The sequence below is a fragment of the Nicotiana tabacum genome, chromosome 7, assembly GCF_000715075.1.
Source record: "Nicotiana tabacum cultivar K326 chromosome 7, ASM71507v2, whole genome shotgun sequence".
NCBI lineage: Eukaryota > Viridiplantae > Streptophyta > Magnoliopsida > Solanales > Solanaceae > Nicotiana > Nicotiana tabacum.
The window spans coordinates 68,755,368-68,827,456 of record NC_134086.1 but is presented as its reverse complement, the minus strand read 5'-3'; the positions used below and the strand labels follow the sequence as shown (position 1 = coordinate 68,827,456).

Sequence of the window (72,089 nt, the reverse complement as noted above, 5' to 3'; positions counted from 1 at the left end):
TAGGGGCGAGTGGGGCAGTGATACGCGAAGGCAGGCCCAGAAGCGATAAACTTGGGGACACTCCCAAAAAATGTGGTTAACTGTCTCAGGTACTCTGAGGCATATGGTACATATAGGTGATTAGAGGAAACCTAATTGCGAGAGATAAATATTAGTGGGAAGGCAGTTATGTGATACTAGCCAGAGGAAGAAGGAGATTTTTGGCGGAATTGATAGCTTCCAAATCCATCGATAGGACTTGGGGTTGCAGGGATTATGACAAGAGAGTGATAGATGGATTTAATTGTAAAATGGTCATCCCTAGTGAGGGACCAGAAGATTTGATCAGGTATATATTGTGGATAGTGCTTTGTAAGTCAGCTGGAAGATTTGTGAGATTCCACTGACGGTTGAAATGGTAATTGGAAATAGTTTTGTGCTCTTCATGAGGCAGAAGAGGACCAGCAATACAAGCACGAAGGGGTAAATTAGGTTTTAGCCATGGATAGTACCAGAAGTTGTTGTGACGAACTGTCGTTATCCTCCATTTATAACCTAAATGGCAGTATTTCCAACCTAGGAGTAGGTTCCGCCAAATGAAGGACAAGCGTGGATGGCATATTTTAATAGGTTTAAGGTGTTGTGTTACTAGGGATTGTGCCCAAAGTTGGGTTGGGTTGTGGAAGAGGCGCCAAGCAAGGCTAGTATGAAGTGCTTTATTCTTGGTGGCAAGGTTTTGTATTCCTAAACCTCCATGTGCTAGAGGTGCGGTGACAAGTTGCCATTTAATCAAGTGAAGTTTTTTTCTTTTGGAGGGTGGTACCCCATAGAAAATTGCATTGATAGCGATTGAGTTGCGAAAGAATATTGGTCGGGATGGTGATGTATTGCATGATATGATTGGGTAGATGATTTAATGTAGAGCGAATAAGAGTGGTACGGCCAGTTTTTGTTAAAAAATTTGTTTTCCATCCAGCCAGTTTATTTTTGAAGTTATTCAGAAGGAATTAGAAGACCGATTTAGATGGTTTTCCAAGAAATATGAGGAAGCCCAGGTAACACCCAAAAGTAGTACCTTCATGGATACGGAACATGTTGCTCACAATGTATTTTGTATTTATAGGACAATTTTTTTAGAAGAATATTTTTGATTTTTGAAAGTTTATTGATTGCCCTGATTGGGATGTAAAATTTTGGAGGATGTCAATGATGGAGTCACATGTAGATGGTGTGATTTTTGCGGTTAAAATAATATCGTCCGCAAAGAATAAGTGGGAGAGGGTTGCGCCCCTAGCATATATGGAGAGTGGTTTCCAGGCCCGATAGTCAATTGTTGTGTTAATAGTACGTGAGAGCATTTCTAAGCAAAGGATAAAAATGTATGGAGATAAGGGATCACCCTGTTGTATGCCCCTTGTGGGGTTAAAGTATTCTGTAGGGTTTCCATTAATTAGTATGGAAGTTGAGGACGTGGTGACACAGGACATAATGAGATTAATAAAGTTTGTGGAAACGTTAAGAGCTACTAAAGAGCAGTGTATGAATGACCATTCTAGTTGGTCAAATGCTTTTTCAAGATCCAATTTGAGACGCATGCAGGGAGTTTTACCCTTCATTTTTCAAAATCTAGACATAATATTTTGGATAATAATGGCATTGTTTGTCGCTCTACGATTTTTCTCAAAGCTAGCTTGTGTAGGATGAATGAGGTGGGCCAGAATTCGTTTATGGTAGTTGACAATTATTTTAGTTATAATCTTGTAAATTGTATTACAAAGGCTTATAGGTCTGAACTAAGACATTGAAGTCGCATGTTTATTTTTAGGAAGTAAACAAAGGAGAGTTTTATTGATGAAAGGATCAATTCTATAATCAATGAAGGTTTTGTGGCAAAAGTTTTTAACGGAAGATTCTATTATATCCTAGTAGTGTTGGTAGAAATATGGATGTAGTCCATTTGGACCTAGAGCCTTTAGAGGCTTGAATGAATGAATTGCAGGGACGATTTCTTGGTCTTGAAGGGGACTGCCAAGTGACCTTTGTTAGTTAGTTGGCAGTACATTGGTTGGTTGAAGGGTGGTATAAGCTCGAGAAAGAGTAGAACATGTGGTAAAAAGAGTGTGGTAATAATTTTTTATATGTATATTAATGGTATAGGGGTCAGTTATCCAATTTCCTCCAAGGTCCTGGATGGCGGTGATGCGATTATGGCATCAACGGTTTAAGGTAGATAAATGAAAAAACTTTATGTTCGCATCCCCGTCGTTGAGCCAATTTATACGTGATTTTAATTTCCAGAATTCTTTTTCTAGTGTAAGAGTTTTTTTATAATCATCACTTAATTGTTTTTCCAAATTTTGTAGAAAGGAGCTAGTTGGATAATTAGATGAGGATTGGAGGCCACCTAAACGGGCTAAAATTTCTTTTTCCGTTTGAAAATATTTTCAAAAGTGGATTTATTCCAATCAGAAACTAGTTCAGTGAAGTGAGTTATGGCCGGTAAAATCTGAGGCTTTTCTTGCTAGGCCTTGCTCACAATAGTAGGGAAAGTGGGATGTGAAGTCCACATTGTTTGAAAACGGAAGATTTTTTTGTGCGGGCGAAGGGCGGTTGTGGAGTTGAATTAATAGGGGGGCAGTGATCAGAGTGTGTGCATGGGAGATGTGTGACTAGTGCATCTGGGTAATGATTTAACCACTCATAGTTGGCAAAGAACCGATCAATACGTTCAAGAATATTGTAGTTATTATACCTACTATTTGTCCATGTGTAACGATTGCCTTTATATCCTAGATTACTTAAGTGGCAATAATTAATGCAGTCGAGGAATTTATTAGCGCTAGAGTTGTTAATATTTTTGCCTCCAAACTTATCTGAGGCATGAGTTATTTCATTAAAGTCCCCTCCCAATAGCCAGGGCCCCTTGTAGTTATCATATAAACACATGATGTAGTTCCATAGTATTTGTCTATTGTTAATATCAGTACTTGCATAAACTACGGTAAAGAGCCATTTATAGGGAAGAGGGTTTACCTGGATATGGCAGTGGATTTCCTGCTAGGTGGTAGCCACAGGTTCCACTATTACTGCCTCAGTATGCCATAAAATTGTAATACCTTCTAATTGGCCCACAGCGGGAACTTTAGCCATTCCCGTAAAGTTAAAATCTTCCTTTAATCTTCCATGATCTTCAGAGTGAGTTTCAAGAAGGCCAACTAATGTTGGCCTTTGGTAATCAAGTAGAGAACGAAAATTCCTACGAAACTCAGCAGATTGAGCCCCTCTACAATTCATATAATAAAATTCATGTAAGAGTTAGGATGGTTGAGCACCGGATTGGTCTGTTGGGTCCTTAGGGTGTTGTGGTGTTCCCCTAGGCAAAGTCGGAGGATTGGTAGTAGAAGAATCACATATTTGCCCACTTATGCATTTGTTGTGAGTTGTATGCGTAGTGAGCATCTGGCTAGGTTTGGAGGAAAGCGTAGATGTATTTTTCTTTTGTACTCCTCCTTCTGGACAAAGACCTTGATGCTTTCGAGCCATGCTAGTACTGGTCGCGTCTCCCTGTTATACGCCATTGTTGCCGCTACTTCTTGTTGAAATTATATGTCTTGTACATCTGGACTGTGAGTGGTGGTGGTGTGTGTGGTGGGGATTGGGACGGGAGGGGTTAGTGGTTCTAGCAGTAGAGGTGATGGGTTTGGTAGTGAGTAGGGTATAATCCATGGAGTGGATGGGACTAGAGGTGTGGGTGAATAGAAGGGTATTTGAACAAGATTTGGGTAGAGGTGAGTGTTGTCCCATGTTGGTGTGGGTGGATTTAGTGGTTGGTATGGAGCTAGATAGGGGGCCTGCATCATAGACCAATGGTACCTGCCATAGAGTTCCGTCCCTAGACTCATTCCCTTTGTGACTATCTGTGCAAGATCGGTCGGATTGTTGATAAGTATTGTCACTTCTTGGTTGTTGACCTCCATGGTAAAAGTGAGAGTAGACACATCTCTAACCAAGAAATTGGTTTGGCTTGTGTACGAGGTGTCTGGGTAGTGAAGATGGTGGTGTTGGGTTCCATTTTGAGATGAGAGGGAGAAAAGGAGTATGGACTTTGGTGATGGGTTAGACGATGGGTATTGTTGTTGTTGTATCTCTGGGAATTTCTGTGAAGGGATTGGAATTGATGGTGGAACATTATAAATGTTTGAAGGAGTAGTTAAATGCTCTTGTGGTGAGATAGATTTTTGTAATGAAAGTGGTGGATTTGTAACTATATCAGTGGAAGAAATTGCCGGTGGGATGCTAAAGTCTATATTTTGTGGTTTTGTAATGGACAATTGCGGTGAGGTATTGGTATGAGGAACATCATCATTAGGATTTTGCATGAAAAGGGATGCCGGTTGTAGTTTCTTAGACGTAATAGTAAGGTTTGTATTATTGGAGTTTGCCGTAGGTTTTGTGAAGAAATGATTGGGGTCTAATAGTGGTAGGGGTGCTGAGTGGGATGAGGTAAAAGAAGTTGAGTGTTTGTGCATGTCACATGTGGTAACTTCAGCCTTAGTAGATTTTGCATGGATTTGATAGGGGATTTTTTGTAGGGTTTGTTCTTATTGGGCTTTAGGGCCCAACGATAGAAAAGGATGGGAATTGACACTTGAGTTATTGTTTATTTTAAGCTTATTAAATTTAGGTAACTCATTAGTTAGGTTAGTGGGATTAATTGTTTTATATAATAAAGCAAATTTATTATTTTTTAAAGAAGAGGGAGTGGGGACGATAGGTTTAGGGGCATTAATAGGGGAATTAATAGAGAAGTCATTAAGAGGCAGTTGATTAGGGTTTTGTGGCTTACCTTTAGTCTTCTCGTGGGCCCCAGGCGATGGAGTGGGCGGAATAAGCAAGTCAACTTTCTTGGAAATAGGTATTGAAGTGGCGGTTGAACTTCTTAGTTGAGATCTCTTAGGAAATTGCATCGATTGCCATTTTTCTTCTTGTGGTATTGGCATTGAAGAGTTAGGAATGGGATTTGTGTGGTTGTTTTGTTCTGTGGAAGGTGGGTAGTACAGGGGAGTAGGTGTTGCTGGTGAGTATGAGCAATTACGGGGAGGGTGTCCAAGCCATCCACAATTAGTGCATAGGAGGTTTAAGCCTTCGTAAAGGATTTTTTGTCTGTGAGTGCCGATGAAGATGTGTGTTTTCAAGGGTTGGTCAAGGGGGGACTTCTACACAAAGTCGAGCATAACGGCGTCTAGTAGTTTGAGAGGTGCATGTATCAACAGTAAGAAGCTTGCCGATTTTGTTGCCCAGTTTGTTAATAGTTCCAAATCACAGAATTCTGTAGGCAATTCAGGCAATCGGAGCCATATAGCTGAATATGTTATTTTTGTTTTGGAGGCCATAAATCTTGACTCCCATTGACGTACCGAAAAAAAGTGGTTAAGAATGAACCAAGGGCCATCATGCAAAGCATGGACCATATTTTCCTCTTGTTGGAATTTAAGTAAAAAAGAAGTCAGACCCTAAATCAAGGAGAGGGACATTTTCAATTGGTTCTCGTAAAGCAAAAAAAAATTGACGGAGGAGATAATGGCCAATTTTTCGACCAAATATTTTGACAATAACTGCATTTTTCCGAGGGGCGTATAGACGAATTATTTCTTCTGGTGAAAGGGGGATGAAGATGGATGGGTCGTTTGATGATTCTGTTTCATCTGTAATGTCAAATTGCGCATTGGGGATGTGTGTTGGAGTTGTAAATAGTGAGGTAGAATTATGTAGAATTAATTTACTAAGGTAAGAAGGTGGTGTTGGGGGAGAGGTTGTGGATGAAATTTTCTGTATATCAAGTTGCATTTCTCCATCATATTGATCCACCGGAAGGGGGGAGGGTGGAGGTTGTTGGGTAGAGTTGCTATTCATGACCGGAAAGATGGTAGGCAGTTATAGTGGCTGGAGAGCATTTTTTCCTTTATCTAAATTATTACTAATTGCATCACAAATGATTTTGTAATAATTTTGTTACTTAATTCTATAATTTATATTTATATTTAAGCTTTGATTGTTTTATATATAATTATATTTACATCTGTAGGTTATAATTGCAATAAATTTGCAATAATAGCCTATGTATGCATAATTTCTTTATTTTTACACGAAAATGACTCTTTATATTTTTATAATATTAAGTAATTATTTTAAATCATTTTTCATACATAAATAGCACTTTTCATTATTTATTAACTATTTTTATAAATTATTTTATTAAATTAAATGGGTATTTAAAATATGGCCTCTTTTAATTTGATTTTCGAACCTAAGCCCAATAACTACCCCGGCCCAATACCCTAACCTAACCTAATACCCATAACCCAAACCCAATAATCCAACTGTTATAACCCGCCCCAACCCCAGATTTAATCCTGGCCGTTGATCTCAGAAGATCAAAGGTCCAGGACAATCCTTCCATTTTTAATTAACCAAACGACCTAAACCCTACCCATTTCCCAAATCCTTCGCCCTTGAGACCCCTTCCCTCCTTTCGTCTCTCTCACCTTCCTTCTAACCCTAGCCCGCCATCAATGAAACCCCTTTGATTCATAGGTTCTTTCTTCAACCTCAGGCCTTATCCGGCCTCATATCTCTACTGGTTGTTCGATTTTTATGACACTTGATGGAATCTCAAAGATATTTGAACCCGATTTAGTTCAAATCTTCTCGATTAATTTATCTGTGTTCGGACATATGTCTGTGAGTACTAATATCTTCGTGTTTATGGCTTCAAATCTCTAGTTCAAACCAGAATTTTTTCACTTCTATTTACATAACCTAACTATTTCTGGCTAAATCAGGTCAGATCCTTTTTGATCTGAAGCGGTTTGAGTTTGTTTGTTACCTTTTCTTTAAGATTCTTCTGTTTATCCTACTATTGTTAACCGATTTCATTTTTTCCTAAAGCTTGATTTTTTGTTCTAAGATATCTACAAAAACGTTTTAAACATTTAAGTGTTTAACTCTGGTTTTCTTCCTTTACTTTTTCGACTGATTTTCATCTCTATGTCTTTATGCCCTATGGTTTTTAATTATTCTACTGTTTGGTATCATGTTTGCCAGTTTACTTTGGTTGTTAATTAAAGTGATTAATTGATTTACTTGCCCAATTAGGGTTCGAAATTGTGCTTTTCTTTTCAAAAAAAAAAATTGATATTTCCTTGACAGATTTTTACCTATTCTTTCCTTATGTGTGATTCATAATTGGTACTACTTTCCTTAATTCTTTTGCTAGCCTGATTTCTGTACTTTGATTATTAGGCCCGACTTTTAATTGATCTATAGACTTACTACTTATCTTATTTAGACCTCAATCTTGACTGCTGATTACTACTTATTTTAATTGACTGATTAACTGATATCTTTTCCTTATTTGTGTTCCATTGATTCTTCTACCTCATTTGATTTTACTCTACTGTATGCTATAAAAATCTTTTATTACTTTGATTTTAAGACACACGCTCACGCTTACAGACTTACACTCACACTTATAACTCTTACAATTTCTTCACTTTACAACTCAAAAGCTCTCTGCTTTTCCTCAAAGAATTTAATTTCTCTCTTTATGTGGCTACTCTGATTTATGCACTGTTTAGCCGGCTGGAAGCCAAGGTTAAACTCTTTGGATCCAAATTACCATTACATTCCTGTTTACTTTCTTCCTAACCGGTATGTATTAACTCATGTTATCCTATTCTGTTCCCAATGCTTATGTGGTTAGTTTATTTCAAACCTTAGTATGTTTCTGTGAGATCTATGATTCCTATTTACTCCTTTCTCAATTGGCATGTTTCAGTTCCTGTTATCTTATTCTGTCTTATAGTTTATTTCGACCTCAGCATGTTTTTTGTTACTGCTTTCTCAACTGGCATGTTTTAGTCTATGTTACCCTATTCAATCCTTTGTGCTTATTAGTTTGAGATTTCAGCGTGCTTCTGTTTGCTATATGCCCATATGATTTCACCTAGTGACAAGACTAATTAGGTTATCTCTAGTAATATGGAACCTTGTATAATCAGTTGTATGTTCCATGTTCTGCAAACATGTAATATGTTGTCAACTCTGTCTATTAGTTCAAGTATCATGGCTCTTTTGTGATTGCTTAAATGCTAGTATAGTGTCCATGTCTAAATCAATACTAGTCTATTTGTACTATTTACTAAATAGGGATTCTGTTTGTTCTAGGTGAAATTCTGTTTGCAGTCCTATAATTTGAATCTCTTTGCTCCTAAAAATCAAACTGTTTTCTAAATGTGTTCCCCTTACCCTCTATATGTTGGATTTCAAACTTCTACTCTTAGTTATCTAGGTTCCTACCACCCCCAGTATAAGCACTGCCTCGGGTCCTTGAGACTCCTCCGAACGTTGAGACATTGGGGCTGGTCTTCCAATCTCTTACAAATTGTTTTTAAAAGTAAGGTTCTAGTGTGAGCATTGTCCGGGGTCCCTAAGGCCCTTGGGAACTTTGACACACCAGAAGCCTAATTTGTGTATCATGGATGGACCACCTGTATACTTTAGACTTGCTTTGCTTGAACGCCTAGTTTCCAGGTTAATATTGGGCCTACTAAGGCTCTCTATAAATTAGTTATGTAATTTATTCATTCTGGGCTATAATAACTTATGTAATAAATAAATTCGGGGCTTATTAGAAAAACCAGGGGGTTGTCTTATATCTTTAAACTTGGGTAGAAATCCTGCCTATAGGTTTATCATGTTGAACCATGTGAATGCTACCACTTGTTTAGGGATCCTGCATATAGGATTTTCTGATTGTTTGTTTTATATTTCACTCGCATGCTAGAAATCATGTTTATAGACCCCTTGCATTAGAAATCCTATCCATAGGATCCATTCATATTTTCAACTTACATGCATTAGTGACCAATGTCTATTGGATCCTATCTATTTGATTAATGAACTTCCCTGGCAATTTGTTTAAAGTTTTTGCCCACTTAGAACGTCATGGCTGTATGAGATATATAAACCAGCTTTCTTCAATTTAGATACCATGCCTATAGGAAATAAACAGATCAGTTTTGACACCTAGAAATCATGTCTATAGGAGTTAATTAATTCTACAAATTAGAAAGCATGCCTATAGGATCTAAACAGATATAATCTGTTTTCATGAGTTAAAAATCAGTAATTTGCTTAGAAATCATGTTATAGGTCTTTAATCAACCTTTAGATATCATGCCTATAGGATTTTGTTCTGGTTATCAGTAGGCAAACCTGTAGGTTTATTAAGAATCCTGGGCCAAAAACTATGATCTCGTGTTGCTTGAAACATGCCCAGATTCAGAACTTAATCAAATTATTAGGCAAGACTGTAGGTCCCAATGCTCGTTTTAATAAGCTACTTTCGTATATTCTTTGCTGCTCATCTAGATATCCTGCCTGTAGGATGCTAAATCAATAAAGTTGTCTATTTAATTGCGTGCATTTGGTGTCTATTTGTAGAGGTTAACATGAGCCCCTATTTGTTCCCTATCTGATAGTCCTATCTGATTTTTGTCTGTCGCCTAACTTTTTTCCCATTTTAAGCAACATAGGTAAGTCTAGAACTATCCAAAATAGAGGTCTTAAATACCTCCATGACCATAAGTAAGGAGAGTGTAGTGCACGTATAAGGTACGTGTTAGAAGCCACTAGAACGCTTAGGTAACCCATGCGCTAATGCTATGTGTGGCACCCCAACTTGGGGAAAGTTACCAAGTATTGCATGGAAATGAACCTATAGGCTAAAAACCTAGGACCCCTTTAATTCTTGTTTTAAAGTAATATCTATTTGTCTAAATTATTTTATTTTCCCATAAGACTAATTCGTTTAATTTAAATTCGGTTGGGACCCACCATTGTGGACCTCGGGGGTGCCTAACACCTTCTCCTCAAGGTAATTTCGAGCCCTTACCCGATCTCTGATAATGTAAACTGGTTATATGAGTTAACTGCTCTAGGTGTCCTAACGCACCTTAATCCATTAGGTGGCGACTCTTCAAATCCCTTACCCCATCCCAAAAGGAAAGGAGTTGTCCCAAAAATATCGAAACCCGATTTCGTGAGAAAAAGGGGGCACGACAATTAGTTTACTGCGTTACCATCATTCCCTATTTTCCCTTCCTAATACTATTATTTTGGTGAATTGATTTTCAAGATGAATTTACCACGCTGAGTCATTATCTCATACTCTGTTGAGTTATGGTAACATAACGGTTTTGAATAAAATAATTAATAACATGCTTACCTTATGTGACTATAAGTTAAAACTCGTCACTTTATTCGGTACTTTACTATTTCTAACAGTTGTCATATGCTACTTTAATTGAGTTCTCAACTTAATCTCCTTAACCTTCTAATACTTTTACTTTACTTAAAAAAGAATTGTTATTATATTTTAAGTGAATAAATCCTATATTAAATTTAGTAGCTTATCTAATGCTATATTTTATTTGGAAATGTTATTTTCTTCACCCAAATAATTTCAATAATAAACTCATTTTTCTCATTGAATTCCTACTTGGTTCAGAAACTATAATTTTACTTTATGTACCGAGTAGTATGTGGGTTTTGCCATGCGAAGTGAGATGTAAACTGTGAGCACCAGGTGCCACATGTGTTAAAGGTTTGAAGGTTGTGATTAATGATATGAGATTACAAGAAGTGGGATTGTTAAAATTCGTGTATTAGAAATGATTTAATTGGTTGAGTTGACATCGTTTTTCCTAGTTGAACACATTTATACTTCATCTGTACCCCGGCTCTGTTGTTGCTTAATTACTTGGTTATTCATCGTCGCCATTCGTGTTCCCCTTATTGTTACTACTGTTTGTAATCTGATTTCTGTCTGCTATTGGCATTACATTGATATTCCTTCCTTGTTAGCTTTATGTTATATCCTGCACAGGTTTATATGTTCGGTAGGTGTCTTGACCTGGTCTCGTTATTACTCTACCGAGGTTAGGCTTATATAGTTGTTAGTAGAACCTGTCATCATTTCGGTATGTATTAGCCTTACCTAGTTTTAGAGACTAAGTGTCATCACGACTCCTTCATAGGGGTTTTAGGTCATGACAAGTTGGTATCAGAGCTCTAGGTTCAAAGGTGCTACGAGTCATTAGCAGGTTTAGTAAAGTCTCATCGATCGATATAGAGACGTCTGTGCTTATCTTCGAGAGGCTATGGAAACTATTAGGAAATTCCACTTCTTTAATTCCTTATCGTGCGACACTGATTCATCTAGAAGAATATATCCTATGTTCCTTTACGTCTACTCATGTATGATATTACGCTCTCGGTATTAGTTATACACTAGTGGTTTGTGATGCTACAGATGGGCTACGAGGGATCCATGGATGCTCAAACATTGTCTCAACGTGTCGTCCAGACTGAGGATGCAGAGGTATTGAGGGACTACTCAGTTGTTCACATGGGGGTGTCGCACCCCCTTTTTCTTGCGAAATCGGGTTTAGGACATTTGGTGTGGGACAACTCGTTCCTTTTGAGAACTGGGTTTTGCAATTAAAGAGTCGCCACCTAATGATTAAGGTGCATTAGGACACCACTAGAAATTCAATTCTAAGTTTGTTTGAACAACCAGAGATTGGGTAAGGGCTTGAAATTATCCCAAGGGGAAGGTGTTAGGCACCTCTCAGGATTCACTAGTGTGGTTCCCGGCCAGACAGTTATTGTGAATTTGGGGTGCAATTAACATATAAGCAGATAAGGCTCAAAAAAGGAGGGGATTTCAATACACAATGATCGGAAAGAAAACCAAGTTTGAAAGAGCAATTACAAGAGCTGATTTTAAATAAGGAGTTACAATGCCCAAAAACGAAGGGGGAAATAAAGAAAGGGGGTCCTAGGTTTGATAAAAATATGAACCACATCAATGCAATACTCGGTAATCACTCCTCAAAAAAGGGGTTACACGTGGCATTAGCGCACCGATCATCATATCCATATCTACTCTTTCCCACCTCGTTTAAGGTACTAAAGCACGGATTGGTCTCGAACACAATTGCATGCTATAACCTGTCCCGTTCTTATCAGTCCCGGAGGTACTTAGGACTACTAATCCTAAAGGGGAGGGATATTAGGCTGACTTGAAGTTTCAAAGGTAAAAATCTAAGGCGACATACAAAACATATAAAAGACTGCACAGTAAAGGGGAAACACATAAGGCTCAAGTATACCTCCTCAAACAAAACACATAACTAGCATGACTTGCACATACTTTTTGGGTCAGATTAAAGCACATAAAGACGAGGGAAGTTGATTATTAAGGTAGATTAGTTTATTACATAACTCAGATAAGAAGTCCAAATTAGGCCTGCCTGCTGGTTGTAGCATTTAACAAAAAACGGATTCAATTTTATAGTTATTACTCTAAGGTTTGCCTAAGTGTTTAGACGGGTCCTATAGGCATGATATCTACTTAATTCAGAATGAGGCGAAACAATACTAACTCAAAACAAATTGTTTGAGATCCTACAGGCATGCTTGCTAAACTTCGTTAAATAAAGATGGAAAGTTGTTTAAAACTAGTTCAGAATCGAACTGATTTTAAATTGAACTAGTTTCAGATTCTGTAAGCGATGGTATCTAATATTGCTGATTTTAATCCCTATAGGCATGATATGTAACATTGAATGTGAATAGAAACAAACTAGAATTTTACTTAGGAATCCCTATATGCATGATTTCTGTATGTTACTGATTTTAGACCCTTATAGACATGATACCTAAATTGTGACAAATGTGCAGAATTTCAGATAATCCCTATAGGCAAGTTATCTAGATGTGAATTGAATAAGAGAGTCCTATAGACATGGTTTCTAAATTTAGTGTGAATATGTAGAATTAGAGCAGTCCTATAGGCATGTCTTCTAAATGTGAATTGAACAAGCAGAGAATGCAATCCTATAATATTTTCTACCCTTGAGCATGCATAATTTCCCAACCCTTTTCACTAACCAAAGCCCCAATATTTGAGGAAGCATGATTCTTGACTTCCTCTCTGAGTTATGAGATAAACCAACTCAAAATACCATTAATCCAAAGCCTTTCTCAGCCTTGAGTGTGTCAAAGTTCCCTAAGGGCCTCAATAGGACCCCGGGAAGTGCTCATACCCAAGTTTCATAACCAGAATAGGGACAAGTGCAGTGTGGAAATGTCAGACCTCATGTGTCCAAGTTCAGAGGGAGCTCATGGGTCCCAAAGCAAGGCTCGCAGTAGGGGGGCAGAACTTAAGTCTAAGAAGAGAGTGAGAAGTGCAGAAACTGAGTTCTAAGAACTGAAGGAATAAAGGAGAGGGAAAGGGTGATAAGAGTCAATCATTAACACTTCATAGAATTGATAAATGCACACAAAGGGGCAGGATATTGGGAATCCATTGCAAGGAGCCTATATACTGAGGCAAGAGTTAATTTTGGGCATACACAGCAATAGGGAGCACTGTCATGCTTGTAAATCAACCAGAGCACACAACATATAAGGGAAACATGGGGGTTATGATCCTAGGAGGATCAAGTTTGGGTCATGCTCAGTAATGTTCAATGTTGTCATGCCCCAAACTAACCACAAGTATTAATCACATTGGGGTAGGGATTTGGGATTCATAATACATTGATTCAGAATAGGAGAAAGGAAATTACAGCATGCTGAGTAATGGTACTGAATTAAATACAAGCAGTGGGCAGACAAGAATGCAAAATCAGTAAGTAAGTATGTTGTTTTTGGTGCTGAAAAACTTAATTAGAACATACCAGTCAAAGAAGCAAAGTACAGTAAAGAAAACTAGCAGGACTTCGAAATATAGCTTTGGCTTTCAGCCGGCTGAGCAGGCCGTAGTACAAGTAATAAAGCAAGAGAGAGTGTTTTGAGTATAAGTGTGAGTTCAGAACAAAAGTGTTCGTGTGTTTGTGTTAATGAGAGAATATATATATATAGTAGTTTGAAACCATGTAAAATAAGGCAAGAATTATAATTGTATAGTAATTATGGAATTCAGAACCAATTAGAACCAAAATCAGTACAAGTACTCCCTTAATTTAAGGGAATCAGTTCAAACTGTATGAACGAGTAGCAAATAAGGAAAGAAATCAATGTGTAGACAAGGAAATAATTCGAACATATTAGGAATAGCGTAAACTATCAGGGCTAGGTTCAGAAAAACTCTAATTAGGGAAATAGACAGTAAGAATCAAGTAGCCAAGTAGGGAATCAATCAAATTGAGTAGAAAAGTAGGGTTCGAAGGTCTAAAGGAAAGTGTTCGAATTAGACCAAGAAACGAGGGAATCAGAATCAATCAAAGAGAAAGTCGTGTGTCAATATTTTGCAGATAAATAAAGTAAGACACAGACGGTCAAGAGTCGACATACAAACCTAGCAAACATGAGAGTCAAATAATACTGATTCAGTGAGAAAGAGGCTAGTTTTGAACAGTCAAGATGAACACAAGCACATAGAATCGATGTAAGTTTTTTTTTAGGCTAAGAAACTGAGTAGAAACAAATCAAGCCAAGATAGTCACGAAGAATCATAGAAACTCAAAAACGAGAACCGGCCAGCCAAACAAAAAAACCCCTAAATTAGGGCTTTCAACATAGGCGAGTTAAAAAGAAGATAGAAACTCAGAATCAGAAGAATCACACAAAGGGAACAAGAGATTTCGAAAAGAACTTATGCACTTAAACGAACAGTCTCAAACCTAAAACTATAAGATTTTCAACAATAGAAGGGTTTTTAAAAAAGAGGATAAATAGACAGATTGGACAAAACTCAGGCAAACAATTATTTATTTAATAAACAGTTAAAAGAAATTAGGGGTTTTAACATGCAAACTCAGGCAGAAGGATAATACGAGCAAACACAGTAAAACATATCAGAAATCAAAGAAAGGTTTCGAAATAACTTAACAGAACCTTAATCAGAAGGATAAGGAGTTTTGAAAGCGGAGTTTTAAAAGAAACTTCGAGAAAAGTGCTTAAAAGTTCAGAGCAGACATAGATTTGAAACAGATCTAAGAGAAATCGAGAGAACCTTAAAGGTTAGTGTTTCAGAACAACCCCAAGTGGTGAGAAAGGATTTGAAAACCATCGATCTAAGCAGGAGAGTCAAGAGTCAGACTCGAATAGCCATGGCTGGCCGGAGAAAGGTCAGAGACGACCGGAGAATAGCCATAAACTGAAATTGACCAAGGTCTGGACCAAACTCTTTCAAGATCTAGCCTTGAAACCATAACAATCGAATACGTAGAAGCCATAGGAGGTGGATACAGGCCTCCGATGACCTTGGAAACCATAGATTTGGGAGAATTTAGGGTTGTTTTTAAGGGCGGCGGCTAGGGTTTGAGAGGGTTTAAGAGAGGATTGAGAGAGAAGGGGATTCATAGGTGGCGGAGTGTGAATAATGAAAGGGTTTGGGGGAGTCTTATGTGTTTAATTAGGAAAGGAGGGACGGGAGCCGTTGATCTAAGTGATCAACGGCTGGGATTAAAGAGGTTAGGTGGGGATCCGGGTATGGGTTGGTTTAATTGGGTTAGGGGGTCGGGTATGAATGGATTTGGGCCGGGGTAATTGGGTTTGAATTAGGTCTAATTGGGGTCAGAATTTGGCTATAATTGAAATGAAATTGGGCTAACATTTAAATAACCAATATTTCCTATTCGATTTATAAAAAATAATAAATTAATTTCAGAAAATAAATTAAAGGTACCAAAATAATTTATAATACATAGTTAACTATTTAAAAATTCCAGACCTAATTTTTATGAATATAAACGTTATTAATCCTAAAAGAGGCTAAAATTGCAACTATATGCAATTTAGCTTTAAAAATACCAAATAAATTTGTAAAAGTATGAAAAAATTATTATAGCTATATTTTAGCATAAATATGAGAATCCAATAAATGAATCACCAAAATGATAATTTTGGGAATAATTATTGAGTTTTTTATGGATAAAATAGAGCAATAAATTGATTTAAAAATCTTTAAAAATTAAGGAAAAATAATAAAACATTTGGACATACTTATATATGTACACATATGATCTTTTGAAAGTATTTTGCATATAAAAATATACATGAAAAAATTGGGTATCAACAGCTGCCCCTCTTTACCCGGGAAGGATGAAGGAGTTGTCGGGTAAAGATATGATGGCCAATTTTGATCGAGCGAACGGTTCGAAAAAGTTTAGGCCATGACCTAGCTTCTGAGCTGCGTACATATCCCCGATTTTACAGGAATCAGGCCCTATGTATTTCAGAATCTGTCGGCAGAGTATGCCGATGGGGACTTTCAAGAACGGACGCGATATCTAGGACGAGGTAAATGGTTAAGGTCTAATAGGGCTGCGGGAACTGGAGCGGGATTGCTCCTGCCAAGATGGTTGTTGCTTGTCGGTTTACCTGCAAATAAGCAATACATGCATATATTGTGCGCAAATTTAAACATGATGCAAATTCTCGTCGGACCATGAAGGTTTTCTTTGGATGGTTAGGATGATGTCCTTAGACCATGACGTCCTGGGTCATGAAGCATATAATAAAGGATTCGTAGGCCATGAAATGATGTTTTGGGTTATGAGGGTGGTGCCTCTGAACCATGATGCCCTTGAATAATGATATGCAAAAGATTAAAAAGGATCCTCAGGCCATGACATGGCGTTCTCGGGCTATGAAAATGGTGCCTCTGAACAATGATGCCTTTGGATAATTTGGCAATCTTTTAGCCCATGAGATGCAGTAGATGGCAATCTTTCAGCCATGCAGAATGTAAATAAGGAAGAGATATTTCAACTATGCAGAATGTAAATAAGGTGGCGATCTTTTATCCATACAATGCAAAGGTGGATATCTTTTAGCCATGCAAATGTAGAGGTGGCGATCTTTCAGCTATGGAAAATGTAAATAAGGTGGAGATCTTTCAGCCATGCAATGCAGAGGTGGCGATCTTTCAGCCATGCAAATGTAGAGGTGGCGATCTTTTAGCCATGCAATACAGTAGGTGGCGATCTTTCAGCCATGCAATGCAGTAGGTGGTGATCTTTCAGTCATGCTATGCAGTAGGTGGCATTCTTTCAGCCATGCAAATATAGATGAAATGGCGATCTTTCAGCCATGCAAATGCAAATGGAGGTTACGTTTAACCTCATAAGGCAGAATGGTAGCCTTATGCGATGCAGAAATGCAGATGGAGATAGAGTTTAGTCTCAGAAGGTAGAATGGTAACCTTATGCAATGTAGAAATGCAGAGGGAGACAGCGTTTAGTCTCAGAAGGCAGAATGGTAGCCTTATGCAATGCAGAAATGCAGATGGAGATAGCGTTTAGTCTCGGAAGGCAGAATGGTAGCCTTATGCAAGAAATAAAAATGGTAATAGAGCTTTTTTAGCTGATAGCAGATTGCGATATTGTGACTGATGGGGACATTGTGTCATATAGAATATCACTAGTGTGCGTGGATAGCAAATGTGGTAAGTGCAATAGTTCCGAGAATTGTATTCCTGAACAGTGTTTGTCTCGTGAGTGTATAGCATGTAATTTCGGTGCCTGCATTCAAAAGAAACATTGTGAGTTTTGTAGGGGGGAAGTTAGTTCGTATCCTTGTTGGCTTTGCTTGACCTGTTCGTCTTTGATCTGGTGATACTGTATGTATTATTGGGGTAGCGTTGCTAAACAAGGCAATTTTGATAATAAACATGCATGAATTTGTAAAAATATGACATGAGTATACTATTAAGAAACAACTTTTAGATGAACTGACGACTGTGACGTGGCTCAAGACATTGCGACCTCTCTCGCTACGGAATTTTGAGGGTCCTCAAAATTCTGCCCCAGTTTAATGGGTTGATGTTTCTGATTGTTGCCTGCGATGATTGGCTAAAATTACTTTGGAATTTTGAGGGTCCTCCTCAATATTCTGCCCCAGTCTCCAATTGGGGGGGAATGAAAATTTATTAAATTGTGACCGAACCCATAGGGCTACCTACATATCCCCTCTTAAACAGGAATCAGTTCAGGCGTAGTTCAATTTACACCATATAAGGAAAGGATGAAAATTACACATAGTAGCGCTTGACTACATCTGAATTAATTGGTTTTGGCCAGACTTCTCCGTCCATTTCTGCAAGTATGAGGGCTCCTCCTGTCAGAACCCGGTGAACCATGTATGGACCATGCCAATTGGGAGAGAACTTCCCTTTGGCTTCATCTTGATGCGGGAAAATTTTCTTTAACACCAACTGCCACGGCGTGAACTGTCTCGGCTTGAATCTTTTGTTGAAAGCTTTGGACATTCTGTTCTGATAAAGTTGACCATGGCAAACTGCATTCATTCTCTTTCCATCTATAAGAGCTAGCTGCTCGTAATGACTCCACCCATTTTGCATCATCGAGCTCAGCTTCCTGTATGATCCTTAAGGAAGGAATTTCCACTTCGGCGGGAATGACGGCTTTTGTACCATAAACTAGCATATAGGAGATTGCCCTATTTGACGTGCAGACTATGGTGTGATACCCCAATAAAGCAAATGATAGCTTCTCGTGCCACTGCTTAACTCTATCATTTTCCTTATTATCTTCTTGATATTCTTATTGGCGGCTTCTATGGCTCCATTCATCTGAGGTCTGTAGAATATAGAATTCTTGTGTCTGATCTTGAAAGTTTCACACATAGCTTTCATCAAGTCACTTTTGAGGTTGGAGCCATTATCAGTAATGATTGATTCGGGAATCCCAAATCGACAAACAATGCGATCACGGACAAAATCTGCCACAACTTTCTTAGTTACTGCTCTGAAAGATGCTGCTTCGACCCATTTGGCGAAATAGTCGATTGCTACTAGGATAAACTTGTGCCCGTTGGAAGCGGCAAGCTCAATTGGTCCAATGACATCCATTCCCCAAGCGGCGAACGGCCACGACGAGCTTGTTGCATTAAGCTCATTTAGAGGTACCTTTATCATGTCTGCATGTATCTGGCAGCGATGGCATTTTCGGACATACTGGATGCAGCCCATCTCTATAGTCATCCAAAAGTAACCAGCTCGGAGTATCTTCTTTGCTAAGACAAAACCATTCATATGTGGACCACAGGTGCCAGCATGAATTTCCTCTAGTAGCCTGGATACTTCCTTTGTGTTGACACACCTTAGTAATTACAAATCAGGAGTCCTCCTATACAGGATTCCTCCTGTGAAAGAAATTGTTGGACAGTCTCCGAAGTATGCGTTTCTAGGATTTGCAAGTTCTGGGTATTCACCTTTTGCCAAATATTCCTTGATATCATGAAACCAAGGCTTTCCATCTGCTTCTTCTTCGACGTGGGCACAGTAAGCAAGCTGATCGTGGATCTTTACTGGAATGGGATCAATGAAGTTTTTGTCTAGATGTTGTATCATGGATGATAGGGTAGCCCAATGCATCGGCGAACTCATTCTAGACTCTGGGAACATGTTGGAATTCCGTCTTTGTGAACCTCTTTCTCAATTCCTGTACAAGATGCAGATACGGGAGTATTTTGGAGTTCTTCATTTCCCATTCTTCTCGGACTTGATGTACAAGTAGGTCCGAATCTCCGATCACTAGCAACTCTTGAATGTTCATGTCAATGGCCATCTTGAGCCCTAAGATGCAGGCTTTGTACTCGGCCATGTTGTTAGTGCACGGGAACCTGAGTTTGGCAAACACCGGATAATGCTGACCGCTTTTTGATACTAGGACTTCTCCTATGCCAACTCCTTTGAAATTTGTTGCTCCATCGAAAAACATTCTCCAACCGTCATAGGATTCTGCAATGTCTTCTCCTATGAATGATACCTCTTCGTCAGGAAAATACATTTTCAGGGGTTTGTATTCTCCATCCATGGGATTCTCAGCAAGGTGATCCGCTAGTGCATGTCCCTTGATTGCCTTCTGGGTTGCGTAGACAATGTCAAATCCACATAACAAGATTTGCCACTTGGCTAGCTTTCCAGTGGGCATGGGCTTCTGAAAAATGTACTTCAGAGGATCCATCCTTGATATGAGATATGTAGTATAGGCATAGTACCTCAGCTTCTGAGCTACCCAAGTTAAAGCACAACAGGTGCGCTCTGACAGAGAATACCGGGCCTCGTATGGGGTGAACTTCTTACTGATGTAATAAATAGCCTGCTCTTTCCTCCCCGTTTTGTCATGCTGCCCCACAACATAACTGAAAGCTCCATTCAATACTACAAGGTAGAGTAATAAGGGTCTACCTGGCTTAGGCGGGACTAAGACAGGTGGTGTTGACAGGTATTCCTTAATTCTGTCGAAAGCTTTTTGACAGTCATCAATCCATTCAGTAGCGGCGTCCTTCTTCAATATCTTAAAGATTGGCTCACAGATAACTGTAGATTGTGCTATAAACCGGCTGATGTAGTTAAGCCTCCCCAAGAAACTCATCACATCCTTCTTGTTTTTGGTAATGGCAATTCTTGAATAGTTTGACTTTTGATGGATCCAGCTCTATTCATCGGTGACTCACAATAAACCCAAGTAATTTTCCAGTAATAACCCCGAATGCACACTTTGCAGGATTGAGTTTCAGGTTGTACCTTCGCAGTCTATTGAAGAACTTCCTCAAATCTTCCATGTGATCAGTGGCCTTCTTGGACTTGATGGTAACATCATCTACATACACCTCTATCTCCTTGTGTATCATATCGTAGAAAATGGCGGTCATGGCCCTCATGTAGGTGGCCCCATCATTCTTCAGGCCGAACAGCATCATCTTGTAACAGTACATTCCCCACGGTGTAATGAAAGCCATTTTCTCAGCATCTTCTTCATCCATCTAGATCTGATGATAACCGGCAAAACAATCCACAAATGACTATAACTCATGCTTGGCGCAATTGTCGATCAGGATGTGTATATTTGGCAAAGGGAAGTCGTCTTTTAGACTGGCCCAGTTGAGATCCCGGTAGTCAACACAGACTCGAACCTTCCCGTCCTTCTTTGGTACTAACACGATGTTGGCTAACCACGTTGGGTATTCTACTACCCTAAGAACCTTAGCTTTGACCTGCTTAGTGACTTCTTCCTTGATTTTCAGACACATATCATGCTTGAACTTTCTGAGTTTTTGCTTTACTGGAGGACATGTTGGATCGGTTGGCAGTTTGTGAGCCACAATAGACGTACTCAGGCCAATCATGTCATCATATGACCAGGCGAATATGTCCTCATACTCTCTTAGGAATTCTGTGTATTCCTTCTTTAATGGCGATAAGTGGACGCTGATTCATGTTTCTTTGACGTTTTTTGCATCTCCCAGGTTAACAACCTCGGTATCGTCCAGGTTGGACTTTGGTCTATTTTCAAAATTCTCAACTTCTTTAACAATCTCCTCTGGTATGTCATCTTCATCTAAATCTATGTCTGTTTGTTACGTTGTCTCATTGCATGTCACATTCATTAGTTCATCAAGATAAGTAATAGTAATGCTGTATAAGTAAAGTGATGAGGGAAAAATCATAAGTGTTGATTCATAATAAAAGTTAAAATGCTTTGATAAATCTTGTAACTGTTTGGGAACATTAGAGATCTTATTATGGAAATTAAAAATGCAAAAAGAAAATCATTTAATAAATAAAAACAGTGCATGATGCTTGTTTTAGCCTTGCTACTCCGAGGCTCGTCGGGCTCTGGTTGTCCTGATAGTCTAGTTATTGAGGCGTGCTCCTCTGCTTACAGCCCATATGGAAGGGCCTTCTTCCCCCTTCTCCTCGAGAACAACACAATAGTCCATGTCATTGTCTTCAAGGAACAAGTTCTTCACTGCTGCGAGTGCTTCCTCTTCATCTGACCCATAAATAATATCGGCCGATTGGAAAATCTGCTCCAAATGTGGTATTAGATGCTCCAGCAGATAGTAAGGACTGCACCATGGTGGCGACCAGTTGTTGTATTCTTCCCAGGTGTACTCATATCCCAAACCGAAAGTGGTGCCATATTTCTTGAGTTTTATGGGCTTAGTGATTCCTTGGAGGTTCTTGCTGAGCCCTTTGCGAGGTTCGTACCCACTCCAATTAAGTATGCTCTCGATCTTGTTATCCTACCATTTTTTTTTGTCAACAGCATTTACTCGTTCGATATGATGGTAAGTCTCTCCTCCTAGATTCTTTCTCCCCTCAATAGATGGAATGGTCTAGCGACTGTATATAGGGTGGCTACCATCGCCGTGAATGATCACTTCCTGGTGGTTCCACTCGAACTTTACTGCCTGATGCAGTGTTAATGCTACGGCTCTAGCAACATGAATCTATGGTCGTCCCAATAGTAGATTGTAAGATGTTGGCACGTCTATCACTTGGAAATTAATATCGAACCAAGTTGGCCCCATTTGCAAACACAGACTAATCTCCCCAATGGTGGACCTTTGGGATCGTCAAAGGCTTTCATGTTGATGGCTCCGTCCTTTATTTCATGCAATCCCTTGCCCAATTTCTTAAGTGTTACTAGTTGACAAATGTTGAGACTAGAACCCCCATCAATCAGGATCCTAGTGATGAAGTAGTCCTTGTATTGCAAAGTGATGTGCAGTGCTATATTGTGTCCTAACCCTTCAAGCGGTAGCTCATCCTAATGAAAAGTAATTTTGTGACTTTCCAATACCTGTCCTACCATGTTGGCCATTTCCCTACCAGTGATGTTGCTTGGCATGTATGCTTCACTCAACACTTTCAACAGAGCATTCTTGTGTGCCTCAGAATTTTGTAGCAAAGCAAGGATGGAAATTTGTGTCGGTGTTTTGTTCAACTGGTCGATGACCGAGTATTCCTTAGCCTGTATCTTTCTCCAAAGATCATATGGACCTGTCTCAATGATGGGTGACCGATTGGAGGCCTGCTTGCTTGACTCAGCTAGGTGTTCCGGGGTATAGACCCTACCAATTCTCGCCATACCCTGTGCGGCGACAGTTTTCTCGAACCTAACCTTGCCCTTCCTCATTTCCTCGGTTGTATAGTCCCATGGTATAACCTTTGTATGGTATGGCATCATAGTCGACATCTCCACTGGGATCGGTGTGGCTATCTTTACTCTGAACAGAGCATGTGCCTTAGGTGGTAGAACTTCAACTTCAAACGGTGGGAGTGTATTTTCTGGAGACACAAATTTGACCTCAATTGGTGCTGGTGTCTTTGCAGATGACATTGCTTCAAACTCAAGTGGCACAGACATATTTACCTCGGCGTCCCCAAAGGGATGAATCTAGACCACGATCGGATTAAGAGTAACTATTGGTTTCTTTGGGTCATCACCTTCTGCAATCAAACCGATTGATCCCTCGGGATTCCAATCATCCTCTACCTCAATCATGTAAATGTCTCCACCCTTATGGTCTGGCAGAGGGTTATTGCGGACATTCGGAGCAGGTTCCTATGCCATTATAATATTATTGTCAATTAAAGTTTGGATCTTGTCTTTCAGAGAACGACATTCGTTGATGGTATGTCCTTTCATACCGAAATGGTATGCACATGATTTGTTTGGGTTAACCCACTGAGAAGGGTTCTCAATGGTTGTAGTAGGGATGGGGGTGATGTAACCAGCAGCTTTGAGTCTTTCGTAAAACCGGTCAATGGGTTCAGCAATGGCTGTATATTCTTTCGGAAGTCTGCGGTCAAAATTTGGTCGAGGTCTAGGGAAGTTTTGGCGTGCAAGAGGGGATTGATAGTGGGATAGTTGAGTATTGTAGGTTTGGTAAACATGTGCGGGTTGAGAATATTTGGGTGAAGCAGGCTGATATGTGGGAGGTGGAGGTGATTGATAAGCGGGTGGCAGAGTTTGGTAAAAGGGTGAGGGTGCTTGGTTTTGGGGTAGGTTGATATGTGAGTGGAGGCATTGGGTAGGTTTGGTATTTGATGGGAGATTTGGTTCTTTGTGAAACCATTACGGCTCCTACGTCCCTTTTCTTGGACATGCCACCAGACTGCAAAGCCTTATTTGTAGTTTGTAAGGCCTCGAAGTTCATAACCATACCATTTTTTATGCCCTCTTCGATCCTTTCACCGAGCTTGATAATGTCAGAAAATTTATGGCTCTTAATCAACATTAGTCGTTCATAATAATATGGGTCTTGAGCCCGAACAAAGAATTTTTTTCATCTCTTCCTCCTCTAAGGCAGGTCTGACCTTAGCAGCTTCGGACCTCCAGCGAGTAGAATACTTATTTAGATTCTGACCTTAACAGCGAAATGTTTCTGTGGGCTTCTTATTTAGATTCTGAATGTAAAACACATCTGGCACATTCTCTGTGTTGAACCTGAACCTGTCCATGAAGTCGGACGCCATGCCTACCCAGTTCGACCACTTATTCGGATCTTGGCTAATGTACCAATACAAAGCATCTCTCTTCAAACTCCTCATGAATAGCTTCATGCGGATTCTTTCGTCTTTCCCTACTCTAACCAGCTTGTCACAGTAAGTTCTCAAATGGGCCCTTGGATCCCATGTACCATCAAATATTTCGAACTTTGGAGGTTTGTACCCTCGGGCAGTTTGACATCGGGTTGTATGAAAAGATCTTCATAGTTCAGCCCTTCAATTCCCTTACTTCCTTTAACGCCTTGAACTCGGCTAGTCAATTTCTTAAGTTCTTCAGCTAGGTTCCTGATGAGCGAGTCTTTATCATCAAACTCGGGTGTGCTTGTGATTGGTTGGGTGGAGTGTGGCATAGTCTCCACATAGATGGGGGTGTTATGGTGGGTGCGAAAATGGTCATTTGTTGAGTTTTGGGGTTCTGGGATAAGTAGCGGGGTGTTGTTTGAGGTATGGCAGGTGTTGCAGTGGTGGTGAGGAGCAGGATGGTTTTGTTGCTTTGGGATGTTCTGTGGAGGTGTAGGGTTCTGAACGTTTGGGAAATTGATATCTGGAGTGGTGAGGAAAAATGACAAATTTGCCAAATTCCGGACCTGATCAAGTTCTTCCTGGAATTTCAGCAGCTTTTGTTCGAGTTGGGAAGCATTTTCTTTGGAAACCTGAGTACCGTGACCATGAGTGACCTCTACCCATTCAGTTGAGTTCTCTTTTCTGACATTATTCAAATCTTCCATCTTCCATTTATTCTTGTTTTTGATAGGACTAAGAGGAGGAGTGGGTGAAAGGCCCCTGGATCTCATGGAATAAGATGATGTTGCAAGAGTGCACGAACTAACTTTTGGGTAGCGGAGTAATAAAGTAAAAACAAAAGGTAATAAGTTAGTGAGGATCATAAAAAATGTTGCAATATTTAAACACGTAGTGCGGAATGTAAAATATGTCCTAATTTGGGAACCTCTTTGTGCCCGAGGTAGGCCTAGCGACAAATTAATTTGGAGAACTTAGAATGCTAAATGCCTCATTTTGTTGATAGAAAATAAGACGAATCTCAAATCGACACTAAATAAGCAGGAAATAAATATCACTACTAGCCATCGGTCTTATTACATTTTATAAGGCAAAAAGAAGACTCCTATCTATTTGGTCCCAGAAGGACCTTCCCCAGATTCGGCATCCTTGGCTCCATTGAATAGCTTTCCTAACTCGCGAAGTCCCAGTAATAAGTAGGTGCTGTCTTGATGTCCGCCCTCGTTCCCTTCAGCATTTTGGCAATCCTCGATTCTTTTGAGGAATTTCCTTTCTAGCTCCACTATGCCCCGCTCCAATTATCCCCGTCGCTTGTTGGCACTGACAACCATGTCTTTCTACTCCTCAATCAGCTTTTGGTTGGCTTCTTATATCTCACGTTTCTCGCTTTCGCATTCTTGGATCCTCTTACGCAGTTGATTGTATTTGACTTGTGCCTCGGCCCTTTCATCTATGATCCTGTGGCCCCTAGCAAACCCTGACTGGCCCAGACCATCGTGATTATCTTCCTATCAGCCCAAATAGTAGGGAGCACAACCGGTGTGGTATCTGTCTGGCTCGATGATATCTTTTCCCATGACGATCTTGTAGTGCCACATATGCTGAGCTTGGCACTTATAAGGACTATCATCAGCCTGGAAGTTAACCCGGAAATGACTCATCTTGTCGACCCTGGGTATAACCTGCTTCCTACCAGTTTGCCTCATAACCTGGAGAGGGACGTAAGGGTATGTTCCTCTCAGACCGATCAATATCAGAAATGGTGCATCCCTGGATCGGGCGATGAATTATTCGATAGGAAACCACTCGAACATCCATTGTACCTGACCCTTGGTTAGTTTATCAAACAGCTCTACCCATCCCCTAGCGTCTTCCGGCTCAATAGACATGTTGGGCATATAATTCATTCGCCTCGGATGATGGAAGGATATATGATCATCCCAATCCCTTCTATAAATCTCTTGTCGGTATTCACCCCTTTGGAGATGTTCCATGAGCCAGAGCTGAAGTAGCAAATTGCAGCTTTCGAAGTGTTTGGCTCCCTGTTGACACTTCTCTAGGGCTCGGTATATTTCCACAATAATCATGGACACAATGCTGAATGGTTGCCCACCAATTCCTTCCATTAAGGTCTTAGTTACCATAGCCAGTCTGGTGTGGATTCTTGCTTTCTTCATTGGAAACACGATCAACCCCAGGAAACAAAACATGAATACAAAGACCCTTCGGTGAATATGCCCTAATGATGTGATGGCAAATTCGTCAAGATAGGTACGGTAGGATTTGTTGTGACCGTACCTCTCATACAAATAGTCAAAGGGGATATAGGATTCTTTTAGTCATGTCAGTTCTGGATTCTTCTTCAAACCCATCATTTTGATGAAGCCCCTGCCTTTGCGATTCTCAGACATCAACAAACCCGGAGTTTCCCATGCTATACCGGCCAATCCTCCTATTTCTTCTAGTAAGGGTGTCATTTCAATGTCCTCGAAGCGAAATATGGACCTCTCACACTCCAGAATAGAGTAGCAGCTTCTATGATCTTGTTGTTGGGTTGGATTTCTAGGAGAGAAAGTAGGTTTCCCAAATATTTCCGGACAAGAGTTTGATCGCTAGAATGAAGCTCCTCCCACCAGCTTAGCAATTTTGGGTGGATGTTGGTGACCATGTCGAATCTAGGGGCTTCATGCCTCATATTTCTGCAAGATAAATAAGGTTAGGCCCATACCCCCACTAGACTCGACTATTTAATATCAACAATCAACATAAAGCTTTTAGTTCTCCAAATAAATGTACAGAACGTGATAATGTCAGTTTGGGTTTAAGGAAACCAAGTGGACTTTGGATAAGGCTATCTTAAAGAGTCACTATGCGGGAAAACTGACTCATCTATGTTTGACCATGATGCATGCATAGTTTAAACAAAGTAAGGTTTCTATGGGGTTTTAGACTGGTACCCTTGAGAGGACAACTCAAGGGGGAAAGGTACGGAACCGTCGACTACACCGTTGATCGACTGGTTTTACAGCAAATATGCCTTTTACAGATTTAGGGGTGATAATATCGAAAGAGCGCAACCACTCATTATAAGTGTTACTATGGGATTTGTTTGGCATGAGTGGAATATGATGTTGAACATGATTATGCAATAATTAAAAACATGTTTTCACGTATTTGCACGTTTAAGAAAGCAGTAAATACAACAGTTTCATAATTTAAAGCAGTAGTAAAGGAAAGTAGTAAAGGAAAACAAAAGACAAGTTAGTTTTTGCAGTTGAAAAGGGAATTGAATGCTTAAAGGAATTAAACAAGTAATTGCACACAAAGAGGTATAAATTCACAGTAATAGTCTGAAATGGTAAAAGCCTAAAAATCCCCAGCAGAGTCGCTATGCTGTCGCACCCCCCTTTTTCTCGCGAAATCGGGTTTAGGACATTTGGTGTGGGACAACTCGTTCCTTTTGAGAACTGGGTTTTGCAATTAAAGAGTCGCCACCTAATGATTAAGGTGCATTAGGACACCACTAGAAATTCAATTCTAAGTTTGTTTGAACAACCAGAGATTGGGTAAGGGCTTGAAATTATCCCAAGGGGAAGGTGTTAGGCACCTCTCAGGATTCACTAGTGTGGTTCCCGGCCAGACAGTTATTGTGAATTTGGGGTGCAATTAACATATAAGCAGATAAGGATCAAAAAAAGGAGGGGATTTCAATACACAATGGTCGGAAAGCAAACCAAGTTTGAAAGAGCAATTACAAGAGCTGATTTTAAATAAGGAGTTACAATGCCCAAAAAAGAAGGGGGAAATAAAGAAAGGGGGTCCTAGGTTTGATAAAAATATGGATCACATCAATGCAATACCCGGTAATCACTCCTCAAAAGAGGGGTTACACGTGTCATTAGCGCACCGGTCATCATATCCATATCTACTCTTTCCCACCCCGTTTAAGTACTAAAGCGCGGATTGGTCTCGAATACTATTGCATGCTATAACTTGTCTCGTTCTTATCAGTCCCGGAGGTACTTAGGACTACTAATCCTAAAGGGGAGGGATATTAGGCTGACTTGAAGTTTCAAAGGTAAAAATCTAAGGCGACATACAAAACATATAAAAGACTGCATAGTAAAGGGGAAACACATAAGGCTCAAGTATACCTCCTCAAACAAAACACATAACTAGCATGACTTGCACATACTTTTTGGGTCAGATTAAAGCACATAAAGACGAGGGAAGTTGATTATTGAGGCAGATTAGTTTATTACATAACTCAGATAAGAAGTCCGAATTAGGCCTGCCTGCTGGTTGTAGCATTTAACAAAAAACGGATTCAATTTTATAGTTATTACTCTAAGGTTTGCCTAAGTGTTTAGACGGGGTCCTATAGGCATGATATCTACTTAATTCAGAATGAGGCGAAACAATACTAACTCAAAACAAATTGTTTGAGATCCTATAGGCATGCTTGCTAAACTTCGTTTAATAAAGACAGAAAGTTGTTTAAAACTAGTTCAGAATCGAACTGATTTTAAATTGAACTAGTTTCAGATTCTGTAAGCGATGGTATCTAATATTGTTGATTTTAATCCCTATAGGCATGATATGTAACATTGAATGTGAATAGAAACAAACCAGAATTTTACATAGGAATCCCTATAGGCATGATTTCTATATGTTACTGATTTTAGACCCTTATAGACATGATACCTAAATTGTGACAAATGTGCAGAATTTCAGATAATCTCTATAGGCAAGTTATCTAGATGTGAATTGAATAAGAGAGTCCTATAGATATGGTTTCTAAATTTAGTGTGAATATGTAGAATTAGAGCAGTCTTATAGGCATGTCTTCTAAATGTGAATTGAACAAGTAGAGAATGCAATCCTATAGGCATGTTTTCTACCCTTGAGCATGCATAATTTCCCAACCCTTTTCACTAACCAAAGCCCCAATTTTATTATCAATTATTACAAACCGAATAATGAATTACATCAGAAAAGTGTAAAAGAAGATGTTACAACCAGAGGACGCCTGATTCTTGACTTCCTCTCTGAATTATGAGATAAACCAACTCAAAATATCATTGATCCAAAGCCTTTCTCAGCCTTGAGTGTGTTAGAGTTCCCTAAGGGCCTCAATAGAACCCCGGGAAGTGCTCACACCCAAGTTTCATAACCAGAATAGGGACAAGTGTAGTGTGAAAATGACAGTCCTCATGTGTCCAAGTTCAGATGGAGCTCATGGGTCCAAAGGCAAGGCTCGCATGAGGGGGCAGAGCTTAAGTCTAAGAAGAGAGTAAGAAGTGCAGAAACTGAGTTCTAAGAACTGAAGGAATAAAGGAGAGGGAAAGGGTAATAGGAGTCAATCATTAACACTTCACAAAATTGATAAAATCACACAAAGGGGCAGGGGATTGGGAATTCATTGCAAAGAGCCTATATACTTAGGCAAGAGTTAATTCTGGGCATGCACAGCAATAAAGAGTGTTGTCATGCTTGTAAATCAACCAGAGCACACAACATATAAGGGAAACATGGGGGTTATGATCTTAGAAGGATCAAGTTTGGGTCATGCTCAGTAATGTTCAATTCTGTCATGTCCCAAACTAACCACAAGTATTAATCACATTGGGATAGGGATTTGGGATTCATAATACATTGATTCAGAACAGGAGAAAGGAAATTACAGCATGCTGAGTAATGGTACTAAATTAAATACAAGCAGTGGGCAGACAAGAATGCAAAATCAGTAAGTAAGAATATTGTTGTTGGTGCTAAAAACTTAATTAGAACATTCCAGTCAAAGAAGCAAAGTGTAGTAAAGAAAAGTAGTAGGACTTCAAAATATAACCTTGGCTTTCAGCCGGCTGAACAGGCCACACTACAAGTAAAAAAGCAAGAGAGAGTGTTTTGAGTGTAAGTGCTAGTTTAGAACTAAAGTGTTCGTGTGTTTGTGTTAATGAGAGAATATGTATATATATTAGTTCAAAACCATGTAAAATAAGGAAAAATTACAATTGTATAGTAATTATGGAACTTAGAACCAAAATCAGTACAAGTGCTCCCTTAATTTAAGGGAATCAGTTCAAACGGTAAGAACGAGTAACAAATAAAGAAAGAAATCAATGTGTAGACAAGGAAATAATTCGAACATATTAGGCAAAAAGTAAACTATTAGGGCTAGGTTCAGAAGAAAAAAAAACTAATTAGGGAAATAGATAGTAAGAATCAAGCAGCCAAGGTAAGGGAATCAATCAGATTGAGTAGAAAAGTAGGGATCGAAGGTCTAAAGGAAAGTGTTCAAATTAGACCAAGAAACGGGGGAATCAGAATCAATCAAAGAGAAAGTCGTGTGTCAATGTTTTGCATATAAATAAAGTAAGACACAGACAGTCAAGAGTCGACATACAAACCTAGCAAACATGAGAGTCAAATAATACTGATTCAATGAGAAAGAGGCAAGTTTCGAACAGTCAAGATGAACACAAGCACGTAGAATCAGTGTAAGTTTTTTTTAGGCTAAGAAACTGAGTAGAAACAAATCAAGGCAAGATAATCATGAAGAATCACAGAAACTCAAAAACGAGAACCGGCCAGCCAAACAAAGAACCCCCTAAAAATTAGGGCTTTCAACATAGGCGAGTTAAAGAGAAGATAGAAACCCAGAATCAGAAGAATCACACAAAGGGAACAAGAGATTTAGAAAAGAACTTCTGCACTTAAACGAATAGTCTCAGACCCAAAACCATAAAATTTTCAACAATAGAAGGGTTTTAAAAAGAGGATAAATAGACAGATTGGACAAAACTCAAGCAAACAATCATTCATTTAATAAACAGTTAAAAGAAATTAGGGGTTTTAACATGCAAACTCAGGCAGAAGGATAATACGAGCAAACACAGCAAAACATATCAGAAATCAAAGAAAGGTTTCGAAATAACTTAACAGAACCTTAATTAGAAGGATAAGGAGTTTTGAAAGCGGAGTTTTAAAAGAAACTTCGAGAAAAGTACGTAAAAGTTAACAGCAGACATAGATCTGAAACAGATCTAAGAGAAATCGAGAGAACCTTAAAGGTTAGGGTTTCAGAAGAACCCCAAGTGGTGAGAAAGGCTTTGAAAACCATCGATCTAAGCAGGAGAGTCAAGAGTCAGACTCAAATAGCCATGGCTGGCCGGAGAAAGATCAGAGACGACCGGAGAACAGCCATAAACTGAAATCGACCAAGGTCTGGACCAAGCTCTTTTAAGATCTAGCCTTGAAACCATAACAATAGAACACGTAGAAGTCATGGAAGGTGGATACAGGCCTCCGATGACCTTGGAAGCCATGGATTTATGAGGTTTTAGGGTTGTAGTTGAGGGCGACGGCAAGGGTTTGAGAGGGTTTGAGAGAGGATCGAGAGAGAAGGGGATTCAGAGGCGGAAGAGTGTGAATAATGAAAGGGTTTGAGGGGTATTTTGGGTTTAATTAGGAAAGGGGGGACGGGAGTCGTTGATCTAAGTGATCAACGGCTGGGATTAAAGAGGTTAGGTGGGGACCCGAGTATGGATTGGTTTAATTGGGTTAGGGGGTAGGGTATGAATGGATTTGGGCCGAGTTAATTGGGTTTGAATTGAGTCTAATTGGGGTCAGAATTTGGCTATAATTGAAATGAAATTGGCTAACATTTAAATAGCCAATTTTCCCTATTCGATTTATAAAAAATAATAAATTAATTTCTGGAAATAAATTAAAGGTACCAAAATAATTTATAATACATAGTTAACTATTTAAAAATACCAGACCTAATTTTATGAATATAAAAGTAATTAATCTTAAAAGAGGCTAAAATTGCAATTATATGCAATTTAGCTTTAAAAATATCAAATAAATTTTAAAAGTATGCAAAAATTATCCTATCTATATTTTAGCATAAATATGATAATCCAATAAATGAATCACCAAAATGATAATCTTCGGAATAATTATTGGGTTTTTTATGGATAAAACAGGGCAATAAATTGATTTAAAAATCTTTAAAAATTAAGGAAAAATAATAAAATATTTGGACATACTTATATATGTACACATATGCTATTTTGAAAGTATTTTTCATATAAAAATATATAGAAAAAAATTGGGTATCAACAGGGTGCAGCAGGTTCTGGTGTCAGGTTAATAAGTACGAACTTGGGAAAGTTTGATTGGTTGACTAGTCATTGAGATTGTGGTGGGGTCACGGGGTGGATGTTGATTGAGTATAGTTGGTGGTATTAGAGACTATGTGATTCGTAGGGTATTTCTACCTAGTGGAAGGTGCATATTATCATTTAAGGCACTGGAGGAAGTGAGTTTGAATGTCGCGAGGATGGACAAGCGTTTAGTAGATGACTTGGAGTATCTTATGATTGGTATTGTACGAGCTGTAAAGGTTAGTTTTGCGGATCATTTGATGTTGTTTTCTATGGCTTCGCGCCAAGTAAGGGAGTCCACAATTGGCGTTCAGATTGCAGAGTCAAGTGTTATATCAGTTTTGGCCTGAGATGTGTATATATATGGTATTGAAAGGTTGCTCGAAATTTGTATATGATTAATATCTAAGATCTTGCATGGGATGATGTTGGGGCTTTTAGTGTTTCTGCCTTATTAACGGATCTACATTTCAGTATAAAAGGGAGGTCTATTCAGTATGGGCATCTTGGTTGCGGCATTATGGGGTGCTTCAGAGGAAATACGATGGTTTATGAGCTTCTGGTCTATGTGGTTTGTGCAAGGATTTTTTTTACATTGGGCTTTGGTTAGGATCATTGTGTATCGACATGGAGGAGTGTTACCCTAGAGGAAAGACGAGGAGTATCCAAAGAAATGGGTCAGCTCTATGGTGTTGGGACAGCATAGCAATAGAAGTAATTGCTCCTTTTTGAATGGTGTCGGCCATGGCTTAGGTTAGTTGTCTGCTATGGGCATAAGGAATATGTTATACATTATGGTCTTCTCCTGGATGGATATTAGAAGTTAATAGAATGCTAGAATTTATTGGATATCATATGTGAAGAGCGTGCATTCTTGGAAGGCACCTTGAGTTTTGGTTCGCGGATGTGTGGCTAGTGGCATGGTGATTACTAGGTTTTGAGGCTTCAGAGGTTCAGGTTTTGTTATGCAGGCCCAAAAAAATCTATATGGGTGTTTTCGCAAGATGATGGGGTGTGAGTGATGTATCAGCTAATCGAGTACCATATGTGATATCGGGTATGGAAATTCTGGTATTCCTAAGGTTTTGGGGCTGGATGTCCTAATATACGAGCTATTCCTTGTTTGCGGATTATGAAGAAATGTTGAGAATGGGATAACTGATGGCATAAATTATCGATAGGGTTCTATGAACTTTTGGAACGATATTTACCTGTTTGGGAATGATCAAGATTTAGTTTGGGGGCTATTTGAAAGCCCAATGAGAATGTGTACTTTATATCGAATCAGGTTTGGGTACTCTTGTGAAGTTGATATCACGGTTATGTTATCGGGCAGAATGGATATTATTTGTACCCTAGCCTATGTTATGTGCTACTCCCTTATGTGATGATGGGTTGTGGGGTTGTATGATTATTCTTCACGCATGTTGTAATTCCGTTCAGGCCTTATGGCGATGTGGGCAAGATGGCCCTCGTGATATTGATTTGCTCATTTCACCTTAGTTGTTCTTGCTTTCCTCTATGTTGTATTATTTCTATTCATTTCCTACATTTATACTTGTGCACTCTATTGTGCTTTATGTATACATTTGATCAGTGAGCCCAAGCACTTTGGCTTGATGAATATCTGGGACAGGGCTGCACGCTGCAATGGATGTTATGTCGGATACCCTTTCCTTATGTTTATATGGTGTTTTGTTTTCCCTCTGTGGGATGATTTAATGAAATTGTACTTTTGTTGTTATACATGTTGTACTTGTTAGATAGTCCCCATACCTTGCTTTTATTCTATTTGTGCTGTGTAACTGAGTTATTACTGGTTTGGTGTACGAACCGTATTGTGTGAGAATCTGTGTGGTTCCGTGATGAGTTTTCCTTTGGGCTGCTTGCTTGGTGTAGGGATGAGAGAGATTCTAGGCTTGTTGATTTCATGGGCGATTATGAGTTTCCGCATATTTCATTATCATTGGCAGTGTTGTAGAGGTCCGAAACAAAGTCTTATTCGATGTGAAGCGTATTACCAGTGGCAAGATTGTTACTGGATAGATATGGTGGTTGGAAGTTATTATTACGGGCATTTGAGTTGTGTGGAATATCATATGATTGTACCCTGGGTTGGAATTGTGGCTCGATTCAGCTTGTGTAGGTTTATGCAATGTATTGATGCGAGATTCGAAACCTATGATGAGTTTCAGATGTTGAGGGTTGGGTTCTGTCCAAAATTTATGGACTAATGATGAAGTGAGATCTTTAGTTAAGTTGTGTTGTTAGACCTACATAGATTAGGGTGATGTGGAATCATCCTCTGGTGTATGAGTGATGAGCTCATGCAGTGATTCGATAGTCTTGGAATGACTCCTATCACGTTCGAGGATGAACGTATGTTTAAGTGGGGGAGGATGTAAAGGCCCGACTAGTCGTTTTGAGAAATTTCATCCGGTTCGGCAGTTTGAGGTCACGAGTAGCTTCACACAATGCATTATGGCTTGCGTGCATCATCGGTTCGTAATTTTGAGGAGTTCGGGAAGGATTTTTAGGAGTGTCTCTCATTTAGAAGCTCGAAGTTGAAAGAATTGACCAAGGTTTGACTTTTGAATATTTGACCTCGTATCGATAATGGTGATTTTGGAATTGGGCATATGCCCGAAATTTCATTTGGATATTTCTAAAATGTTTCGGCATGATTTGGCGGAAGATGGCAATTTAAAGGTTTAGAATTTTCTTAGGTTTGACCATAGTTTGGCTTTAAGGCTATTGGGTTCGGATTTTTTTTCGAAACTTGGAATAGGTCCGTTTCGTCATATGGAACTTGCCTGCAAAATTCGGTGTCATTTGGAGTTGATTTATTATTGTTCGGATGCTTGGTTGCGATTCTAGAAGTTCTTGAAGTTCATTGTGATTTTTATGTGTCTTGGCGTCTGATTCATTTTCCTAGAGGTTATTTTGGTGTTCCGATCATGCGTCGAGTTTGTGTTATGTTTTTAGACTCATGAGGATATTTGTTTTAGAGCCCTGAGGGCTCGAGTGAGTTTCGTACGCGTTTCGGAGTGTTGCCAAAAGGTTCAGCATTGCTAGTGTCTTTGTTCTCGCATTAGCGAGGTTTTCATCGCATTTGCGAGATCATTCTCACTTTTGAAACGATGGGCTGGGGCAGGGGAGTTCATATTTGCGAACTATTTTATCGCATTAGCAATTAGGTAGATCCGCATTTGTGACATAAACTGTCGCTTTTGCGAAAACTCTAAGCTTGCTTTTGCGAGTCTTGTGTCATATTTGCGGCTTTGATAGAGCTGGTCAGCCTTCGCTTTTGCGACACTTTTGTCTCATTTGTGATTCGGATGTCGCAAATACGACATCTCAGGCTGGTATTAAGACTTTTATTTTGAGGACTTAGCTTCATTTTATCATGTTATGAACCCTAGCCTCAATGGGAGGAGAATATATGGAAGGATTTTCATATCAAATCATTGGGTAAGTACCTATAATCAATTTTCAATTATATTTTGTAATTACACCTTAGATTTAACATCAAATTCATGAGAATCTAAAGAAAAAACTGGGAAAGATTGTAAAATCTTTCAAAATGTAAAATGATCATTTGAAGGACGAATGGATGTCAAAAATTGATAATTTTGGTATGAGTGAACTCGTATTGGAATGGGTGTTCTGGTTTTGTAAATTTTATCGGGTTTTGAGGTACGGTCCCGGGGGTTGACTTTTGTTGAATTTTTGCAAATTGTATAAGGATCATAACTGTGATAACTGAAATTGTTTTCTCTTGCATTATTTAATGTATTTAAGTTGTATTTGGATAGATTGAGCCGAGCGGTGGTGAATTGGTAAAGAAAAAGCTAAATTGAGTATTGAGTTGGCCGAATTAAGGTAAGTGTCTTATCTAACTTTGTGTGGGGGAAACTTCCCCTTAGGAATTGAGTTAATTGTGTCATCTTGTCATATGAAAGTCGTGTACGCAAGATGACGAGTGGGTACATGGTTTGTTTGTGGTATTGACCGATTTAGATTGTCTAGTCTCTTCCCATGCCTTTGATTAAATTGACATAACATGTGATATCTCGTTGTTAGGCTACTCTTACAAGCTCTATTTGACGTTGTTAGCACTTATTATACCTCTTACTCGTTATTTGGCCCTTATATTCCTTAGTTGAAGTTATTGCTTTCCTTATTGTCTTGTTGCCTCTTAATTATTGATTTCTTCTATGACTCTGTGCGTATCTGCTACATGTCCAAATTGTTGTGATTGCATGCTTAGTTATCATGTGCCTCACATGTCCTGTCATTTTTGTAAAGGTGGTTGTATTCCTTTGATTTTTTTACGTGATTCCTTTGTTGTCGTATACATGTACCATTGATTGTAGAAATTCTTGTAAATTTAGTTATTGAATTATTATTGTTGATTTAAATTATTGTATGGGGGATTAGGTTACACGCTGCAATAGGTGAGATAAGGGAGATGGTGAAATAAGGGAGGATATTGATACTATGATATCATTGTAAGGTGGGATTGGGTGGCACGCCGCAACAGGTGAAATAAGGGTAAATTATGATATTGATATTGTACGGCGCGATCGGGTTGCGAGCCGCAACATATTTTATTTATTATTATGTTATTGACACTGATTATATGGTGGGAACGGGTTGCATGCCGCAACATACATACATTTATTATTATTGACACTTACATGGTGGAATAAAGGTGGGTAGTGTTGTACGGTAGGATCAGGTTGCGCGCCGCAACAGGTTATGTATTTTGTATTTCTTATTTCTTTTACTGGTGTTCGAGGATTGAGTTATTAGTTTACTGCGTTGCCGTCATTCCCTGTTTTCCCTTCCTATTACTATTATTTTGGTGAATTGATTTTCAAGATGAATTTACGACGCTGAGTCATTATCTCATACTCTGTTGAGTTGTGGTAACATAATAGTTTAAATAAAATAATTAATAACATGCTTACCCTATGTAACTTTTAAGTTAAAACTCGTCATTTTGTTCGGTACTTTACTATTTCTAATAGTTGTCATATGTTACTTTAATTGAGTTCTCAACTTAATCTCCTTATTCTTTTGATGATTGTACTTTACTTAAAAAGGAATTGTTATTATGTTTTAAGTTAATAAATCCTATATTAAATTTAGTAGCGTATCTGATGCTATATTTTATTTGTAAATGTTATTTTCTTCACCCAAATTATTTCTACAATAAACCTATTTTTCTCATAGCATTCCTACTTGGTTCAGAAATCGTAATTTTACTTTACGATATTATAAATAAATCTCTTGAATATCCTAAGTAGAATTTGACATGGATATTATGTACCGAGTAGTATGTGGTGAGATAGAAAATATGAGCATCAGGTGACACGTGTGTTAAAGGTTTGGAGGTTGTGATCTATGATATGAGATTATGAGAAGTGAGATTGTTGAAATTCGTGTATTAGAAATAATTTGATTGCTTGGGTTGACATTGTTTTCCCTACTTGAACACATTTATACTTCATCCGTACCCCGACTATGTTGCTTAATTACTTGGTTATTTCTCGTTGCCATTCGTGTTCCCCTTATAGTTACTAATGTTTGTAATCTGATTTTTGTCTGCAATTGGCATTACATTGATATTCCTTTCTTGTTAGCTTTATCTCATATCCTACACATGTTTATATCTTCGGTAAGTGTCTTGACTTGGTCTCGTCACTACTCTACCGAGGTTAGGCTTGATATTTATTGGGTACCACCGTGGTGTTTTTATGTTACGCTTCTGCACATTTTTTTTTGCAGAACCAGGTACTTCGAATTGAGTTGGTTTTGAGACTTAGGCTTGGTGCGGCTGGAGACTTCAAGGTACACCTCCTGGGAGTTCGCGGGCTCCAAAGTCACCTTCTATTGTGTTTACTTCCATTGTTTCCTTTTATTCCGGAACAATGATGTATTCATTATGTATAATTACTCCTAGAAAGGTTTATGACTTGTACTATCGGTTTTGGGATATTGTATCATGTTGAGACTATTGGTTTATTTAGAAATTTCGGGTTCATGTTTATTAGCTATTAGTAGAACCTGTCATCATTTCGATATGTGTTAGGCTTACCTCGTTTTAGAGACTAGGTTCCATCGCGATGTAACAAACTAACCAGTCATTTTAAGCATTTGCACTTCACTCGATTGTTGGGGGCACGAGTAGCTCTGTATGTTGTATTAGAACATGTGTGCAAAAATTGTCTTCATTCTGAGTTGATTTGATATGTTTCAGTGAGAGTTTTTATAAGTCGAAAGTTCATTAAGTTTGATTTGAGGTGTGTTTCGTCGTTTCGATGTTATGCATGATTTGAGTCCTTGAGTAGGTCTGTGTTATGTTATGGGACTTGTTGGTATGTTCGTACGGGGGTCCCGAGGGGCTCGAGTGAGTTTCGGATAAGTTTGGACTTTGTTGCGCTAGTTTTTTATGTATTGACGTTGTTTCTTCAAGCATAAAAGGTACCATAATGAACATATGAGCTCTGATTTCTATTTTTATTGATGCATTATATCCGTATCGTAATTACGGAGCCATAGCAAAAAGAATCGTCGAATTTGGACATCGTATGAGGATTTTATAGTCATTTTACTAAGAATTGGGTTGCCAGATTTTTCAAATTAATTACGAAATTGCCAATTACTTCGTATTTAAAAATCTACACTATTTTCAAATATCGAAACCAACATATCTCCATCATTATAAGGTCAAATGGAGTGATTCAAAAGCTTAACTTGACTGAAATTTCACAAGGAATCAATTGGAAGCTTCAAGCGAGTTTCGGGATCGTTTGGCATGGAAAACGAGGCAAAATAGCTGAGCAAAAATACTTAATATCAAAGGCTTGATCATTTGGTCATATTTTGAGTTGGGGAACTCGGATTTGGATAATTTTTGGAGGCGATTTTCACCATATAGATTGGGGTAAGTGTTCTATAGTCAATTTTGGTTATATTTCATAAATCCATCTTTATTTTGGGCATTGATTGACGATTTTAAAGTGAAATTTGGGGATTTTGTCTATAATTTTATAAGGCAAATTTTTCAATTTTGAACATCGATTCAGAGTCGGATTTGAGTGAAACTAGTATGGTTTTACCCTTAATTGAATGGGTTGTCGGATTTTGTGAGTTTTGTTGGGTTCCGAGATGCGGGCCCTAGTTTGACTTTTTGGTCAATTTTAGGATTTTGATTAAAAATTCGACCTTTATCGATTGGTTTGTTTCCTTTTGAATTATTTGGTATATTTGAGTTGTTTCTGGCTAGTTTCATGCAGTTCGGAGGTCGGTACGCACGGGATGGCATTTTTAGAGCATCGTTAGGCTTGTTCGGTATTGGATTTGGCTTGTTCGAGGTAAGTAACACTTCTAAACTTGGCGCTGAGGGTATGAAATACCGAATTACATGCTATGTGATTGATGTTAAGGTGACGCACATGCTAGGTAACTGGCGTATGGGCGTGCACCATTTGAATTGTGACTCCATTATTTCTATGGTACTATGTAGTTATCTGATCTTACCTGTAACCATGAAATTTCTACATACTTGAGCTATTTAATTGTGATCCATATTAGAAACCATGTCTAGGCTACATGCTTATCATGTTGGGACCACTGAGGTCATTTCTACTATTGAGTTATCTACTTTCATTGCTTTATATACTCAGTCATATGCATTCATATGCATGTAATATGTTAGTCTTTGTTACTGTTTACTAACATATCATATCATCATTTTGGGCTAGTTTCATCAAATTGAGCCCGAGAGACTGGAGAGATTGATGAGTGAGTGAGGCCGAGGGCCTGATTATGAGTGACATTTATGAGATTGAGTTGCACGTCGTAGCGGTTATACTGATTTATGATAGTGCTTGGGCTGAAGGAGCCCCTTCGGAGTCTGCACACAGCCCCAGTGAGCATGGTTGATTATATTGAGGGTTGGATCTTCCGTGGACGTGGATCTTGTCCGAAGCATTTATATACCTGGGGATGGATCTTCCCCACGGGCTTGATTTGGCCCTACTCAGTACTAAGTGACTGATGGTCAATTGAGATATATATATATATATATATATATATATCGGGAAGGATCTTCCACGGGCCGGATAGGCCACATACAGTACTGAGTGACTGAGCATGATGAGTGAAATGTGTGAGACAGTGAGATTGAGTACTCTGAGAGTGTGAGTACATGAGTTCATCTCTGAGATACATTACATTGACATACACGCATAGAGATGCATTTTTCTCATGCTGTACGGTATCACGTCATTCATGACTTCTCACACATATTGTCATATGGGCATAGAGAGGTATTTTACACTTTCTATCTTGAAAGAAAATGAAACATCTTAGTCATTGTTGAAAGGATTTTTGGGAAAAATTATAGTTTTCATACTAACTTGTATTTTCGACGATTTCTGTAAAGGATTTGGGTTTTCACTGATATACTTGAAAAGTGAAACTATTTTTCGGGAAACTATGAGAAAGCTGAGCATTTTATCTCTGAGTTAATTCTTTCATTACTTGCTTTACGTTGTTATGAACTGTTATTGGCTATTGGTATTGGACCCCACCTTTGTTCCAGCTCGTTACTACTTTCAACCTAAGATTTCATTTGTTACTTATTGAGTATATGGGGCCGGTTGTACTCATACTACACTTCTGCATCTTGTGTGCAGATGTTGGCTACTGATGTTGTTGTGATCGATGAAAGTTGGAATTGAAGATGTACCTGCATTTCGGTTGTAGCTGCCACTTATTCATGGTAGCCTTAGATCATAAAAATTTGTTTTGTGTACTTTTTGAGTAGATGATGTATTTATTTCATACTAGATTTGTAAATTCTAATCTTAGAAGCTCATGATTTGTACTACCAGTCCTTGGAAAATGTATAAGATTTAGATAATTTCTTCTATTTAATTATTTAATTAATATCATTGGAATTGGATAGTTGTTAATTGGTTTACCTAGTGGGTTGGGTTAGGTGCCATCACGACCAGTTGGTTTTTGGGTCGTGATAAGTTGGTACCAGAGCTCTAGGTTCATAGATTCTACAAGTTATGAGCAGGTGTCTAGTAGAGTCTTGCGAATCGGTATGATGATATCCATACCTATCTCCGAGAGGCTACAGGGCATTTGGGATAAATTTTTCATCTTTCTTTCCTTATCGTGTGGCATTGATTTAGCTTGAAGCATAACTATTTTAATTCTTTCCATGCATTTGTATGGGCATATGAGCGCTCGGTATCAGTTGTGCATCAACTGCTTGTGATTCCATGGATAAGGTGCGAGATGTGATTTCGGTGTGTTTGATTGTAGCTTGAGCACGGGGATTTCGATTGTGTGAGCACGTACTTTTGGACTTATAAGTCCGGTAGTGTCCCTATTAGTGGAATTTGTGGCTCGATGAGTGTTGGGTGGCTTAATGATGAGTATGATGTAACTGTGGCATGTGTATAGATAGATTGAATGTGACGAGAATAGTTTGCTTGAGATATAAAAAGGACTATTGGGTGCTTGACCTCTACCTTTATGTGACGTATAGTCTCGAGTTATAAGTGCATTGGAGGATCTTTCATGTTGTTTAACGGTGGATCGAATTAGGTTCTTATGCCTTGTTGGTGAGTTCAAACTCAGGAAGTTTATGTAATTGTGTAGTAGTTGTGGCTGTGAAATGGTACAAAGAGATGTCCGTTTGAGGCTAAGTAGGTGGGTTATAACCTGCAAGGTAATCTACGGATGTGTGATATTTTATGATGTTGTGTGGAGGCTTTCTTTTCTACCAGTGGGTTATATTTGTGCGATTTGAGTTTGGATCGGTTGTAATAATTGACCTAACCGTCACGAGGACGAATGCGAGATTTGCGGATGATTTGAGGTATTAGATGGTTTATGTTACATGAGGTTTTGAAGGATTTAGTTGAATCTCATTGCGGTATTATGGTATTAATGAGGTAGGTTATTGTAAGTTATCAAATATTTTATTCCATGGCTTTGAACCAGATGGGGGAGTCTGCTATCAATGATTGGATTGCGCAATTATATATTGTAATGGTTTTGGTTTGAGGTATATTTGTAAATCAGTTATGACTTGAAGAGGTTGAGATCGAGGATGATTCGAGTAAGGGAATTTTTGGATACGGGTTATGTTACACTCTATGGGTATATGGAAAGCATGGAATGATTGAGAGGTTATTTGTGAAGGATGTAGTGTGCATGGAGTAGGAATTTGCTTGGTTGCGTTAAAGTAGGGTTACTTCTTTATGTGTTGTCATGCTAATGGGGCACAGGTCATTCGACTCGTTTGGGCGGTGCAATTGAGATTTGAGTACAGTAGATGACTCTCGAGAATGGTTCTAATGGATTCAAGATTTATATGTAGCAATTGGGAATTTTCAGGATTTGTATATGGCTAGAAACTGAGATTTACATTAGATGGTGTCGAGACTCGCAGTATTGCTATATCCTTATAGATTCTACATTTCAGTATCATGAAGGTGAAGGAAACGACTTTAGATTCGTAGAAGGTCTCTTCAGATTGGGTATCTCGTTTTGGTACTTTTGGGGTACTTAAGAGGGAATTCAGCGGCTTATGGGCCTTAGGGTGGTGTGGTTCTATGCTAGAGTTTGTGGGGTGAGTTCAGGTTAAGGATCGTGGTGTTCTAGCAAGGAGAAGTATCAATTTGAAGGCAATTTGGAAGGAACTCGGAGAAATAGAACAGTTTAGTAGTAGATTAGATTAGCACCGTAATGGATATGATCGGTTCTTTGGGTACTTATGATGTAGTCAATTTCTACAGGTGTTTTGTGGCGATACTCTTGGGTTTTGGCATCCTGCGTGGCTTGGTTGAGTTAGAGAGATTTAGTTCTGATGGTTTGGTTATGTACAAATGGGTTTCGAAGAGTTCTTGATGGTTTCTACCATGGTTTAAGATGGATATTTCCTACTAGCGAGATGAGCATGTTGCGTATTGTGATTTTCTCCTGGGTGAGATCCAATGGAAGGTTTCCGACTAACTGGGTAGGTATTCTGCTTGTGATTCAGAGATGATTATGAGATTCTCGTACTTTCATATGATGGCATGATATATGTGGTATGTTGTATAGGATTGACATTTGCATGTGCAAGTCGCGGTTCAATTTTGAAGGGAAGGTCTTGAATTCTTAGATAGAATGGATAGTTTCTGATGCTTAGATGAATGCTATAACTATTTGGTATTGCCTGGGGAGAGTGTGCATTTTCGAAGGTGCACTATGTTTTGACTTCGGATGGTTCATTGGTATTGCGGTACTCGCCTGGTTGATCAACTGCGGATATTCAGATTTTGCTATGTGGCACGGAAGAAAATTATGGAAGTATTCCTTGTGGGATGGTCGCGTTGAGAGATGTGTTAAACATTCGGGCTCTGAAGTTGGGATCAAATACGGTGATTCGTGTGTTATATGAATTTGGAGACCGGGAGTTCTCAAAAATAGATTGTTTCATGGTTGTGGACTATGAAGATGTGGCCAAAGCTAGACAGATGATAGCATGCTTTATGGTTCAGTCATTATGGACTTTCGGAGGGTTATGTATCTATTTTTGGGTGACCAGAGTTGATTTGGGGTCCATTGGTAGGCCCAATGAGGATATGTGTTCTACATTGGGTCGGATTGGTTGACTCCGTACTGCTATTGTTGTGATGTGCCATTCGATTAGAATTGAGGTTATTCGTGTTTTGAGATGTTATATAAGTCACCCTTCTATGCTACAAGGGGTTGTGATTCGTTGGTTATATACACATGGTGTGGTTCTATTTGGGCCTTATGGCGGAATTTGAGCGAGATGGGTATTAGGGTATTGAATGATTGATTGCGCATTGATTATGTTTATTTCGGACTATGGTATTGAGTTATTTGCGTCAATGGTTATGGTCATGCACTTTTGGAACTAGACGTCAAATTGCGCGTGGTTTTTGATTTTGAGCATTGTGACTTGAGGTATTTCATGCGAACTAGTGTTTGGATGGGGTCACGCATTGCATCGAAGTTATGTTGGGATATGATCCTTTATGTTAGATTTGTGTGTTTTGGTTCTACGGTGTGTGATAGGTTCTTAGCATTGTGTTGTGGTGGTACTTGTTGAGCTTGCAGAGTGGTTCTCTCGTTTGAGTCAATTTTCCATGATTGAGTACATTTGGAATGTTGCTTATTGGTGCACGGATTGCAAAGGTTGTGGCTTTAGATTGTATTGATGTGGCATGTCACTAGAGTGGTTGTGTTGAGATGAGGTCATTGGACCTAGAATGGATACTATCAGATTTCATTACAGGATATATGGAGGATAATACAGAAGTCGACTTAGAAATTGGCTATAGTTCTTGTCGAATGAGGGAGATTTCCATGACTTGTTGGTCTGATAAGTGTGTTACGAGTTTCTGCTTGTTTCTTTCATTATTGACAGTGTACAAAGGTTCAAAACAAGATTTTAGTTGAAATGAGGTTCGTTATCGATGTCGACTTGGTTATCGAGCAGTTATTATGGTCAAAAGTTATCGCTGCGAGTATTTGAGTTGTGTGGTATAACCTGTGATTGTGGCTTGGGTCATGTTTATGGCTTGATACAGCTTGTTTAGACTTATACAGTGTGTAGATGCGAAGTTCGGGTCTTGTAGTAAATTCTTGATGTTGGAAATTGGATACTATGGTTTACGGACTAAGGGTGGAGTAATGATACTCCGTTCTGTAGTGTTGTCGGGCCTAGTTGAAATAGGATGACGTGGGATCACCCCCGAGTATGAGTATGATAAGGTTACACGGCAGTTTGACGGCTTAGGAACTCTTCGCACGTCCGAGGATGAACGTATGTGTTAAGTAGGGGAGAATGTAACGACCCGACCGGTCGTTTTGAGCATTTGCATTTCGCTCTATAGTTGGGGGGACAAAGTAGCTCCATATGATGTATTACGACTTGTGTGCAAAATTTGAGTTCATTCCGAGTTGATTTTATATGTTTCAGCGCGAGGTTTTGGAAGTCAAAAGTTCGAAAGTTCATTAAGTTTTATTTGAGGTATGTTTTGTCATTTCGATGTTATGCAAGATTTGAGGGCTCGAGTAGGTCCGTTTTATGTTATGTGACTTGTTGATATGTTCGTATGGGGTCCCAAGGGGCTCGGGTGAGTTTCGAATAGGTGTGGGCTGTGTTGCGCTCGTTTTTCTTATGTTTCAACGTCGTTTCTTCAAGCATAAATGGTACCACATTGAACAAGTGAGCTCTGATTTCTGTTTTATTGAAGCATTAGATCTGTATTGTAATTACATAGTCATAGCAAAAAGAATCGTCCAATTTGGATATCATATGAAGATTTTAAAGTCATTTTACTAAGAATTGGATTGCCAGATTTTTTAGATTAATTACGAAATTACCACTAACTTCGTATTTAAAGATCTGCATTATTTCCAAATATTGAAACCAACATATCTCCATCATTATAAGATCAAATGTAGTGATTTAAAATCCTAACTTGACTGAAATTTCACAAGGAATTCATTAGAGCCATCAAAAGTAAGTTTCGAGATTGTTTGGCATAAGAAACAAGGCAGAACAGTTATGCATAAATACTTAATATTGAAGGTTAGTTCATTTGGTCATATTTTGAGTTGGGGAGCTCGGATTTGGATAATATTTAGAGGCGATTTTCACCATATGGATTGGGGTAAGTGTTCTATACTCTATGTTGATTATATTTCATGAACTCATCTTCATTTTTGGCAGTTGATTGATGATTTCAAAGAGAAATTTGGGGGTTTTGTCTAAAATTTCATAAAGTAAATTTTTGAGTTTTGACATCGATTCAGAGTCTGATTTGAGTGAAACTAGTATAGTTGGACTGGTAATTGAATGGATTGTCAGATTTTGTGAGTTTTGTCAGGTTCCAAAGCGCGGGCCCTGATTTGACTTTTTGGTCAATTTTGTAATTTTGATTAAAGATGCGACCTTTATCGATTGGTTTGTTTCTTTTGGCATTATTTGATATATTTGAGTTTCTTTTGGCTAGTTTCAAACCGTTCGGAGGTCGGTACGCATAGGATGACATTTTTGGAGCATCGTTTGGCTTGTTGGGTATTGGATTTGGCTTGTTCGAGGTAAGTAACACTTTTAAACTTGGTGCAGAGGGTATGAAATCCCGAATTACGTGTTATGTAATTGGTGTTGAGGTGATGCACATGCTAGGCAACGGGCATATGGGCGTGCACCGTGTTAATTGTGACTCCGTTATTTTTGTGGTATCGTGTAGTTATCTGATCTTACCTGTAACCGTGAAATTTCTACATGCTTGAGCTATTGAGCTATGAACCATGTTAGAAAACATGTCTAGGCTACATGTTTATCCTGCTGGGACCACTGAGGTCATTTCTGCTATTGAGTTATCTGCTTTTATTGCTTTATATACTTAGTCATATGCATTCATATGCATATAATATCTCAGCCTCTGTTACTATTTATTAACACATCATATCATCATTTTGGGCTAGTTTCATCAAATTGTGAGCCCGAGAAACTGGAGAGATTGATGACTAAGTGAGGCCGAGACCCTGATTATGAGTGACATTTATGGGATCGGGCTACACGTCGTAGCAGTTATACTGGTTTATGATAGCACTTGGGCTGAAGGAACCCTCCAGAGTCTGCACACACCCCCATTGAGCGCGGTTGATTATATTGAGGAATGGATCTTCCCTAGACATGGATCTTGCCTGACGCATTAATATACATGGGGATGGACCTTCCCCACGGGCTGGATTTGGCCCTACTCAGTACTGAGTGACTGATGGTCAGTTGATGTATATATTCCGGGAAGAATTTTTCCTGGGCCGGATTGGCCATATACAGTACTGAGTGATTGAGTATGATGAGTGAAAAGTGTGAGACAATGGGATTGAGTACTTTAAAAGTGTGAGTACATGAGTTCATCTCTGAGATATATTACATTGACATGCACACATGACATACACGCATAGAGATACATTCCCATCATGTTGTATGCATGTACGGTATCACGTCATTCATTACTTCTCACACATATTGACATATGGGCATAGAGAGGTATTTAACACTTGCTATGTGGAAAGAAAAATGAAACATCTAACTCATTGTTGAAAGGATTTTTGGGAAAAATTACAGTTTTCAAATAACTTGTATTTTCGACGATTTCGGTAAAAGATTTAGATTTTCACTGATATACTTGAAAAGCAGAACTATTTTTCGGGAAACTATGAGAAAGCTGAGCATTTTATCTCTGAGCTACTTCTTTCATTACTTGCTTTACGTTGTTATGAACTGTTGTTGGCTATTGGTGTCGGACCCGACCTTTGTTCCAGCTCGTTATTACTTTCAACCTAAGGTTACATTTGTTACTTATTGAGTACATGTGGTCGGTTGTACTCATACTACACTTCTGCACCTTGCGTGCAGATGTTGGCTGTTGATGTTGCTGTGATCGACGGAAGCTGGAATTGAAGATGTACCTGCATTTCGGTTGTAGCTACCTCTTGTTCATGGTAGTCTTAGATCATAAAAATCTGTTTATGTACTTTTCGAACAGATGATGTATTTATTTCATACTAGATTTGTAAATTCTAATCTTATAAGCTCATGATTTGTACTACTGGTCCTTGAAAAATATATAAGATTCAGATAATTTCTTCTAATTAATTATTTTATTAATATTATTTGAATTGGATAGTTGTTAATTGGCTTACCTAGCGGGTTGGATTAGGTGTCATCACGACCAGTTAATTTTCGGGTCGTAACACACTTCTTCGAAGGGATTTTGGGTTGTTACACGTTACAACGGAGAGGGAGTTTCTGCTGGTTGAAACCCATTTTAGATCGATGAAGTGTTGTATGCTTAATCCAAAGATTTGACCGAAAAGTATGGTGTCAAAGGAAAAAAGAATTTTTTTTTTTTCTAAAAAGATGTAGATAAGATGAATTATGAGATAAAATTTAGGATAAAAGATGAGAGGGAAGAGAGTGTGAAAATAAAAAGAAACCCATGATTTGCGCCTCATGTTGACAAATGAATTGTTACCATAATCTTTACAATATGCTAATTATGTAATAAAATCTGCTATTTATAAAGTAAACAAGAAATGATATTATTTTCTTAAATAATTTTTAAAAAGTGCTTAGCCGGTGTGAGTTTTTTACATGCTTGATCCTTTTCTTAAAATTATTTAGAAAAATAGAATCACTTCTAGTTTATTTCGTAATAGCACTTTTTTTACATTATTAGCTTAATACAAAAATTATGTTTCAAAGTAATAAATTAACTGCACAATTACGGGATTCATTTTTATTCTTATCACCATATTTATCAGCTCTCAACCTAATTTCTTATCTTTCTTCTTGCAACCCTAAGCCACATCTGCATTAATCTTTCCACCACTTGACCGCTATGTTGTTACCACTCAAAAATAGTATGATTTTTCTGGTAGCATATGAAAAAACTATTAATGTGGATCAGTACATCTTGATCATTATTTATTCTTCGTCAATACATGTTTTGACCAAATGGAAAGCTAATTAGTGGCTATTGAAGTTGATCTTTTATGTTTCTCATATTTTTCCTTTTATTCTTCTTTTTGCATCCTTCTTGTTTCTTCTCCTTAAAAAAAGGAAATTTTCGTTCCTATACCATATAGGAAACTATATTACCAAATATGTTCATAGTTTGCATACTGCCCTTCATGCTAATAGTATTTCTACATAATATATACAATGCATTAAATAAGGAATCATTGTAGTTGTAGGATTCCTTATTTCGGCGCGCTAAAAAAGGGGAATTTAATATTTTCCAGATCTTCCACAACACAAATCACGCACAGTAATAACTATCGTCGACTTCGTTATAAAATTTCCGTACTCTGTTTTAGAGATAGACTCTGTTTCAACTTTTTCTCTGATTTCATAAATCAAAATCGACAAAATCTTCAACAATTCTTCTGCAACAAAAGCAATTATGGCGAAAATACCAATTATGCTACAATCGAATGGGAATTGGGATAGCTTTGGTCGATTTAGAGAACTCGAGGTCGATGGCATTGTAGTCGATGATAATGCGAGTTACAGTCTATTGATTTCTACAATATCACATCAATTAATGATTGATACATCCGAAAAAATTATAGAAATCAAATACATTGTCAACGAGCATTGTCCTCCAATGGAAATTAGGAACGATATGGGTGTGCGTGTATACATGGAGACGAAAAAAGAAAACAAAAACTTAGGATCATATCCGCTATGTATAACTGTTCGCGATTTCAATATGGAATTGAGTATCACAAATGAGAACACAGTTGCAGGTGTGTGATGTTATTTTTTCTATGAAATTCTGGTAATTTGTAAATGAACTACAAATTATCTATAATTTTATCTACAAATAAACTATATATATATATATATATATATATATATATATATATATATATATATATATATATCAGTATAGATTTTTGTAATTCTACATTTATTCTACATTAAAACTACAAAAAATTTGAAAAATTAATATGAAATACTGAATTTCAATCTTTCTACAAATTATCTACAAATTTTCTACAAACTGGTGATAACAATATTTATATTTATTTTCATGCAGGTTCGTCTGGAATACTAAAATTACTTGATATGCCAACATCTCCCGTTATAGAGGAATATGAAAGTATAATAATAACAGATAGTACACCAAGTTCTGTTGAAGTAGGACAAGTATACCAAGACAAGGAAACAATTGCAACTACAATGAAGCACTATGCTGTCATGCACAAGTTCCAATTCAGGATTAAAAATCTAGTGCTAGAAGGTATGAACATATGAATAGTCAAAGATTATTATTTTATAATTTTGTAGTTTATTTGTAATTTTTTAGTTCTTAAGTTTTCCTTGTCATAATGTTTAATAGAATTGTAGTTGAATTGTAGTTATGTTGTATTTATATTGTATAATGTGATTGTTTAAGCTACAAGAGGTTTTTTTTTAATCTAAATTTTAACCCATTGTTTAAAATATATTTATTTTGTAGCTACTGGCTGATATGTGTTGGTAAAAATTGTACATGGCACTTCAAGGCAACTAGCATAAATGATTCTGCAATGTTCAAGGTCAGAAATTTCGACAACCAGCACACATGATCTTTAATGGACAATATATTCATACAACGCAAACCTACTGCCATGGTATTTGGTAGCATGGTTATTCCAAAATATTCTGATCCTAAGATAATTTACACCCCAAAAGACATTCAATTTGACATGTTATCTGAACACGGTGTGAATCTAACCTACATGCAAGCCTGGAGAGCAAAGGAAAAGGCTTTACAGTTTTTGAGACGTCATCCTGCTGACTCCTACAGCAAATTACCTAGTTATTTGTATATTCCGGAGAAGACTTATCTGGGGTCTGTAGTTAAATTGAAGAAGACAGATGATGACTGCTTCTTGTATGTATTTGTTGCGATTTGTACGACAATCAGTGGTTGAGAATATTGTAGGCCAGTTGTAGTAGTTGATGAGACCTTTTTAAAGTCAGCATACATGGAAATAATGCTAACAGCCAGTACAATGGATGCAGCAGGTACTGAACTTTTATTTGTAGAAATATTGTAGCTTGTATGTTTTTTTGTAGTACTTGCAGATTAATTGTAGATATATTGTAGAATAATTGTAGTTTGTATATATATGTCTTCTTCTGCATTTTTACTGCAGCCAATTAATTGCTTCTTGCCACATAATGTAGGTACCATATTACCATTGGCATATGTTGTTGTTGGTTCAGAGAATGACGCATCATGGAAGTGGTCTTTGGGCAATTCAAGCTCGCGCATGGTGAAAGACCAAATATGTGTGTTGTTTCGGATCGAAATGAGAGTATCTTGAAGGCAACATCTATTTTTTATCCCGGCATGCCATATTATTCTTGCATGTGGCATATTTGGACAAATATACGGGCAAAGTTCAAGAAGGGACATCTTAAGCTAAGTGAATTATACTTTGCCACGGCGTGGTCATACACACTTGATGCATTTAATGAAAGGATGTCAAAGATTGAGGAGATTAACCCCCGTGTTAAAACATACTTATACGATATTGGATATCATAGATGGTCTCGAGTACATGCTACGGTGAACAGAACTTGGACTATGACATCAAATATTGCAGAGTCGTTGAATGCTGTAACAAAATATGCAAGAGAGCTGCTGATAGTAGAACTATTAGAGTATATGAGGACCCTTCATGAACGTTGGACGAAAGAAAAATTATTGAAAGCAAAGGGTACATTCACATACCTTGCATACAAATTCAACAAAGAATTAGATGACAACAGAACATTGTCGCACAAGCTTAGAGTAAGATCTGATTATTTATTGAAGCAAATTCATAAACAGCACAATGTAGATTTTTTGTAGATATTTTGTATATAGCTTGATTTTAACCATATATGAATTGTTTTTTTGTTTGTAATGTACTCGTAGGTGAGGGGCTTCAACATACTACATCCATACAGTAATAAATGGTGTGAGGCGCTATATTGTTTGTCTTGAAAACAAAAAATGTAGTTACGGGCAATTCCAGCTTGATGAACTACCTTATCCACATGCTTTGGCTGCTTTAAGACAAAGGGATGAGTCTTTTGAAGAATATTGTTTTCCTTATTACACAAGGGTGAACCTCTTGCGTACGTATGAAATACCAGTAAATCCGCTGCCTGATAAGAGCAAATGGAATGTGCCACAATATATAACTGAAGAAGTAGTAAATCCACCTAAAGGAGGGAAAAGGTAGCCAGGAAGACCTCAAAAAGAAAGATATAAAACATATGATAAAATAAATTCAAAGAAGTACAAGGTTTCATGCGGCAACTGCGGAAGAGAAGGGCATAACAAAAGATCTTGCAAGAATGCACCCAAAATGAAATAAAATTTTATGTAGTTAACAGAATATTTTATAAAATTTGTTAGTTAGTTCTGGATAACAGATTTTGATGTGTAATCGTTGGTGCTTTTTAAGATCATAATATAGTTAGTTAGGATGTTTCTATACTGAGATAATACTTTCATAGATTGACTTGTTTATGAATGTTTTCTATATATATATAATCTATAACTTTTTTACTATATATCCTTTACATAGTTGTTAATGTGTGTTTGCAGTTTATCTACAATAAAACTACAAAAAAAATACATTATCTGGAATTTACAGAGTATATACATTATAAATCTGTAGGAAAGTAGTTAAAAACTTAAAATATTGTAGATGAAGTATTGTTTATATTGAAAAAATGAATATAAAAGAAACAAAACACACTGTTCTACAAATATAACTACAAAAAAAACTACAATATCTGTAGCTGACATAATATATAAATAAAAATTCAGGTAGAAAGAATCTTTATGGTGAAAATAATGTAGATCAGAATAACTGTATAAAATTTCAGTTGCAAATGATTTAAATGCTAAAAATAATGAAGATCAAGTACTGTACATATTCAACAAGTGAATATAAACCCAACAAACTGTTACCATTTGTACTTCTATACTGGATAAGAAAAAAGAAACAAAGGTTACTATAATTGTAGCACAAGTCTGCTACAATTAAAACATAATAAATTATTTAAAAACTTGTCTACCATCTATCTTATAAACTAGCATCAACTACGCAATTGTAATACATGTTCCATTCCAAACATTACAACTACTTCTTCTTCCTCTAGACTCTTGTTTTCTCATTCAAAGCTGGTGCATCTTTTCTCCTAGCCAATTTGCATGTTACCTCACTATCACTAATTGCCCCAATCTCCTACTTATTTCTAGCATAATCACAAAGTAACGCTCCATAGCGTCTACGGTGTTGGTCAATATCAGAAAGGTCTTCTGTCGGAATTGATAATTCTCCAATACTAACATACTCTGCAAAGGCAGCAACAAATGCACCACAATCGCTGCAAAAGATAAAAAAATGTCAATATTTACCAAACCATCAAAAAAAGGGGTTAAATGTAAAGAAAGAAAGAAGATTTTTGTTACAATGATCCTTTTTTTTGTTGTGGTATCTCTCCGACGATCCACTGAATGTTAAGAGGGTCAGTAACAGGTTTCTCAATGTATGCTTTTGTATTCTTGAAGTTGATATCTTTACGCTTCCCATAAAACCCGGTGCATGACAAATACAAAGGGATAATAATAGAAAACTTGTCAACACAAGATTTAACAATAGAGTGATTGTGTGAAGAGACCATGGAATCATACGCATAAAGACACCTTTCTGCAATGTCAAAAAGAACCAACACCCCGTGAAATTTTTCTACAATGTTGACGGGCATGATGACATAATAAACTTCATCCCATGCAATATTTGCGAGTAGTCTATACCCCAATATATATTTTGCTACAACATCCTGGGGTTTGACAACAGAAAACTTTTTTTCTTGAGGAGAATTTTTGAACTTTTCATAAATCTGATCAATCCTAGTCTTAAACACACAATCTGTTATAGTAAATCTGGTGTTGTTGTGGGGGCCATACTTGCCTTTTTTCTCAAGTAATACATTATAACATTAATGTGTTGCAACAAAAAACAGATTGCATTTATTCTACATGTTATCTCAAAATATTCTACACAAAACTACAAATAACTACAATACATCTACAATCAGAAATACAAAACATCTATTCATTCAGAATACAAACTATCTATAATTTATCTAAAAAAATATCTACAAATTAAATACATTGAATCTTACCGAATCATTAAGGGCTTGTCCTGGGTGTGCAAGGGAAACGAACCACTCCTTCTTGTCAACCTTTTCAACTCCAAGATCCAATCATGGCTTAATTTGGTTGTCCTTTATAGAATACGAAGCCTTCCTCCTATATAAACAAATAGAAATTAAAATATAATTGTAAGTGGATGTATAAAAGATGAATACTGGAATAAAAGTGTCAAATTGTGCAACCTAACATCTTTGGACCTGTGTCGGTACTGTTGTATAACCACTTGTGGAATTGATCCAACAACTCAGGGTCTACATTTTGACCAATAACACTAATAAACGGGTGCTTGAGGTGAAATATTTGAGGTCCAACCGAGGTGCAGCCACCAGAACTATATAAAGGGAGAAATGGTGATCGGGCATGCTTTCCCGGCTGCCTTATTCTACCTTGATGCACGGGTGTTGTTTCATCTTGTATAGGCTCGCCGAACTTAACCAACTAGGAGAAGTTATCAGGCAGCTCGAAATCATCAAGCGTAACCTCCTTCTTCTCACCTCCGGATTCTTATGATCACCTACATTCACATATTCTGCCTCTTCACCTACATTGTCATCTTCCGGATTCTGCTGTTCTGTTTGAGCTGCTACTATCACTCCGTGAATTGGAAATTGTGCATGCATATCTTCCCTCTCTGAAACACCATGTATATATAACTTAATAGAATGGTAAAAATATTGAAACAAAAAGTAAATATCTCTGAAAACAATTTTAAACCTGCATTCTCTTTATCAACATCCCCTTCAAAATGTGTATATAAATCAACACGTGCTAGATGATTTTCTTCACCATGTGCACATTTAACATGTTCTGTTTTTTCATTAAAAATATTAAATAATACTGGATAGTATTTTCTTGACAACTTATGAAGATATGAAGGTGTGTCATAATATCTTCATAAATCTGTATTGTTGTGTAAATAAGCTGGATTTAATTGTATATATTGTGTATATATAATGTAGATAAATTGTAGTTATGTTGTAGATAATTTGTAGTTTTTTTATAGATATTTTGTATGTAATTGTAGATATACTGGAGATATATTGTAGATACATATTTTGCTGGGGCTGACCTGCACTGTTTCACCACTATTGAACTAAAATTGCTGATTGTTCTTGTCTTTTGGTTGGTCAGTATTTTTTGTTGAACTCCCAGCAAACTGCAAGTTTTATATTAGTTAGGATATATATTTTAGAGGTGACATAAATAGTTTTGTTAATATGATTAAGAATCAAATGTTACTTTTGCATCAACTTGATCATTTGGATTGTTTATCACCTGCAAAACAGTCTTGACTGAATCCTTTATTAGGTCTCGAAGGCTACCTAGTTCTTCAAATACATCTTTCCTAAATTTTTCAAGCTTTTCATCGACCTACATAATAAAAAATATATATAGTTACCTTCAGAAATATGTATTAAAAAACAGATACACTATTATATAAAAATCAGAATGCTTTTTAGGACTACATGTTACCTTCTCAACACCTCTTTTTAACTTTTTTATTTTACGAAGAATAGACTCATTTTCTTCTTTTCCAATTGATTCTTTGGGTTCCAATGGAGGAGCATCAACTTGTGGATTCTCAGAAATATGTTCAACCTCTTCAATTGTGTACTCAACTTTATCAGGCAAAGACATCACTGAAAGCTCTTCAGGTGATGCATTTATGTTGGTGAACTGAATGGTGAAAAAAATAAATTAGCTTGTTTAAGGCAGAATATGTATACAAAATGTAGATATTTTGTAGATAAATTGTATTATCATAAATAAAGACCATTTACCTTCATCCATTCAGGCTTGATAATTTTGTCTTTAATTGCAGCTAACCAAATCTGACCCTTAGCAGCTGACCAGTTTAGTATGCGAGAGATTGAATTAGAATTTTTTGTAGCTATATCAATGTTGACGGAGGAGCAACACTCATACAATCATACTTGCATGACTAGTGGGAATCCTTGAATGAGATAAGAATGAACAAAAGGATTTAGCCCGTGCCTAACAGATTCAATCAACTGTCTGTAAGACTGAACACCCCATGGAAATGACTCGTACTGACCGGATTCAACCAAATAAAACCTAAAATGATCTACCAACCCAATATGGTCTCTCTATGAAGGACAAATGAAGTATTCTATGAGATATAGAATACATAACTTGACTGCATCCTCATCATTGATCCAACTTTTAGTGGTTACTATCTGTTTTAGGTATGTCTTCTCCACTTTTACCTTGTTTGGAAAGTAACTACTCATTATCTTACTGACATAACTAGGAGTGTAACCAAAGTCTGTTACCTCAGTATGACATCTAAGACCAGTTATTACTGCAAACTCTCTCAATCCAAAATTTAACCTCTCACCTTTTAACTCAACTGTAAAATAGGAAGCATCAGATGATTTCAATTCATACTTCATAAGAACATGAATAGCTTGATTTTGCATGCATAAATTGGGAAATGATAGTAAATAACCAAAGCATGTCTTCTTGAACAGCTTCAAACCATTTGGAGACAAAAGCACTTTAATTTGGCTAGGAATGCTAGGGTCACATAATGTCTGGAATCTAAGCACCCTATAATCAACATTATGGGATGCAAAAAAATGTCCATTCTGCAAAATTCAACAAATCTAATCTAACATTAATACAATAATTAAAAAACACTGATACTTTATATGTTTCTACAAAATAACTTCAAAAATATACAATATAACAACAATGTTAAAGAGATCAACAAATCTACAATTAAACTATAAAATTAAGACAAATAATCTCACATAATTTCATTGCTTAAAAATATAGATACATATGCAATTTATATACAACATTTCTACAAAAAATTTACAAATAAAAAAAACACAGATTATGTAGATTTTTAACAACTAAAACATGTGAAATAAGTAGTGAAGAAATTTAAAAATTCTTACCTTCACCAATGAGTGTTTTCGAACATTTTTAGGAGTTTTAACACTAGGGTTTTTTTTTGAATTTTTCTTCTTTTTGAGAGTTTTTGAACTGGGAGTCACCTTAGCTTTCTTTCCAGGTTTACTGATAGGCACATCTTCTACAAAATCATCATCTAGAACTACCCTTTTCGTTTCCTATCCGCTTGTTTGATTGGCCTCGAAGATTCTCCAACATCGAAATCATGTTTTTGTTTAGTTCTAGCTTCAGCCCTGATTTGACACGGAGAAACACTATGCTTCATATCTACAATTGCAAGTGCAAATTTTCCTTGCTTTTAGGGTGAATGTGGTGATAATACACCCAAATCGAAAGAAGGTACATCTGATTCTATATCTTTTTTAGGGCTGTGTTTTGAAACTTTGTTCTTCTTCATTGAGAAATTTTGAAGTTGTAGGTAAATGTGTGTATGAACGAAATTGAAGATTTGACTTCAATTTTGACTAGTTTTGTAGAAGAAAAACCTTGATTTTGGACGTTAATGGTAGATGGTTACCTTTGTTTTTCTGGTTTTAGCCGAGGGAATAATGGCTAGAATCGTGTGTGTGTCGTGATACGTGGGTGAGGTTGTGAGTTTAGGAGAGAGAAACGTGGGGGTGGGGATATGGAAGAATATACGGTACCATTAATTTAGGAGTGATATAAGGTACAATTAATGTACAGTTAAAACACCTTATGGTATAAAATTGGTAATTAGGTATACTAAATGTAATTAAATCAAACCTTAAATATTTAGGGTAATATAGTTTCTTATATGGCATAGGAATGTAAAAATTCCTTAAAAATGATGTGCTAAATGATGTTTTTGAAGATTGACTAGTACGGTGGTGAAAGTTGTGTATGGAGTAGTTGTGGTGACAGTGGTTTATCCTTGAGGTAGTATATATGAGGTATATATACACTGAATATATAAAATAATTCAATAAATATACAGTTAATTGACTTATTAAATTTAATATATTCTGAATATACATCGTATATGTTCATGCATTAGACAACTATATGTTAACAGAATTATATACTACGTATAGCCAAATAATATAAATACTATACCAATAATATTATATTATAAGCTTCATCATGTATTTTCTCAAAGAATTATTAATATCTGTATACCATTAAAATATGTTGTATATGATAGTAATTCACAAGTATAATTTAATCTATATATACGATTAAGATATACTAGTAATATATTCATATATACCATCATTATTCATCATGTTTTTAATAATTATACAACACATTGAATAATTAAATTTAATATACTACGTATAAGTATAAAAATAGAGGTAAAATCAGTTACTTGAAGGAGGGATGAAATAAGGAATAAATTGAAGATCAAAGCTGGATTGAATAGACGCAGAAGGAAAGGATTTAGGGTGAAGAAAATTTATAACTGTACAAGTATTCAAAAAAGAGGAGAAAGTGAGGGTTTTAAGTAGGGGTGTCAATGGTTCGGTTCGGTCGGTTATTTTATAAAATTTGTACCATACCAATTTTTCGGTTATTCTATTATGTATAACCAAAATTAAACTTTTCGAAACCGTCCCAATCATGTCGGTTTCTCTTCGGTATCGGTTAAAATTCACCAGTAGAAGTAGAATTGCAATAACGTACGTTCTTTTATAGGACTTAGCAAAAACTCTCTAGACATTTTTACTGTTTAAAGGGTGATGAATTAAAAAAAAAGGAAATATGGCTAGAGCATAGGTCAATCAACTATTCTACAACAGCGTAAAGGAAATCAAACAAAGGCAAAGAAAATATTAATCACACGAGTTGAAAGATATACCAAGCTAGGACTCAAGAATAAAGTCTATAGAAGATTAAGTATTCAAAAAGATAAATCTAAATTATATGAAAGGAAACATATTCAATACATTGTAGTTTGTTACTCATAATTGCTAGAATACTTTGTGTCTTGCTAATAAAGATACTTGGAATAACTTAGTTTAAGTAAGAGTAGGATAATAGATTTTAGGAATTAGTATTTTGAGTTTAATTACTTGTTGGCTTGTAATATTTTTCATAATTCCAAGGCTCAAAGAAAATTTAATGCATTATTATTTTTAAACTTACTAAATAAATATATTTTCTACATGTAAAATTTATTCAGTACGGTTCGGTTTTTTTTTTCGGTTTATTTTTATAAAATAAAAAACCTACCCTAATTATCGGTGCGGTTATAGATTTATATAAAAACCTACGGTTTTTTAAAAAGAAATCTAAAAATCGGTTCGGTGCAGTACGGTTCGATCGGTTTAGTCGGTTTTCGAATATCCATTGACACCCCTTGGTTTAAGGTACACGGTATTAAATGGGGGAGAGAAAATTGTGGGGAAAACTTCAAAAGTTATGTGGATTACCATTAATTACTAATCCCTAATTTAATGGGATTGGTCCAGCATTATATGTTTATGCTAGAAATGTAGTAACTGCTACTAGAATTTAGTAAAAATTGTTTGGGATAGTCACTTTTTAAAGTGATATTTACTTTTTATCCAGTATATTTAATGTTTAGCAATAGTAGCCATCACTACAAAAAAACAGTATTTAGCGACGGAATTTAGCGACAAAAGGTATTCCGTAGCTAAATAACGACGAATTAGCGACGAATTTTATAGTTTGTCGCCAAATAAACTACAAAATAATTCGTATCAAATATAGAGGAGGATTAGCGACAAAAACTTATATTCGTCGCTAAAATTGGCGCTTTATTTTACCTACAAAATTAACGACGAAAGTTGGGCGACAAAATTATTAAAACTTAGCGACGGATTTAACGTCAAAAAATCCATAGCTGAATTCATTTTACTTATGAAGACATTGAAAGTTAGCTGCGACAAAATTTCAGTAGCTAATTTCCTTAAAATAAAATTTCATTAATTATTATTAGCGACAGAAATTTAGGCCGTCGCTATTTCAGTTGCTAAAATTTTTCGTCAAAGTGAAATTACCCTAGCTAAAAAACATTCCAACAATTAGGGCACAAACACGCCCCCTTTCTCTCCTCTCTATCAGACTCCCACTTTCACTCCTCTTCGTGAGTTTTTTTCTTCAAATACAAAAAATTGGGCGTGAATCTAGGGTTAATGTCTGAAAAATAGGAAGAAAACTTTCAAAATTGCAAAATTTTTGCTACGAAAATTTGAAATTCGAAGTCGTGTGTTTGCAAAATTTTGAAATTTGAAGTCGTGCGTTGATTTTAGGGATTGTATGCCCTTGAAAAGGTAAGCTTCTTTGTGATTTCATTATGTATTGTAGATCTGGGCGAGAATCATGTTCATCCTGTCTTGTGCTTTATTTTGCTTTGGAGCAACAAGCTGACCTCTCAGACCATCATCTTCTCTATCTGTTTGATGTTTAGTCCTGTTTATTTATAGCAGAGTTAGTAGTTTCAGTTAGGCCTGGAAATCTGTTGGGTGGAGGTTGTATGTCTTTTGCTGCTAAAGGATGAATGTTGGTTAAAGCAGTCACTCATTTATAATAATTTCTTAGAGGGAAAATTACTCTGGCATGCATATAGCATCAACTAATTCTGTGTTTGAAATAGTGCTTATGGACGGTCAAGTGCTGTTTAGACGATTTGACAACAGTACTTAACAAAAATACATAAGCTACATTGAAAAGCCACGATGTTCATTGTTCTTTCCTTTATTTTCATTTTGGGAGACTTATCCCATTGTGGATGATATTTATTGCTAAAAAAAATCTGTGTTTGAAATAGAGTAGTACATATAATGGTGAAGAAAGGTCATTTTGAGGCTAATTGCGTGTAATTTTGAGGTCTAATGTTAGTACATTACATGTGTTGTGAGAAGAATTGGAGGAGATGGACTGGAATCCCAGAGTTAATTAATGGAGTATTAGAAGAAAGGACGATTCAGTAGTTGAATTTCTCCCTTCAAAGTCTAATATTTCGAGAAGATGAACATATGAATGTGCTAATTATTTATTTTTTGCGTGAAATATTCAAAGTCTAATATTTCCATAATAGTTCAATTTGTGAAGCATACTTGATGATGGAATCAATACAATTGTTTTCTCATTATTTTAAACCTCATGTCATGACACGTAATCATAATGTGGCCCGTAATGATGATGATGGTGTTATGGAAGATCTTGAAAGAAATTTATCAATATTCACCCATCTAGGCTGACTATGGGGAGAAGGAAAAAAGAGAAGTTTGTCCCTCGAAGAAATCAAGGCATCCCAAACTTATATTCTACTAAATTGTGTAGAGGTTGAGCCGTTTGTAAGGTATCATTTTTATAATAATAAATATATCCATATATTTTGAGTTTGTATTTAACTTATTTTGTTGCAATGAAGTATATACATACAACGGTTGCAAGAAGAATTCCCCAATCTATATCAGGATCAAATAAATGAGAGTTTCGAAACGTATTTTGCTATATGGTTCAAGGAATATGTAAGACTATAAAAATCATTATCTTTTAAGCAATTATGTTCTTGAATTGGCTTGTTATATTTAACTAAGTCTTATAATTTTTTTGAAATAGGTTCGATGCAACCACATTGAGAACCAATTCTTGCGTAGTCTTGCTCATGGACCATTAATAAGCACAAAATATTATCCGGTGGCTCACACGGGTGGCTCTATCAGTGTTGGGGAGCATCGCAAGAGACTTGTGAGTGTATATAAAATATCTAAAAATCTCATTTAGGTTTGCTCTAATTCGAATCTGAATCTCATTTAAGTAGGTTACTAAAGTTGTGAGTTGCGGATTGTCTCTTGTTCTATTTTTAATATTCTGCGTTTGAGTTATGTTTATTGAACTTTTGTGCATTGGTAGGACTTGCATTTTCCTTATAAATTGACACATGACTGTCTAGCGAGTCTACCTCATTCCCTTTTTTCTCATCTGCTTGATCTGCCCAGCTTTTTGATAGTTCCTTGGGATTCTTTGTTGCAGAAGACATCTGAGTTGAGACTGTTTGATTGAGTTTGAATTGAACTGACGGAGCTGGTTCTCTGGTTAAAAAAAAAGAGGCAAAACCATAATGAAATTCAACCATAATCTCAAACAGATACTAATAATGTTCCATTTTATGTGATTCTTCCCTTTTTTAGTTGTCAACTTGTAGTGCTATTGCAGTAAAAGCTGAATCCTGGAGGTGTATGTAGATCATTTTCTTTTAGTTGATACTAGTGTTATGAATAAGCTCATGTCAGGTGATGTAATTTTTCTAAGTACTTGGTCCTGCTTCATGGACATCTCCCTCTCTCCCTTTCTTTTCTTGTGCATGCTTACAAGAAGGGGATTGGAGAAAACACAAGAAACTCATTTTAAATTCTAATTTTCCCCTTTTTTAATCTGTTACATTTTGCTTTGATTTTGTAGTAGTTGTAAATTTCAGTACTTTATATCTCTTTGGTTGTTTGAGAGATTTAAGGTTACATTCAGTATACCACTTCGTTTCTCTTCTTCCAAGGCAAAATTTAAATCCTTTATGGATAGGCACAGTCTCCTCTTTCTAGTTGATGGGGTTTCTTGGATTCCTTTGGTGTTAGTTAGGAGCTGGATATATCTTGCTGGTTTTTTTGTTCTGAAGCTGAGCATTTAAAAAAAAGACTTGGTCTTTGTTAATTTCTTGAAATTATGTTCATTGTTCCATTTTCTGATGATAATTTTAGTGGATTTCTCTTGTAAAGGTCCTCTTTTTATGTGTTTATCCTCTTCTAGTTGTATATTTGCTGTATTGGGATGTTGGTGTTGTTTCATCTCTCTTATCTTTCTTTTTTTTAATTGTCTTGTCTTTATTTCTGCCTTTTGTTTGTGCAAGTTTTGTGACTGTTGATTCTGTCTTTGGATCTGTGCATTGTGATCTTCTTACCTTTTTCAACGATTTTGTTCTGAATTTTGGTTTCAAAGTGCTTGCATTTTCAATTTTTTTTCTTAAGACTATGAATGTATCTTTACAAGTTTTTGAGGTCAAAAGTCAGATGGGGTTTTCTGATGTTGACTCTAACAAGTTCTTAATTACTCTAATTGGGTGTTTCATATTTGCATTGGCCAAGGTCTCTCAAGATTGACATACATTTTTTAAACAAAATATTTGGTATGATGTCTATTATTATTTCCTTAAAAAAAATTAATCATTTAAGACTATTTCATGGAAATTTCTGAGTTGTCATCCCAAGTGAACTTAACATCTCATCAGCCTTGATTTCTACAGAAATAATTTTTTTTAACCAATTGCTTCAACCGACAGTTTTTTGAATTACAAATGTGGAGTTATAAGGTTTTACAGTGATGAGAAATTATAATAGGCATTTGTGATGTTGCTTTGGGAACTCCATCTTGAAATAAAGTTAAAGAAACTATCCTTTTTTTTTTAATCTTGAATATTAATTACTTAGTTCTGCTCATTCATCACTTTCTGGAATGACATTATCAAGCTGCTAACTAGCAAGTGTGGATGAAAAGTCAACCACAATCATATATCAAGATTTTAAGTTAGTGGTGAAACCAAATGTATTAGGATTTTTAAATTGTGAGCGTTCAGTTGCCTTAAATCTAGAAGTGTTACTTCCTGAAATTTGATGTTCATTCAATATATTTGTATGTTATAACTAGTTTTTTTATAGTGAGTAGTTTAAGTTGAAAGTAAAGAATGCGCATATATGACATTATAGATCTGCCTCTAAGCTGCTACTCATACAGAATTTGGTGGTTTAAAGTAAGGCATTCAATATTTTCAGGGGTGGCACCTTAGCAATATTAGCACTGAACTTGATTCTTGACAGTCTTAAGGTTTATCTTCTTAATTGAATAACTTTTGTGTAGACCCTTAAAAAGGGTCGTGATCCAACACCAAGTGAGTTGCATTTGCACGCCCATACACATAGTAATAATGGAAAATCTTTTGTTGCTGAGAAATCCTGAATCGTACATGTAAGATGACTTTTTAAATAATTTTATTGACTTTACTTTCATATATTTTTTCATTTTGTAAATTGAATGCTCAATATTATTTAGTCTTTTTATTTTACTAATTATTAACTCTTCTACAAGAAAAATATCAAGAGATATTATAACAACAAACACAAACTCAATCTGATATTGATCAGTGTAAAGCATATTATCAAGCCGCGGGAGGTGAAAAGAAAAGAAGAGTATATGGTCTTGGATCTCAAGTAAAATGCTACTACGGGCCAAATCTTCATGGCTCTTTAGGATCTGATGCTACATCGTCAGCAACACCTCCAAATGCTCAATCAACAACCGATAGGCAATCTGGATGAGTTAGTGATGCGATTGATTCCTGCACTAACGGATCATATAGTTCTTATAATTGTTGAGCGGGTATGCGAATTAGATGTGGCACCTATAATTCCTACATCTTCTATTGCTGCTAACATTGATGAGGTTCATGATTGGGTTCTGATGATGACCGCAGCCTGAACTTAGGCTAAGAAGCCCAAAGTTAAGGACAATAGGTCCTGAACTTACAGTTACAAGTTCAAAAGTTAAGGACAATAGGTCCTGAAGTCCTGAACTTAGACTAACAAGTTCAAAAGTTGAGGACAATAGGTCCTGAACTTAGGCTAAGAAACCCAAAAGTTAAGGACAATAGGTCCTGAACTTAGACTAACAAACTCAAAAGTTAAGGACACTTGGTCCTGAACTTACAGTTCCAAGTTCAAAAGTTAAGGACATGTAGTCCTGAAGTTAAGTTCAAAAGTTAAGGACATGAGCAGAAGAGTATTTTCGTCCGGGCAGTTAAAGTTTATTAAAACAGTGGCTAAAGACTAAAGACATTTTAAACAGTGGCTTAAAAGTAAATACATGTGTTATTAGTGGCTAATCGTGAACTTCGTAATTTTTTTTTACATATTGTCCAAATATGTTTTTTTCCCCTAGTTTTTTGCAAGAAATTTAAAAATAGCCAGATTTACAAGTGATCATTCAAAAATAGCCACAGTTTCAAAAGCAATCGAATTTTAGCATTTTTCATGTAAAGATAAATCTGTACGAAAACACTATTCAAAATTCGGAAAATACTCTAGTATATTATACTACTGGAGTTCCAGTATAATATACTGGAACTCCAGTTTAATATGCTAGAGTTCCAGTATAATATATCGGTCCAGCATAATATACTGGAGATTGGAGCACCGATGCTCCAATCTCCAGTATATTATACTGGAACTTTCCGTGTGTTGGAATGTTCCAGTATAATATACCGGCCCAACATAATATACTGAAAAATCTCCCATATATTATACTGGAACTTTCTGTGCTGCAGCAAATAGTGACTATTTTTCAATAACTTTATAAACGCTGACTATTTTTGAATAACCAGTTCAAAAGCTAACTAGCTCGTGCTATTTTAACCTAGTTTTTCCCAAAATCTTTGCAGGCTAGCCCAATCTATGTTTCCCCAAAATTCCGTCAAGTAATAGCCTCAGATTGCTTTGGGTGTTTGTAGGGGCTCTTATGAGATTAGGTTGTCCTATGACGAAAGCCCAATTTGTTTCACGAGGCAAACTGAGAAAAGCCCCAACTTTAGGTTTATTGTATACATTTTGTATACTTGGAAAACGCGAAATTCGTACATTGTTAGGTTTCTTATGTACATAATATACGTTGTACAAAATTTGGTTTCATGCATAAAAATATTTTAATCCTCACATTATAGTCAAAAATCTATTTATCTCTAGTATTACTTGATTATAAGACGCTATTTGCTGCATAATATTTCACGTAATTAACTAATACTATAACACGATACTTGCTACCTAAACATTCTCTTAATTCACTATGTTGTTTGTAATTTTAATGTTACCATTCTCTATTATATAATAGTGCATACGGTCAAAATCAGAGGCCTCCGATTTACAGGATCGAAGGTCCGTCATAGGCTCGAGTTCAGGCCAGGTCGAGATCGAGACCGGTGGACCAGAGTCAAGCTCGAAGACAAAGTGCAATGCCTGGAGATAGGAGTACGAGGAATACCAGGCCCGAGTATACTCGACCCCGAAAAGTACCGTTAGGAATTTGTAATAGAATGAGCTAGATTCCTACCACGTCCCCATAATCGTGGCGCAAATCCCGGAATAAAATTGTACGATTCCGTACTAGGCGGTTAGACAGTTGTATTAAGAATATTTCCTACTGTAAATGGAAATATTCCTTATTTAGGGTTCTCTTATTATATAAAGGGGGACACCAATCATTTGTAAGATCATTTGATCATTGAGCAAAGAATATACTCTCTATCTTTTCGCCTACTGTTCATCAGCATTGTCCTTTAGCTCTACTGTTCTTACTTTGCTTTTATTACTTAATTATTCTTATTATTCTAAGACTACCTTGAGGTCACTAAGCTCGAGGTCATTGCTCCTGAGTAGTATTGGTTTGATTCACTTGTCTCTTTCATTTTCTACTTCATACTTCTTGATTATTAATTAGTATTGAACTAAATCAAATATTTTTAAAACCACAAATCAAATTTAATTGTTTCTCGTATTTTCAAGATAAACAGTTTGGCGCCCACCGTTGGGCTAAAGATAATAGTGATTGTTTCTTTACTGATTCTCGTTACACATATTGTTTTTACACTTTTTCTTGTCAAGATTTTTTGATTCTCAGGTTGAAACATGTCCAGCTCACAAAACGCACACATTCATGACAACAAAGGTCTTGGAGAAAACAGCAACGCAGGGGTCGGTGTACCACCGATAAACCCAGGAGAAGTACCAAATGTGGAACCATTTGATGTTAGTTTGCACATCACTTTGAATGCAGATCTAGGCGCGAACCCTGAAGGAAATATACACAGGGAAACCCAATCCGGTGGCCAAGGAGCACAAGGAATGGGAGGTGGGGGAATCAGCCTCCAAGTTATATTCGAGATGCTGCAAGCTCAGCAAAACGCCATCGCTCAACTTCAAAGTCAGAATAAGACTCTGAGCGCAACTGAACATGAAAATGCTCGACATGCTGAACCAGTACCGGAGAGATCGAACGGAAATAATTCGGGGATTGACCCTACCATTATGAGGATGCTCGAAGAGCTTACTAAGAGGATCGAGTCCAAAGAAAAGAAAATTGAAGACAATGATAAGAAGGTAGAAACTTATAACTCCCATGTACACCAGATACTGGGGGCACCTCTGTCACGACCCAAGTTCACCCTCCGTGAACTATCGTGACGGCACCTAGTCTCTACGACTAGGTAAGCCTAACAGATTGCAGAAAAAGGAAACGAAATACAAAACTAACAAAAACTGCGGATAAAACATAATAAACATTTAAGATTCCGCTCAGCATATACAAATACACACTCTCAAACTGAATCAACTCCCAAAATCCGGAATCTCATAAAATCACAAGCTGTGGATACTACATAGTATTCTAACTCCGGAATGTCTAATCAAAGGAAAATACAGAAGGCCTATAGCTAAAAGAGAGAATATAGAGGGACTCCTCGGTCTGCGGACGCGGTAGATATACCTCGAAGTCTCTGAAGATCGCCTCGCCTCACTTATAATATGGCTGAGCCAAAGAACCTGGATATGCATACGAAAAACATGTGCAGGAAAGGGCATGAGTACACCTCGACCGAGAGGGCCCTACTGGTTACATGCATAAAACTAGGTAAACAGTACGAAACGTGACAGTATAATTTAAGCGCTAACAGATAATAGAGAAACAAAATCACAAAAAGAATGTAATTCAATACATAGAGATAGCAACAAGGGATCTCCCAGGATATTGTCTCGTAGTCCCAAACATAAAAGTGCAGGGGATCTCCCAGAATACCAATCCGTAGTCCCAAAGTAAATATTCAGTACAGGGGAATCTCCCGGGTGTCGTCCCGTAGTCCCAAATATAAACGTGCAGGGGGATCTTCCGGAATACTGATCCGTAGTCCTAAATTAAACATGCAGGGAGATCTCCCGGGATATCGTCCCATAGTCCCAAAGTAAACAAACAATAGTATCAAGAAAGAATCTATAGTTCTATTCGTGAATAAACAAGAATTCTACCCTAAACATGCTACACAAAGTACAAGTAAGCAGTTAAAGCAGGTAAGACATTTAGAACACATGAACATGTTTTCCCTAAGCTAAACAAGAGCCCTCAAGTACAAGCATTGCTAAATTACAAGAAAAACACAAATATTTACTTAATAGAAATGGGATTTTTCAACAATTAGCACGTGCACACACTCGTCACCTCACGTACACGGCACTCATATAACAACAATACCAAAATCCTAAGGGGAGTTCCCCCATACAAGCCACTTACCTCGAACCAGCTCAAAAATTAAACCGAAATCACGCTCTTACCACGAGTATCCAACTCCGAGTGGCCCAAATCTAATCAAATAAAATTCATAATGTAAATAAAAAATTTAGCGAAAGGAATCAAAGCTAAGGTAAGAAAATAGAAAAACGCCCAAAAATCCTCCCCGGGCCCACGTCTCGGAATTAGGTAAAAATTACGAATTATGAATACCCATCCACTCACGAGTTTAACTATACCAAAAGTACTCCAATCTGATACCTAAATCTTGATCAAAACCCCAAAATTAGGCCTAAGAAATTTTCTCAAATTTTTCCCAATTTCTCACCCCAAATCCCAAATTAGATGATGAATTTGTGTTTAGATTAATGGGTTATAAGCAAAAAGGAGTTAGTAATCATTACCCGCAAACTTCTTCCGAAAATCTCTCCAAAATTCGTCTCCTACCGAGCTCCCAATTAAATTTTATGATATGAACTCAAAACCCTCGATTTTGAAATTTATGTTCTGCCTAGACGCGATCTTAATTGCGATCGCGGAAGCTCCCACGTGATCATGAAGAACAACTTCGCTGGCTCCCAGATTTACCCTACCCGAACGCGACACTCTCCACGCGAACACGATTCTTGCACTGCTCCGATCTATGCGATCGCGGTTGACCTCACGCGATCGCGAAGAGAAACTCTCCTCTCCACAACTGCCTCACTTCTTCTTCGCGAGCGCGACATAGCCCATGCGTTCACGATTGAACCTTCTACCGATAATACGCGTTTGCATACCTTTTTCCGCAATCGTGAAGAACAAAACTCCCCCTGCCTCAGCTAAGCCTACGCGATCGCAAGCCTCCTCGTGCGATTGCGATGAAGGAAAGTCTGCAACAGAAAAAACAAAAAAATCTGATCCTTCTCCAAGTCCAAAAATGGTCCATTGAGCATCCAAAATACACCCGAGGCCCTCGGGACCTCAACCAATCCTAAAATATCATACGCACTTAGTCCAACCCCCAAATCACATCAAACAACGCTAAAACCACGAATCACCCTCCAATCCAAACCTAAAGAGCTTGAAATTTCAAGAATCCTACAACCAATGCCGAAACCAATCAAACCAAGTCCGATTGACCCCAAATTTTGCACACAAGTCACATTCAACACTACAGAGCTATTCCATCTTTCGGAATTGGATTCCAACCCTGATATCAAATTTTCACTATTGATCCGGAAACTTCAAAAATTCAATTTTCGGCATTTCAAGCTTTAATAAGCTACGAACCTACAAAACACAATCCGAACACGCCCCTAAGCTCGAAATCACCCAACGGAGCTAACAGAATCAACAGAATTCCATTCCGAGGCCGTCTTTACACTGCTCTGACTACGGTCCAAATTCTAAAGTTTAGGCTCTCATTGAGGGACTAAGTGTCCCAAAATACTCCGAAATTTACAACGAATCATCCCGGTAAATCAAAATAGCAGAAACAAATACGGGGAAAGCAGTTAATAGGGGATCGGGGTATTAATTCTTAAAATGACTGGCCAGGTCGTTACATCCTCCCCCTTAAAACATTCGTTCTTCCTCGAACGTATAGAGACATAACTGGAGTAGTGAAAAGATGAGGGTAATGGCTGCGCATATCCTGCTCGATCTCCCAAGTTGCCTCCTCGACCTGCTGACCCCACCATTGAACCTTCACTAATGTAATGTTCTTTGACTTCAGCTTTCGAACCTGCCTGTCCAATATCGCCACTAGCTCTTCAACATAAGATAGATCCTTGTCTAACTGAATGGAACTGAAATCCAACACGTGCGATAGATCACCATGATACTTCCAGAGCATCGAAACATGAAATACCGGATGAACTCCTACCAAGCTGGGAGGTAAGGCAAGCTCATAAGCAACCTCTCCAACATGTCGCAATATCTCAAAAGGACCAATAAACCTCGGACTCAATTTCCCCTTCTTCCCAAATCTCATAACGCTCTTCATAGGCGAAACCCGAAGCAAGTCCCGCTCTCCAGCCATATATGAAACATCATGAACCTTTCGGTCTGCGTAACTCTTCTGTCTGGACTGGGCTGTACGGAGTCTATCCTGAATCACCTTAACCTTCTCCAAGATATCCTGAACCAAGTTTGTGCCCAACAATCTAGCCTCGCCCAGCTCGAACCAACCCGTCGGGGATCTACACCGCCTACCATACAAAGTCTCATGCGGTGCCAACTGAATGCTGGATTGATAACTGTTGTTGTGGGAAAACTCTGCTAGTGGCAAGAACTGATCCCAAGAACCTCCAAACTCCATCACACACGCACGGAGCATATCCTCAAGAATCTAAATAGTGCGCTCGGTCTATTCGTCCATCTGGGGGTGAAATGTTGTGCTCAACTCCACCCGAGTACCCTACTCATGTTGTACGGCTCTCCAGAATCGTGATGTGAACTGAGTACCTCTATCTGAAATGATAGAAACTGGAATACCATGCAGACGAACAATCTCCTGGATATAAATCTCCGTCAACCGCTCTGAAGAATAGGTAGTACACAAGGGAATGAAGTGGAAGTCCAACTACTAAGTCCATGGTGATCCTCTCCGCCTTCCACTTCGGAATCTCTATCTGCTGAAGTAACCCATCCGGTCTCTGGTGCTCATACTTTACCTACTAACAATTGAGGCACCGAGCTACAAACCCAACTATATCCTTCTTCATCGCCTCCACCAATAGTGCTGTCTCAAATCCTGGTACATCTTCGCGGCACCCGAATGGATGGAATATCGTGAACTATGGGCCTCTTCTAGAATCAACTCCCAAAGCCCATCAACATTGGGTACACATACCCGACCTTGCATCCTCAATACCCCGTCATCACCAATAGTCACATCACTGGCATCACCGTGCAGAACCTTGTCCTTGAGGACGAGCAAATGAGGGTTATCATACTGATGCTCCCTGATACGATCAAATAAGGAAGATCGAGAAATCACGCAAGCTAGAACCCGACTAGGCTCCGAAACATCCAAACCCACAAACTGGTTGGCTAAAGCCTGAACATCCAACGCCATGGGCCTCTCCGCTGCTGGTAAATAAGCCAAACTCCGTAAACTCTCCGCCCAGCGACTCAAAGCATCGGCCACCACATTGGCCTTGCCCGGGTGATACAAGATAGTGATATCATAGTCCTTCAGCAGCTCTAACCACCTTCTCTAACGCAAATTAAGATCCTTCTGCTTGAATAGATGCTGCAAACTTCGATGATCAGTATAGATCTCACAAGGAACACCGTACAAATAATGCCGCCAGATCTTCAAGGCATGAACAATAGCAGCTAACTCGAGATCATGGACAGGATAATTCTTCTCATGCACCTTCAGCTGTCTGGACGCGTAGGTAATCACCCTACGGTCGTGCATCAATACCATTCCAAGGCCAATCT

At 37.5% G+C, this 72,089-nt stretch overlaps 1 protein-coding gene and 1 long non-coding RNA gene across 5 annotated transcripts; both read left to right on the top strand.

Moving 5' to 3' along the window:
* The first annotated feature begins 50,817 nt into the window (after window positions 1-50,817).
* LOC142162132 (uncharacterized) lies at window positions 50,818-52,049 on the top strand. The gene is made up of 4 exons (XM_075218447.1): window positions 50,818-51,083; window positions 51,135-51,217; window positions 51,380-51,468; window positions 51,597-52,049. Exons 1-4 carry the CDS (start codon window positions 50,818-50,820, stop codon window positions 52,047-52,049), a joined length of 891 nt encoding a protein of 296 aa, XP_075074548.1.
* An 8,278-nt stretch (window positions 52,050-60,327) lies between these two features.
* On the top strand, window positions 60,328-66,631 carry LOC107823500 (uncharacterized). Of its 4 annotated transcripts, none has more exons than XR_012711678.1 (5): window positions 60,328-60,607; window positions 61,533-61,638; window positions 61,711-61,810; window positions 61,902-62,030; window positions 62,316-62,723. It is a non-coding gene; the product is annotated as an uncharacterized LOC107823500 (long non-coding RNA). The 4 variants fall into 4 exon arrangements; XR_001656651.2 differs by having other exon boundaries at window positions 60,329-60,607; window positions 61,497-61,638; XR_001656652.2 differs by lacking the exons at window positions 60,328-60,607; window positions 62,316-62,723 and adding an exon at window positions 66,213-66,631 and having other exon boundaries at window positions 60,614-61,638.
* The last annotated feature ends 5,458 nt before the right edge of the window (window positions 66,632-72,089 follow it).

Excerpts from the sequence above, each read along its gene's own strand:
- LOC142162132 (XM_075218447.1), top strand. The coding sequence starts at position 50,818 with ATGGTATTTGGTAGCATGGTTATTCCAAAATATTCTGATCCTAAGATA. Across the intron at positions 51,218-51,379 it reads CAGTACAATGGATGCAGCAG|GTACCATATTACCATTGGCA; the intron begins GTACTGAACTTT and ends CACATAATGTAG. Across the intron at positions 51,469-51,596 it reads GCAATTCAAGCTCGCGCATG|TTCAAGAAGGGACATCTTAA; the intron begins GTGAAAGACCAA and ends ATACGGGCAAAG.